General features: G+C 39.4%; 1 pseudogene; it reads right to left on the bottom strand.

The window, feature by feature from the left end:
• Window positions 1–17901: 17901 nt before the first annotated feature.
• LOC127047386 (DNA (cytosine-5)-methyltransferase 3B-like) lies at window positions 17902–49983 on the bottom strand (annotated as a pseudogene).
• Between the last annotated feature and the right edge of the window lie 22106 nt (window positions 49984–72089).

Below are 72089 nucleotides of genomic sequence, written 5' to 3'. Positions count from 1 at the left end.
TATTTAGCCAAAAATCCCAATTTACTCAAGTAGATGATTCTATTAAATACTTAGGCCTGAACCTGTCCTATAAATCTCTGATTCATTTTTTTTTTTACAATTCTCAAACCATGCTTTATTTCATCCCCTATTGCTGCACAGAAGACCCAAATAACAGGAAACAGCAAAACTGACAGTACAGAGTGCTGTCAAATGCAAAAAATAAATAAACTGGAAAAAAAACCTCTCAATTAATTGTTAGCTTTATTTGGATCTTTAAATTGATGACGTTCCTTTAAGTAATAATATTATATAGTATAACTAAGTACATGGATCTACATGGCCACACAAGAGGAGGAATCAGGTACAGAGATGGAAAACTAAACTATAATTACAAGAGTTTTCTTTTTCTACTGTACTTCTCTTTATCATGCTTCTATTTTGCTTTCTGAACGTCAGCTAAGAAAGAAGATATTAACTGTTTCAATAGGCTGTTTATTATGTCTGTCTGTGGAAGCAAAGACTTTTGCATCTGTTACTCCCAACCTGACTTAAATTGTTTTCTTCTAGCTATTTCATCTGTACTGCTATTTCTTTCCTTCAGCTTTTTACTCTGTTTTAGTGTAATTTGATTAGCTTTCAGTTTCAGCACCCATTTATCTACAACATTTTGGACTCCTTTTTGTTTAAAATAACAAAAACCTAAAATGGCTTAGACAGTACATTTTGCATTTCATTTTAATGTTGTCATGGTATAATTCCCCACTCTGAACCTTAGCGTCCAAAAGATGGGGTACCAGCATGAATTCCTCTAAGCTCAATTACCAGCTTAGTGCTTGTAGCGCTGCCACCAACCAGGAATTCCAGTGCCTCGTACACTCTGATCCCCCCAACACCTTGTCCGGGGACCCCCAAGACCCAGTCCCTCTGGATCTTAACACAAGGAAAGTAAACCCTTTCCCTCACCGTTGCCTCTCCCAGGCTTCCCCTCCCTGGGTTACCCTGGAAGATCGCTGTGATTCAAACTCCTTGAATCTTGAAACAGAGAGGAAAATCCACCTTCCCCCCTCCTTCTCTCTCCCCCTCCCAGACTCTCCCTGAGAGAGAAAGTAATCCTAACACAGAGAGAAAATAACCTTTTTCTCCCCCTTCCCTCCTTTCTCCCCACCAATTCCCTGGTGGATCCAGACCCAGTCCCTTGGGGTCTCACCAGAATAAAAAAACAATCAGGTTCTTAAACAAGAAAAGCTTTTAATTAAAGAAAGAAAAAACAGTAAAAGTTATCTTTGTAAATTTAAGATGGAATAGGTACAGGTCTTTTAGCTATAGACACTGGGAATACCTTCCCAGCCTAAGTATATAAGTACAAATTAAAATCCTTTCAGCAAAATACAAATTTGAACTCCTTCCAGCCAAATACACATTTGCAAATAAAGAAAACAAGCATAAGCCTAACTCGCTTTGTCTACCTAGTACTCACTATTCTGAACTTATAAGAGCCTGTATCGGAGAGATTGGAGAGAAACCTGGTTGCACGTCTGGTCCCTCTGAGAACCCAGAGAGAACAACCAAATTCTAACAGCACACACAAAAACTTCCCTCCCTCAAGATTTGAAAGTATCCTGTCCCCTGATTGGTCCTCTGGTCAGGTGACAGCGGGCTCACTGATCTTGCTAACCCTTTACAGGCAAAAGAGATATAAAGTACATCTGTTCTATTAACTCTTACTTATCTCTTTATGACAAATGTTCTTCAACAGCCTATCAAACTTTTGAATTTGCTTTGAAAGTATACTTAAATTACCATTTGTATTTACCACTTCACTGTGTTGGTATTAATCAGGATAATGAAATGGTAAATATATCTTTTATAGTTGGATAATCCTATCAACAAGGAACAAAAATACCCTGTTTTCTTTTTTAAAAAATAGGCTTCAAAATGCATCTGTCTTACAATAGACATCATACATCACCAACCATGTAAAAAATTAATTCTGTTGTCATTATTTAGTTTGTTGAAATATAGTTTTTAGGAGTCCATAAATTACTTATTCTTGCTGTAGGAAACTATCTGTTCTATACCCAATAGATTGCACTGGAAAGCAATTTAAATGGCAGGAATACAAAGAAAATGTTTGGTCATTACTCTTGTTGAAGCTGCTAAATATTGTCACCATAAAACTAGTTGGAAAAAATATCAGTGTAAGGAAAACTACATTGTGCAAATGGATTAAAATTCTTTAAGGATTTCTGAAATTAGAGCTGTCAAAAAACAACGTCTAGGGCCAACTTCTGTTCTGGAAGCACAGACATATTACAATAGGGCCATGAGGCCCCAACGGAGATCAATGCTAGGCAATTGTTCAAACAGATAGCCAGAGGCAAACTCTGCCATGAAGAGGCCTCAAGCTTTCAAAGACTTTGGCCGTGGCTCCACTGAAAACTTACATCTACATGAATCAAGGGTGTGAAGAACACATAGTTGTCAGCGTAGATAAAGCTATGTCAATGGAAGAGGGCTTCTGTTGACATAGCTAACTTTGTTGACTGAGATGGTGAATGTACACCAACATAAACTGCCCTTCTGTCAGTCTAAACTGAGTCTACACAATAGGGGTCATGACAACATTATGCCAGTATAGTCTCCATAGTGTAGACATACCCATCCATAGTCTTAACTTTATATGTTAATTTCGGTGGGTCTACTCCCAGAGCATAAAGTTATGCATGTTTGTAAATCTTTGCAAGAGTGGGGCCTCAGGACTAAGCCCTGATCTTGCAAATGGCTTCTTGCCACAGGAGGCTCAGTGAAGTCACTGGGGTTTCTCATCGATGTAATCATCCGCTCATATGTGGTCAATGGAAGGATCAGAGCCTACAGACAAAGGATGAGGGAAAAGGCAGGATTATTCTCCATTTCACAGATGGGGAACTGGGGCAGAGAGAGATTAAATTATTTAGCCCCATCACAGAACAATCTGTGGTAGATGTGGAGTAGGAATGGAAAAGAATTTAGATTATCTAGCCCATTTCTCTGACAATGCAGGATTGTTTCTCTACTTTTAAAACAGCCCAGGTGATGAGACTTTCCTTCTTTTCTCAGGAGATTATTTCACTGACTCAAATCTTCTAGTCAGGAGGCTTTTCTTGATATTCAGCAAAAAGTTTCTCTTTTTAATATCATTGAGTTATATATCTTTATACTAGCCTATACAATTCCTTTACCTCTTTGGTGTTTAAACCTTTGAAGTATTTGTAAGATCCTATCAATTCTTTCTTCAACCATTCTCTTACTGAATATCTTTGTTTAGAATTACTTCCCCATACTAAATTATGGTTTATCTTGCATTTTCCAGTACACAGCTCATTGTTATTTTCCACTCACATTTCTAATTTCTCAAGACCCCTCCTACAATTCTTCCTCATTTAGCATTACCTTCCCCCCACCTATATTTTAAGTAGAGATATTCAATTTGTTCAGAACAAAGTTGGAGCTCTGAGCTACCCCTCCAGATGTACACTCAAAGTTGAAACTTTGCATAGAGAAGAACGACATTTCTTGCCAATCCCCTTGTTAGTGTTCTTATTTAGGGATTCAAAAAGGTAGAATTTCTGCAAAGGGCAGATAAGAGCTTATTAATCTTAAAATTTTGAGTATGTTTCCATTTAATTTTACATCGCTAATTGTGCACCATATGAAGGCATTCACATCAGTGCAAAATGAATGTAAAGTGCAATCAAATCTGAATGGGAATATCAACACCCACTTTGCACTGGCATAAATTACTACACAGGAGCAGGGCAATGGACACTGGTGTCTACAGTCTGTTAGGCTCTGAGTATTCTTTCTGGTGTGTATGTGTGAGATTCACATAAGGGATCAATGATAGTTAGCTCTCCTCCATTTTCTCTAAATCACTACAATATTTTGTTTTTCCAATCTTTCCTCAGAGCGGCAATGCAACCTTCTAGTTTCTCAGTTTTAAGGGACCCAGTGGAGGTGGCTTAGCTGAAGCTGGGAAAAGAGATTGATGCTACTGCAGAAATGCAAGCATCTTAACCTCCCAGTCTCAACCCATAGCTCTAGAGGCTACATTTGCTGATGAATTGCAAGTGGCTTCCTCTTTCTACATTGCTGTTGAAAATTCAGCCACTGAGAACTGTTGACATGAGATAGCAGTCAGTCCAGCTGCGGTTAATTCAAGAGTCAGGTGCAGTAGACCAGTGTTTCTCAAGGACTGGTCTATGGATTAGCAGTGGCCCCTGAGATTTCCCTCACACAGTTTAGGAAGGCAGCAAGCCAGTACCTGGTATCAAAAAGGTTGAGAAACATTACAGTAGACACCATCCTACAAGGTAGTATGTAAGAGTCTGCTGTATAAGAGACCTGAAACATAGCCTGCTTCTGCTGGGAGTTCCAAAGGAGGTAGGACAGGCTTAGCAGCTAAACCCTGGATTTTGGGGATCTCAAACACTATTTGTTACTTTTTTACTTTTGTCAATAAATCTTTAGTGTTTTTCAACTTTAAACTCAGTTTGTTCTAATCATCTGTTTGCAAGCCTATTCCAGTCACTTGACTGATGACAAAGTGTTGACTGTGCAACAATTTATTTTCTAAAGATAGCATGTTCCAAAGTGTTCTTTTGGGAACTAATGATTTTTAGCCCACCAGATGAAGAAAAAAGATAAAAGAACATCTCTCTGCAAAGGAGTTTATTACACACATCTTCAATATTTGTTTTGAAATATTAGATTTGCTACAAAGTCCTCTATGAGGCTTTGTTGCTGCTGATCAAGAGAAATCCTTCTCTATTAAAGTATAGGAAAAAATAAATGAAAGCTTAGGGCTGTCTATTGTATACCAAGAAACAAAAATAGACTGCAGTTAAAATGAAGAATTCCAATTTGAATTGAGGGGGAAAACAAGTTCTTCCAACTATCTTCATCTTATGGAGGATCCAGGGAAATCAGATATGAAAATGCCACTAGCTGAAGTCTCTAACTAAGGTAACCATATCGACTCTCAACTAGAGAAAGTCTAAAACTCTCTGAATGGTACTGTCTTCTTTCCAAGTTATTGCTGAGCACAGTCAATGATACAAAAAGAGGGGCAGACTTGAAAGAAGTCAGTCATATAGGACTTTGTGGATCCTTTGCCAATTCACAAGCCTACAGTGACCACATGTCCCAATTTTATAGGGACAGTCCCAATTTTGGGGTCTTTTTCTTAAATAGGCTCCCATTACCCACCACCCCTGTCTTGATTTTTCACATTTGCTGTCTGGTCACCCTACAGAAGCCTGAGAGGAAGCAATGAATGAACCAATGAAAATTTAGTCCAGCAGGCCAGCCAAGGACTGGATCTCAGTGTGCAACTAAGGCAATTTAAGGCAAGAGATGCCACATAAGCAAAACATGTCTGTTGCTCTATCAGATGTTATGAATAATTTGAGTCTATGGTTTGGAATGGATAGTTTTTGTTTGTTTGCATTTGTTTTTTAAATATAAGAGGAAGCTATATTAACTGTGCATGCATTGTGGGGAGCTGATTCCCAACTGGTTTATGGCCTAGTTAACCTCCACTGAGATACATACATGTTAAGCTAAGTGCTCAAAATAACTAATGATTTTGGCCACCCAACGTGAGCACCACAAAGGGGCCTGATTTTCAACAGGGGGTTGATCAGCACTTTCTTAAAATTGGGCTCCTTTGAAGTGTTTGAATTTAGGCACCTAAAGATCACTAGTTACTTTTAAAAAATATTAACCATATGCCATGTTCTCAGGCTAAAGTGTCTGTGATGTTGCATTCTATATGATTTTATGAAAGTATGCTGATGAGTGTGAATATAATGTAACTAAAATATGCTTCATGCAAAAGGTCTATTGTAAAGTATCATTACAAAGCTTATAATCTACTGAGTTTGGTCATCCTAGTTGTATAAATGTATCACTCTTATATCTGAAACTAGAAATATGAAATATAACTTTATATGGGGTAAAACAGATTTATCTGGGGTTTAGACCCCACTGGGAGTTGGGAATCTGAGTGTTAAAGGCTGGAACACTTCTTAACTGAAAGCAACTTAAGTCTGCAGCTTTGGGGCATGTGGCTCAGACTTGGGTCTAGGTTTGCAGCAGGCTAGCAGATCTGGCTCAAACCAGTCAGGGCACTGAAGTTCCAAACTCCCAGGGCAGGAAAGCAGGGGCAGAAGTAGTCTTGACACATCAGTTGGCAGTTCCCAAGGGGTTTCTGTGATCCAATTCATCACAGTGTCACCTTTACAAGCCCTCCACCTCTATGCTTTTCACAAATTCAGAGATGAGAAACTGGTTAGCTACCTATATATATATATAGCTGATGATAGATGATGTTAGGAAGGACTAGATCTTATGTTCCAAGTAATAAAGAGCCCTGAAATGTGCACAGTTGCTTCCCGGGGGCATGACGAAAACAGAAGAAAACTTTTTGTGTTCTCTGCACCCTCTCTCAGGCACCCATGGAGAAGTTGAGCACAATCTAGTGTTTTTTTAAATCCTCATTTGATCACTCATTTCACACCCAGAGCAAAGGTTAAAAACACCCATGCATAAATGTGGTGTTAATGAGGCTGCTGATATATCATGGCTATAGTAGCACTAATCTGTGCCACTGATCAAGTCTATTGGGAAATGTGACTATTCATTAGCTAATCTGGTGGTAATTGTTTTTTACCCACAAGAAAACAGCAGTTAGTTTTAGTGCCATACTGACAAAATACAAAAGAAAACCATGTGGTGGAGAAGGAGGTGGGGGGTTTTGGGCACTGTCAGTAAGATTAAATGTGGGCACATGGACCAATAGTAGGATTTCACAAACACTAGGCCAGTGCTTTGGAGGATAGGATTAAATTCAAAATAATCTGGATAAACTGAAGAAATGGTCTGAAGTCAATAGGATCAAATTTAATAAGGACAAATGCAAAGTCTGCAAATAGGAAGGAACAATCAACTGCACGCATCTAAAATGGGAAATGACTGACTAGGAAGGAGTACTGCAGAAATGGATCCTGTGGTTTAGTCACCACAGACTAAACATGAGTCAACAGTATAACACTGTTGCAAAAAAAAGCAAACATAATTCTGGGCTGTATTAGCAGGAGTGTTGTAAGAAAGACACAAGAAGTAATTCTTCCACACTACTCTGCTGACTAGGCCTTAACTGGAGTATTGTATACAGTTCTGAGTGCCACGTTTTAGGAAAAATTGGACTTTCTCCAATTTGTCTACGAGGAAGGCAACAAAAATTAGTGAAAGTCTAGAAAACATGACCTATGTGGTAAGGTTGGAAAACACTGGGTTTGTTTAGTCTGGGGAAGAGAAGACTAAAGGGGGTCACAGTTTTAAAGCACATAAAAGGTTGTTACAAGGAGGAGGGGCAAAATGTTCTTCTTAACCCTTGAGGCTAGAACAAGAAGCAATAGACTTAAATTGCAACAGGAGGAGTTTAAGCTGGACATTATGAAATATTTCAGTTCTTAACCATCCTGACAGGAAGTAAATTGCCTAGGGAGGTTGTGGAATCTCCATTATTGGAGATTTTTAAAAGCAGGTTAGACAAACACCTGTCAGGGATGGTCTAGATAATACTCAGTCCTGCCATGAGTACAAGGGACTGGCCTAGATGGCCTCTCAAGGTTCCAGTCTTGTGGAAATGATTCAATTTGGATGAACTTCTGACAGAACCCTTTGGAACCCTGCTTGCCAGCTCCTCCTTGCCTGGTTTCATAGAATCATAGGACTGGAAGGGACCAAGACCACTTAGAGAAATTGAATCTGCTCTACAGCCTTAGCTAATGGCCAGTTGGCTTTTATCTCATGTGATAGAGACTCATGCACTAAGCTGCATAGGCCCCAGGTTCTATCTCACCCACTGATGACAGCGGTCTCTCAGTTTTACATGAAGAAATGCTTTTCTTCCCTCTTTTGTTGAAGTAATACCCCTTTTTGCTACTCTTCCTGACTTACTTTACTTGGAACGAATTGCCTCTTACCCCACAACAGAAGGGAAAAGATCTCAGATATTTCCCAGGTGCTTACATTCCCTTTATAATATGATTTTATATTAGTAATACATGAAAGGCTTATTTAAAATAAGCTACTGGAAAAGGAAAGAGAAGAAGCACCAAACAGTTCCACTGCTGAAAGTCAGAGGGAATTAAATTAAGGCAATAAACTCCATGAAAACAATTCTCTCAGGTCAAAGGGGATATTCACAAGGCAGAGGCTAATCAGGCCTCAACTTCAGAACAGACACACTAATTACCTGGTTTTCAAGGTAGCTAGGACTCTGCAGCTCCTACTGAAGACTATATTACTGGCATAGACACAGCATAACAAGCATACACGTTAGTTGCCCTGTGTATAGTGTATACTGGAATGCAAAGAACAAATACAAAACATTGTCAGATAATAATATGAAGCATAACTCATTCCTAATCTGTTTTGATTACATTTTGTTGTAATTGAACATTTCATTTAACAAATATTTTTTATCAAATAGAGAAAGTCAAAATTGTGTGTGGGCTCAGCCAATCAATGATCCAAAATCAACGCCGTGTGACTTACAAATAAACAGGCAAATGCCAATCAGCTCAACTCAGATTTCTGAAAATGCCCCATGACAAGCAGTAACAAAGTTTCCAAGGGAATACAGACAACTGTCCTTTCACAGTTCAGAAGTGATTCATACACTGAAATATACTGGCATGAGACACTGGTTGAATAATTTAGAACAATGAACAAATTAATGGAAGATGTACTCTATGTTATTCATGTACAATTTGCAAAGAGAAAACAGAAGTGAGCTAAATTCCACAAATAAATTATTTGCTGTAAACAATTTGCCCACCCTTTGCTCTATATATTCAGTTCATTTTTTTCTATTCGTTACCATGAGACAGTAAATTCAACAAGACATTTTTCATATTCATGGCATTTTGCAAAGAAAATAATGAAATGGAAATATTTAATATGGATTCATTTTGATTAAAGCATATGTATACCATTGTATTACTTATACAGAGAAGCCTGGCTTAGCTTATTGGGTACTTTTAAGTGGAAACTTGGTTAAAAGCAAATGAAAGGCAATATTCAGATCAATTACATTGTTTAAACAGTTTTGTTACAATTATTATAAGCAGCTAAGAATCTATTAAGCCAAAATTCTGAGTTTCATTGGTTTAATCTACAGAGATACGAATGCTTCCAAACTTAAGATGCTGAAGAACACAGAAGTGCTTCAGGATAAAAAATCCCATCTCGGCTCATATAGGAAAAATGACATCTCAGACAAACCCACCTACATTCCCCCAAGTTTATAGCCATTTACTTGTATTTTATCTGCACATGCTAGATAAATTTACATAAGCTTGGAAAATAATAATTCTAGTTAAAGCAGAAAAACATAAAGCAAATAATATTTAACATTATCAATCAACTGTATGGCGCTGTAGCATCCTGAGGTTTTAACCTAGATTAGAATCTCATTGTGCTAGTTGTACTGTACACAAATTGGAAGACATAGCCCTGTCCCACCGAGCTGACAATCTATTTTAAGACAAGGCACACCAAGAAGAACAAGAAGAAAAGGAGAGGGAATATAGAAGAAATAAGTAAGCGCAAAGTTCACGTGTTACAGAGCCGGGCTATTGAAGGCAATGGGAGCCTTCCAATTACACATGACACAGCACTGTGAAACCTCTGTAGCAAAATATAGCTGAGGCAGAATATTTGCTTGTGATACTCCTCCAATTGAACAAAGGTGCCAATTGTTTAAGAGGGCAATTTGTTTTCACATGTTTACTTACATGTACATAATATAACTACCATATTATCCTAACTAATATCTAATATATAGCAACTGATACTGAAGGAAGCAGTTTATAAATTGAGCCAAATGAAATACAACCTCTACAAAGGGAGCACAAAAAAGGTGGAAAGGATGGAAGGTGCCATTTACTCCCTTTTATCAGTGGGCCATACCACTGTTTCCCATGCATTGACTCCACAGGGCTGCTACTTTCTCTCTTCATGCTGGTAGCCAGAGAGGGGCAGAGAGTGGGCAAACCCTTAAAAGTCCCCTCAATGCACTGGGTGGTACAGTTATGTCAGAGAGCCTACATTGTGTTATGTATAGACTGGTTACAGTTTACTCTCTCCTGTAGCAGCAGGGAGACTCTCTCCTGTTCCAAAGGCAGCATAGCAAAACACTACTCTGTGGCATGGGCTAGTTTACAAACTGACTCTAGTCATTTATCAACCACTGAAATGTAGCTGACTTTCTGAACAGGGCCCATAGATCTGGTTAAAAAGCATTTGAGTAATTGTCACCATTACATGGTGAACTGAGATCACTTTTAGTCTCTCTTGAATGAACGCTTTAGGTGACAAGCCTCTTGTCCTGTACCTCACTCTGGGTATAACCACATAGTCCAACCACTCTGGGATGGGATCTCTGCAGTGCAGCCCTCTGGCTCCCAACTATGTTAAGGACACAGACCCAACTTGATTTTTGCATCTGTGACAGCATACTTTGCAATAACACAGAAACAGTGTCTTCAAAACCAGATATTATTAATTCCTCAAAAGGAAAAAAGTATTGCCAAGCACTTGGTAAAAAACAATAAAAGGGTCATGTATGTGGGTGTTTCTTACAGCTCACACTTTGCTTGCAAGACTTTTTAAGTACCACCTAGCCCAATCAACCTCCAATTCTAGTTGGGAGAAGATTGACTGAATCACAACATCTATGTTTCACAGTCGATCTGAGTGTCAGTCTCATTCTGCTGACAACCCTTTCGCCTCCTTCCTTTCTTCAGGCTAGCATCTGATCCTAGATTCAGCCTGGAAAAGCTACCATTTGCCAGCCTAGCTGGGATCAGGCCGGGAATACCTCTCAATTGATAGCTCCTAACACTGTCTTAACTTTGCCATTGTTTCATTTCCTGTTGACTTCCCCCTTTACAGCCTCATGTGAATTAATTCTTGGCAGTCAGACACAATAATGTCACCCAGATGAACTGAAGTATCAGAGGGGTAGCCGTGTTAGTCTGGATCTGTAAAAGCAGCAAATAATCCTGTGACACCTTATAGACTAACAGACGTTTTGGAGCATGAGCTTTCGTGGGTGAATACCCACTTCTTCAGATGCATCTGAAGAAGTGGGTATTCACCCACGAAAGCTCATGCTCCAAAACGTCTGTTAGTCTATAAGGTGCCACAGGATTCTTTGCTGCTTTTACAGATGAACTGAGGTGCATGTGATATTTACAAGAAATAATACCAATTTCCCAGTTCTCTACCATTCTGCAATAATATTGCTAAACAGGGTCAATCACATCAAAAAGCCTTCTGCGAGGAAAGTGACAAGTGACATTACCTCTGAAAGTAACATTACTTATGATCAGAGTCTTTAATCAGTAAAATCTAAAAGCAACAAGACTGCAGATTGTTTTCTATAGCTTATGAATCAGGGATACTAATACAGAAGAGTTCAGATTTTCATGTTGTGAAGTATCCTTACAGACACCTCCAATTCAAATACTATCTTTGTCATAGGGTCCACCCCCACTCTAAACTTTAGGGTACAGATGTGGGGACCTGCATGAGACCTCCTAAGCTTAATTACCAGCTTAGATCAGTATGCTGCCACCACCCAAATATTTGAATCATTTGGGAAACTCTGTCTTCCCCTCAAAAAACCTTTCCCTCTCTGGGTAGCCTTGAGAGACTCCTCTACCAATTCCCTGGTGAACACAGATCCAAACCCCTTGGATCTTAAAACAAGGAAGAGTTACTCATTCCCTCCCTTCTTCCCCCACCAATCCCTGGTGAGTCCAGATCCAATCCCCTTGGATCTAAAAACAAGGAAAAATCAATCAGGTTCTTTAAAAAAGGCTTTTAATTAAAGAAAAGAAAGGTAAAAGAAAAAAACCTCTGGGAGAGATTAGCATATCAGCTACTCTCATAGACAACAGATTCAAAACACAGAGGATGTTCCCCTGGGCAAAAACTTAGTACAAAAAAAATCCCCTGTTTGATTATTCCTCTAATTGCACAAAGACAAAGTCACAAAAGAAATAAACATAAACCTGTTTATTCTTTTCTAAAACTCACTACTCTGATAAGAGGCTGGTTCCTTGATCTTTTCCACTCTGGCCAAAACTGAAACTGACCAAGACAAAGGGAACTTCCCTCCTTCCTTTTGAAAAGTCCTGTCCCCCCATTGGTTCCTCTGGTCAGGTGTCAGCTAGGTTAGGTGAACTTCTTAACCCTTTACAGTTAAAAGAGGCATTAACCCTTAACTATCTGTTTATGACAAACTTACTTTAAGATATTCCATTGCTGCTAAAAATTCTTTGGAGGGTAACAAATAGCATTAATATCTGACAAGCATTTTTCTCAAGGAGAGATGCTGTCAAAATACATTAAGAAGCCAGAGGGAAAAAAAATCTTGTAGTATCCACATAAGAAAAAATACACAAAAAGAGGTACTTACCAAAAAAAGAAAAGAAAAAAAGAAAAAAAAACCACACAAAGCACCTGAAAATTTAACCGGTTTTAAAGCAGGAAAAACGTTATTTGGGGAACAAAAAACATTACCAGTTTCTTCCCTACTAAAAGCCTTCAGATTGATCTGACAAACTCTTACTCAAGCAAGTACTCCTAGTGAATCATCAAGTTACTTGCAATTCAAAAGGCTACTTGCCTGAATGGTGGTTTGCAGGATCAAGCCCCTTCTTTCATTTTTTTCCTATACAGCAATGTAATTCATAGAGTTTCATGTATAATGGATCTATTAGTGTGTCTAGGACAAACCCAGATTTTCAGGGCTTTGTCTGGGCTTGTCTGCTTGGGGTGAAGCAGGGGGAGGGGAGGGGTAGATTGCACTAATCCAAGTCAATGAATATTGAAAATGCGTGCATACACCTGATACAAACTTTCAACAAGCGCTAATTCCCTATTTGCTGAAAATTCTGTACTCTGCTTTTAAAGTGGAGTAAGTTCACTGATAACTGAGTTAGTGCAGACTACTGTATGTGTGGACTGTCGTGGGGTAAGTACACCCCATCACGAGGTGTCGGGTCACATAGGGTTAGATGAAAGGGCACAGGCAATTCTGCAGCAGATCAGGTCATACACCAATAACCGTTAGTGTAACATGGGATTAGTCAGTGAGCGGCCCTTCCCAACAGGTAGTGTGGTCCAATGGCTGGAATCGGTGAGTGGCCCTTCCCATCAGGGCAATGTGGCTCAATGGCTGGAGTCAGTGAGCATCCCTTCCCGTCAGGGCAGTGTGGCCCAATGGCCGGAATCGGTGAGTGGCCCTTCCCGTCAGAGCAGTGTGGCCCAATGGACGGAGTCAATGAAGTAGTCCACTTCTGAGAGATTGTATGGTTGGTTGGCCCATTGAGGGGGTGGGGCACCACTCAGGGGTGTGTAGTGTCCCGGGTAAGGGGACTCAGGCTCTCCCTGCTCCTCCAAACCCCAGCTCAGAGCCCTGTGATGGTGGGGGTGGTCACTACTGAGTCAACAGGGATCCTCCCAAAACATGCGTCGCTGACCAGTCCCCCGGTTCACTCACTGGCGAAAAGTTTGAGTCCCTTGGGCTGCTTCATACCCTTTCCCCCTCATCAAAACTCCCTAGGTCTCCTGGATCTCTGGGATCCTCAAACGGCTGGGTTCCCACTGGTGCTGTCTTTCCTTGGGGCTCGTTGGGCAGCCTAGAGCCTCCAGTCAGAAATTCTATGAGCCATAGTCTCATAGTTGGGGTGTGTAGCAATTCCCTGTGGTCACCTGCATCCTTCCCCATCAGCAGCCTCTCGAGACTGAGCTGGGATGCTACCTTTTATATCAGGGATCAGCACCTTTGGCATGCGGCCCACTGGGGTAAGCAGGCTGGGCCAGTTTGTTTGCCTTCCATGTCTGCAGGTTCGGCCGATCACGGCTCCCACTGGCCGTGGCGCACTGTTCCAGACCAATGGGGGCTGCGTGAAGCAGTGGCCAGCACATCCTTTGCGCCGCGCCTCTTCACACAGACCCTATTGGCCTGGAGCAACAAACCGCAGCCAGTGGGAGCCACGATCAGCCAAACCTGTGGATGCGACAGGTAAACAAACTGGCCTGACCCACCAGGGGCCTTACCCTGGCATGCCGCGTGCCAAAGGTTGCTAATACCTGTTTTATATGCTGCCTCCAGGCTGAGCATGCCTAGCAGGATCGGAGAGGCAGGGCTTCCTCAGCCTGCAAAGCAGAGTTAACCCTTTCAGGGCTGGCATGGGGTGGGTACACCCCATCACATAAACTCCATACTTCTATATACTAGTTTGGCCAGTATAGGCCAGTATAGTTACAGTAATTCAAAAAATAGGAATAATCTACTCACAAACAGAAACCATGGGACAGAGGGAGTGGAATCACTGGACTTCTGGAATTTGATCCCAAGTCTCAGAATCCATTGGCTTTCAATATATATCCCACAATATTATGTAGAGATTAAAGTCCCACAATGCACACAGCAAAGCAAAGGACCACAGAATACCAGCCCAGAATACCACATGCTTAGTGTGCACCAAGCCCTGACCATGTGTACACAATGATGCACATGTATCTCGTGAGCATTACTGAGACATATTTACTAGGCACCAGCCAGTGCATGTCAACTCAATGTGTATTAACCTCCCTCTTTCCTCATGTAGACAAGCCCTTACTCTGTCTTAAAAAATGTGATTTAAAAAGAGACGAGGAACACGGGGCCTATGCCTGGCAGATTTTAATTTACAACCTTTTAAAGAGACTGACATTGGTTTGAGTGAGGCTTTTTTTTTTTTATTTAGCAGAAAGGATTCATATCTCTTTATCTAGGTTGACTGATTTTTGATAGTATTTCTGTTCCAACTTAATTTTTAATTTAATTCTTCTGCAGGTGATTAATCCATCATGAGGATTAATTACTTCAGGTATTTTGAAGATAACAAATTAGAAGAAAGAGTTGGCTGAAGCCATCAAGGACTTGCTTTGTGAGTTAATTTTAGAGAGATCATATGAAGGGTTTCTGAGGGACTGTTTGACTTCTGCATGCTCATGTCCATGTCTGGAGTTCTCACTATCCTGTATAGTGAGAAAATGAAGCCCTGGGCATTCCAACTTGGATCATTCCCCACACTTCCTTGTCTTTGAAATGGAGAGGATCCACTGGCAGAGATAAGAGGGCTCAACACCTCTACTGTATTGCCTTCCCTCTCCCACCATCTTCCTCAGTATCAGTATTCAGTTTATTCAAGGTCCAAAGTGCAAGGGGAGGGAGTAGTCTGGGTAGGCAGCAGTCAGGGATGTACAACCCCACCCCTCTGGACCATGTAACATAAGCAGAAGAAATAGAGCCTGGGGCTGATTTACTTTTCCTGCAAATCTCCATTAAGTGTCCTGTGTCAGCCACAGGCAGGAGGAATATATGGTAGCATGGTTCCAACAAAGGTGAAGGAGCACTCAGGACTCAAACTGGGGCAGAGACACAGAATCTCTTCTCTGATGGCTTTGGCCTCTTGTGGATTCACAAATGGACTTCCCCATCCTTAACTGAAGTGGAACCAAACCCCCTTCCTCTGATAAGACACCATATTACCCCTTGAGAGGATCTTCACTCCGATTCTCTGAGTCTCTTTCCATGTGTTTTACACCACAGGATGAATTATTTGTTTTCAAGTAATTGTAATTGAAGAACCAGAATCTTCTGCCCCAGAACCCTCTGGAGAGGTGATTCCAAATAGATACTGGCATGCACAAGAGCAGGCAGGTGGCACTCCCCTTCCCTGCCTACCAGGAGGAATCTACTTGTTTCTGATCTTCTCCACTCACAGAGGCAGTCAGGCAACAGGACCCTTAAAAGCCTGGATGCAGATCTGTAGATTCCACAACAGAACTCCACCACCACTTACCTTTCCTCCATTAAAAAAAACACAACAACCAACTTTTAGTCTTCTCTGTATTATTTATTTTAATTAAAACATAGCCTGCACCAAAGCTACTGGCAATAGCAAAACTAATCTGATGCATTTTTGCAGAAAATAAGAACACATATTGCAAAATAATCATTATAAAATACCTCAGCAACCAAAACATCCTCTGTATAATTAAGATGTGTTAAAGAAACTCAGAGCAACATAAGGTAAATGTACTGTAACTGAAGCAGAAAGAGCTACATGACCTCTCATTATTGCCATTAAGTTAGTAATAAAATTGCTTTGGATTGCCAGCTTGCCTTACTAAGCAGCCTAATATAATCTGAAAAGTGTGCTCCTGACCCAGTCTAAGCTTTTCATTGCAATCATTCACATTCTTATTCATCGTACTGACTTATTGTGCATATACAGCATCCACACTGACCATAAGGATTGTCATGGTGGATTTCTATTCCGTGAGTAGGCCGCAAGAAACCAATGCTTTAAATAGGCCTCTCTAAAAGAGATTTTGAAGGCTGTTAAATAAATACACTTTTTAAAAGCCCACTATTGCAAAATTTGCATCACAGTGATTTTCTGACAGACAATGCTGTTTTCTCATCCAAATAAATAAATAAAATCAGAATAAACTTTTTTCACTAAAAAGTTTCAATTTTGATGAAAATTTGAATTTTCCAATGAGAAAATAAAATATATTTTGGATCAGTTTGACCTATGTTGGAATATTTTGTTTTATTGAATTGATCTGAAATGCTTCACATCAGTTCAAACACACTTTCAAGTGCATTCTCTTTAACACTTTGCCTTATGGGGGTCCACTCAGTAAACCTGAACCCCTCATTATCTCCTGTGGACCAGGTTCCCTGCTTGTACTACTTCTCCCATGATGAACCCAGTCATATGATTCCCACAATTACCCAAGCTGCTCAGACAGTTGGGTACACATTGCATTGTGGGAGATGTAGTCTTCTAGGAAGCCCAACCCACAAGAGACATGGGAGTGTGAATTACAACTCACATAAAGGCAAGAGAAATGCAAAAGTGTAATGTGGCTCTTACTCCAAAAACAAAACAAAACAAAAACAACACAAAACTCTGACACTGGCTGACCAGGTCAGAGACTCAAAGTGCATTTCATACTCAAAGGAAAAGTCTGTGTGGGTAGAGACACTCTCTGCATGCTTTTTGTGTGAAGATACTATAAATATGGATTCAAAGACTCTGTGTCTTCAAACTGTTTGGATTCTAACAGGACAGAATAACTGAATGCGAAGACAGAGTTCCACAGAGTTTTCTAGGTAGCCTTGATAAACTTTTGGAAACCAGACAAATTACCTCTCTGCTACTATTTGGAATTACAAACTGTGACTCACCTAATCATATATTTTACCTGCTCTAACCTCTCAATAGCTCTCACTCTTTTTTTGTAGGCTATGTCTACACTACAAAATTAGGTCAATTTTATAGAAGTCAATTTTTAGAAATCGATTTTATACAGTCGATTGCATATGTCCCCACTATGCGCATTAAGTCGGCGGAGTGCGTCCTCACTACCATGGCTAGCATTGACTTACGAAGCAGTGCATTGTGGGTAGCTGTCCCACAGTTTCCGCAGTCTCTGGGGCCATTGGAATTCTGGGTTAAGCTCCCAATGCCTGATGGGGCAAAAACATTGTAGCAGGTGGTTTGGGGTACATGTCATCAGTCACTCCTCCCTCCGTGAAAGCAATGACAGACAATCGTTTTGTGCCTTTTTTCTTGGGTTACCCATGCAGACGCAAGCATGGAGCTCGCTCAGCTCACCGTCACCGCTGCTGTTGTGGGCCGGTCTACTGTGGGGGCTGCTGTGATCCAAGTAGCCAATGCAATCATTGACGTTCTGTTATCAAGGGCAGTGACTCTGGGAAATGTGCAGGCCTTTTTAGATTTTTGGTGCATCATATTCCTGTCCTTTCTTGCTGGAGAAGTCTTGCAGCCATACATTCCAGTCCGGTCAACACTGTAACACCCCATTGCACTTCTGTGATTGACACTGTAACAGCTCCAGGGCTCTTGTTCTTTTGCCTTGGCTGAGGTATCTTTCCCTACCAGGACCTCCAAGCATTCGACACAGAAGCACTTGCAGCAGCTGGTATTGCTACACAGCAGCAGATCCTTGCCTTCACAACAGACGGTGCAGTGTGACTGGTACCCATCCTCATTGTACATGTAGAAGAGCTCCAGGAATCGATCCCTGCAAGTCTGACAAAGGCCCCCAACAAACAGCTGGTGGAATGTGGCTGGGTTTTTTCTCCCACACAATAAACAACTGTCTTCAAGGCTCCTGTTGTTGTTTGTGACTTCGAAAACCATTTGCTTTCTCCTCTGGTCCTCCTCCACCAGCTCCTTGCTGTTGTTGCAGAAGTTAATCTTTAGCTGTTTGGCCAGGGGTTCTGGGAACATCTTCCCTGCCCGGCTCCTAGCAACCTCCAGGGCATGGTGTATGGCTCGTCAATAGGAGACCAGCTTATTAGACGTGAAGTGGTTGAAATGTTGCCTAAAAGCCATCAGACCCGCCAGCTCGTCTGCTGAAACCTCGGAGAACTTCCCATCCCCAAACCATTGCACCCAGTGCATTCCAGAGATTGCCTGATGTTTGGACGTGACTCTGTAGGAGACAATGATTGCAGACCACTAGGAGAAGCCCTTGATCTTCCCCCACACTAGCTCCCCAATTCCAAAATCTTTCCCATTCTGGTATTCCACCACTTCCCCTGCAACTCTGATCTTCTGCTCCCCAGCGATGAGCTCACGGAATCTGTTTTGGTCCTCCTGGGTGCTGCTGGCAGATGTGGTACTGCTACTCTGGGAGGACTCACTGGAATCCTCCTCAGTGAGGTCAATCAGGGGCACCTGGACAGACATGACCATCCTCCTCTTAGAGCACCGAATGGGAACCAGAGATTCCAGGTCATTCTCATCTTTAAGTTTCGTTTCATGGAGATTCAGTCCTGCCTGGAATATCACCTACCCCTGCCTATCCCTTGCTCTCATGGCTCATGAAGCCTGGATAGTAGTAAGGAGCAGTTCAATTATAGGCTGAGAAAGTGCAGAATGGTAGTAGAATGCTCCGTTGGAAGTCTAAAAGCTCACCGGCACTGTTTGCTGACTAGGTCAGACCTCTACACAATCAACATTCCCATTGTTATTACTGCTTGCTGTGTGATCCATAATATCTGTGAAAGTAAGGAGGAGACATTTATGGTAGGGTGGGAGGTTCAGACAAATCGCCTGGCATCCGATTTTGAGCAGCCAGACACCAGGGTGATTAGAAGAGCACAGCAAGGCGCACTGCACATCAGAGAGGCTTTGAAAACCAGTTTCATGACTGGCCAGGCTTTGGTGTGACAGTTATGTGTGTTTCTCCCTGATGCAAACCTGCCCTCTTTGTTGATTTTAATTCCCTGTAAGCCAACCACCCTCTCCCCTTTGAAATAAAGTAACTATTGTTTTGAAACCATGCATTCTTTCTTTATTCATTTTTTAAAAAATGAGAACGGACAAGGTAGCCCAGGTGGGGTGGGGGAGGAGGGAAGGACAAGGCCACATTGCTTATTGTAGCCACATTAAAATTCAAACTGTTTGAATGACAGTCTTCTGTTGCTTGGGCCATCCTTAGGAGTGGAGTGGCTGTGTGCCTGGAGCCCCCCCACCCCGCATTCTTGAGTGTCTGGGTGAGGAGGCTATGGAACATGGGGAGGAGGGTAGGCGATTATACAGTGGATGCAGCAGGGGTCTGTGCTCTTCTTGGCTTTCCTGCAGCTCCAACAGATGCTTCATCATGTCCGTTTGCTCCCCCATTAGCCTCAGCATCACGTTCTGCCTCTGTTCTTCATGCTCACTTAATTCTTTCCTTGCCTCTGCCACTGAGTGCCTCCATGCATTAAGCTGTGCCCTATCAGTGCAGGAGGACTGCATGAGCTCAGAAAACATGGCATCACTAGAGTGTTTTATCCACCTTCTAATCTGTGATAACCTCAGGGATTGAGATGATAAGGGGAGCGTAGAAACATTGTACGATTCTGGAGGGACTGCACGGTCACCTGTGCTGCTGAGTTCACCACACTGACCAAAACAGGAAATGAAATTCAAAAGTTCCCAGGGCTTTTCCTGTGTACCTTTCTGGGGGAAGGGAGTTCAAAGTGCTGTCCACAGCGGTCACAATGGAGCATTCTGGGATAGGTCCTGGAGACCAATACCATCGATTTGTGTATGCAGTACCCCAAATTCGACCCAGCAAGGTCAATTTTAGTGCTACATCCCTCGTCGGGGAGGAATACATAAGTCGATTTTAAGACCCCTTTAGATCAACAGAACAGGGTTCGTTGTGTGGATGCAGTCATTTTTAATTGACCTAATGCATCTAAATTTGACATAACCCCGTAGTGTAGACTAGGGCTTAGCTTATAAACCTATAGTTAGTTTACTGTAGAATTGGCTGCCAGCATTTGTCTTTGGTATAAGATGTGGGATATCAATTGATCTGGGGTAAGTGACTGGTCTCTTGGGACTGGTAGAAACCTGATGTGGTGAGATTTTATATTTAAGAAACCTTTTATCACAAAATTTGGTTTGTCTGGATGGCAAGATAGGCTGGAAAGTTTAAGGGGACTGTCTGTGACTCCATGGTAAGACTGTTACAGTGATCCAGGAGTTCACATTTATCACTGGCTTGGTGAAATCTAATTATAAAACACACCACCAGCTTGGAGTATCTGACAGTCTGCCCTGGGGAAGGCACTCACAGTTGTGTCACTCCAGACAGTGTGACAAAAACAAAAAAGCTGTTTCTGGTCAGCTCAAAACATTTTAGTTTTAGTAATGTCAAAATGTTATGTTTTGATCAAAGTAGGTGAATTGAAATATTTTTGAACTGATAATTTTTCCAGATTATCTGTTCCATGAACATTTTTGAATTTTCAGCTTTTTGGAACAAAACAAAGTTTCAAACTGTTGGAATTCCTACAGGATGGAAATTTTCAAATTTCTCTCAGCTCCATTACTCACCCAGCCCCATCTGTTCCTATTTTATTTTGTAAACAACTTAAAGGTTTTAACATGGAGAGGACACCCTGCCTTTCCTTGTTCCCTTTCCATTCCCTCCTTCATGCCCTCTGTTCCCTCCTCACTTCCTTCCTCTGCATGTCCCAGTGGTCTCCTTACCCCTGCATGAACTTGCCTGTCCCAGAACTACTCCCTTTCCAAGACGAGTGAGCATGGCTCTAAACCATCTCTTCATATGTCCCCAATCCCTGCCAACAAGGCTGTCCCTGTCAATCACTGCATACTTACTTGCAGACACCCACCTACATTTTCTTCTAGTCTCCCACCCTCTGCATCCGTCATCTACCCTCTCTGGCTCAGCTAAGTAGTTAAAATAGCATAGCCCATAATAAGCCACATGACAATTTATATTTATAAGTATTTTCAGCTGTTACTTCTGCATACAACTGAAAGCATTTGTGTATGACTGTGGCCTGGGACAGAGTCACAGGTAAAAGGAATATAAGTGGGTGGAGCAGGCAAAAGGAAATATGACAAAAAGCCTCATCTCAAGCCACATACATTTCCATACACATATTCTTTCTCTACTTTGACTTGCCCGATCAGGTCAGGAACTTGCTCAAAACAAAGCAAAAAACAAATGGCGAACAAAAGCTGACTTGCTTCAGCTGAGGGAAATCAAACAGTTTATAACTTACAAAGTCTCTTGTAAACAAAACAGGCCATTTGTTTTTGCTTCCTTGGTCTGACAGCAATGTCACCTGGTTGAGGCTGTGTATGTGTTTCTTCTCTTTATATATCTACTCTAATTATTCCCCATTTAACCAATTCCATGTCAACCTCAGTGTGAGGTACGTAAACACCCTTACAAGCAATGTTGTATAATTAAAATAAATAACATTAAGGTTGCAAAATCAAGCACTCAAAGTTATGGAGTGCCAGAATTAAGGTTGCCTGTGCAATCTTAATTCAAACCCTTGTAATTAAAGCTGTACATACACACAATTATGTACTATTTTCCCACAAGACCCCTATCAATGCACAGAATGGACAATGCTCGCTTATTGAGTAGGTATTCAATATTTTGTTTCGTTCTCAAAGTTCAGTGGGGGCCTACCCCCCCACACACCCCAGCCTTATCTACTGTATACTTTTCAAACCCTTCTCTAGTATAGAACTATTAGTTTCTATCATAGGCTGTTATATTGTGCTCATTATTATAGTATCTGAGTGGTTCACACATTAATACATTTATTTTACAGCACCCTGTGCAGAGGGGTGGCATTATCACCCCCATTTTACACATGGAGAACTGAAGTACAATCAAAAGTCTCCACTAATTTTGGGTGCCTAGTTTGAGATGCCTACGAGACTGATTTTTCATAGTGCTCAGCATTCTATGGCTCTTTATATACTTAAAGCACAGCTCCATTGACTTCAATTTCCGATGTCTCTGTCCAGCACTTCTGCAAATCAGACCCCTGAAACTCAAGTTGGGCACCCAGAGAATGAGTAACACAGCAAGTGACCACCTCTGAAAAGGTTGATGTAATGGTTTGTCGAGCATCATACAGGAACTCTGTGGCAGAGGCAGGGATAGAATCCAATTCCCCGGGAACCATTTACCTGTGATCATGTAATTAAAGATTATACTATAATGCATATGCACAAGAGGGATGATTACATAATTTTTTCAAAGAAGTCAGTGGAGAGGAAATTTTTTAACACTTCAGGTGAAAACCTGGTCATACTAAGGTCAGTGAAAATTTTGCCATGAATTGTAACAGAGCCAGAATATTACTCTGTTACTTTAAAATGCCCTTTCTGATTTTCCCAGAAAATTTCTACCCTAAAATGAATAATAGCATGTGACTTTTCATAGAAGTGGAGAGGAGCTGCTGAGTTCCGGGGATATTAGTAGTGAGTAAGGGGGAAAAAAACTTCAGTTTTATAACAAAAAACTAGCTTCAGCTTTACACATTGAGGCTACCACTATTCCAGAAAATACACATGTCCAAAAATCAGACTTGGTGTGAGTTGGTATAACTTTATTAGCTTTCCCTAGTTAGGAATCTGGCCCACAAATCTCTCTCCATTCCCACTATAAAAAAGAATTCAGCCTGCAGTGTGGATTTTTCTTGTGCACTTTAAAGTCAGGACAACCAATAAACCTGACTGTCAAAGTCACCCAGATCCTATAATTGACTTTATACACATCTACATATCACTTTTCTTTCCACCATGGAATATAATACTAATAGTTCTAATCTCCAGGCAAATAAGTATATATCAGAAACAGCCTGTTTCCTAAGGAAATCTGCCTTAATCTATGTAAAGTGATAAGAGTGTACCCTCAAACTAACCTCTTCTTCTCAGCTTTCTTTTGTCAGAACAGATTATTGACATTGTAGGAGATTGGCAATATTCAGAGAATATACAGTAATGTTTACTTTAAAAAATGAAACTGTTCAATCAAAGAGAGCAGACAGCTAGGACTTGCATCTAAGCCAAAGTCATCTCAATGGGAACTTTCCTGCAGTGCAATGCTCCATATTCTAAATTGTTACCATGCTGTGTCTGTCTGCTTATTTTTAGCTAACAGATGCAGCTCATTGCTTGGAATACAATTTACAGATTTTTATAATAAGTGTATGAATTATTAATATGCTTTTCACTTGTAACTTTGTGTGTTGTAATTCAGTAAATAATGATCAGCAAGAAATCAACAAGCAAGCTATGGTATGTTTTTGAAAAATCAAACAGCTATGACAGTAACATTAGAGGAAAATGTGCCCATATGGTGTCGACCTAAAGAAAAATGCATAGTCACTTTCTCTTTCAGGAGCAAGTTGTTTTACTCAATGGAAATATGCCTGGTCCAAAAACTGTAAAACTCTGGTGTCTCTAAATCTTTCACATGCTGTCAGAATAATGTTGAAACAATTTGTATGTAATGTTTTTTGTTGGTGTTTTTTTTGGGGTGTGTTTTTTTAATTTTGTTCTGTTTTGTTTTAGAAACAGCAAACAGTAATTTCATGTGATCTTTAGAAGAGATTTAGGTGGAAAAGGCAGTTTAGAAAAAATATTTTTAGTTCTTTGTATTCACTAGTAGGTAACAACAATCAAACTATCAAAAACAACTCATGTAGAGTATATATAAGTTCTGCAAGCAGCTTTCAGATAACATTATTTTTGATGGACTATTATTGTTAGACATCATCATCAAAGTTTGCTTTTGAGATGCTATAAAGAATCACTCTGGTTAAGCCCCTGTTCCAATGCCCAATGCAGGCAATGGAAGGACTCCCTTTGACTTCAGTAGGCTCTGAATCAGGTTCTTAGTAGATAGTAGATCTAGTGGTTAAAGCAGATATCAGATATTCTGGGCTCTATTCCCATTTTTCCCACTGACTTGATTGTATACATTTTTGGATTATTTTAGTTTACCTCTTTGTCCCTCAGTTTACAAATAATACCTGATACCTACCTAACAGCAGTGTTGGGAGAAGGGAAAGGCAAACGTTCCTTTAAAAAATATTTGGGCAAGCATTAAATCATGTTGTGGGACTTTGGAAGAGGGAGAAGCCCCTAATAAATACAAATAACTTAAAGAATACATTTTTTTCAGAATATCCAAGGGGAGCGATATTCTTAAAATGTAAAAACCCTGGATTATGAGAGACAAAGAGATGATAATAGCCAGATCTGAAAAACTACTTCTCAAAAAAGAATAAAAGAGTAACAAAGGAGACCAGGGAAATATTTATTAAAAATGTTTTTTTCTGTAAACCATTTACAGTCTTTACTGTAAAATATTGTCTGTTATAGTTTTGAATTAGAACATTAGATGGTTAACCTTCTGCTTCTGTGTCCGTTCGTACTCTCAGAATAATCATGGTGCTGTATTGTAATCTGAAAGAAAACAATTTGTCCTTGTATTTGCTCAAACTTTATCAAAAATATATAACATTAAAAAAATCTTCCAGCAAGTTTATTGTCCATGGAAACGAAGTGCTAGTAGCACTAGTTTTACCTATTAAAACACTAGAGCATTCCTCAATAATCTTCTAAAACACATTAGGGACACAACTTGTGGTATGTTTATAACTGTTGAGCTATATGAAGCATAAGCAGATAACTGGCAAATCCATCACACAACTCTGCCAGTACACCTGAGTCCTGACCCATAGCACCTGAACTATTGTAGACCAGAGCCTATTGTGCTGAATTGTGATAGAGACTAAGATGTGACCACTGAACTTGTGACCTATAAATAACCCCCCATTAAAATCAAGCTTTTTGTAGGGGAAAGTATAGTAAAGAGAAAATTGTTATATTTGACTATGGTCTTATTGCAGTCAGTCTCTGAATAGCTATTCTATAAAGGAATGAAAGGTTGTAAACTTATGATTTCTTTATCAGTAGGACAGCAATAGTCTTGGTGACAAAATGGTATGACAGTATTATAGTAGAAGCTTTTGTAAATTAAGTTTTATAAGATATTACATCTCAAGCACTAAGCTGAAGTGGCCCTATAGCCTTTACAAAGCATCTCACCCTTTATTAGTCTTTGTGTTTCTGATGTTAATCACATTTACTGGTCAGATATGATTTTGAGTGACCCTGAAAATATTTCAATATTTAGAGAACTAAAGCTTATACTTACCCAGGGGGAAATGTATACCTGTTCTTGAGATTCTGTGTTCAGGCAAGGACTTTCAAAGCTAGGCATCCTATTTTGCATTTTATTCATTTCACACCAACTGCATCTGATAATCTCATCCATTATTTGGGGTTAGGAGTGCTTGAACACTCCCAGGAGATTAAACTTCAGATGTGCATGCATGAGTTTGGGCAGAAAGTTTGCATACAGTATTATCTTGGAACTTGTCTGAATTTCAGTCTGCTAGGTAGATTCAGAACAAGATGAAGATTTTCTCCATGACATTTTCCTGCTTTCTCTAGCACACCTTCACATAATTTTGACATTGTCATTAAGTATTATCAGTGATACACTGTAAGTATTGTATTAATTAAATATAATACTCATGAAAGATGACATATTGAAAGTCTTGGGAATTAAAGGGTCCCATAACCTTGTCTTATCTGTGCTTAGCACAGTCCCCAAAAGCAAGTTAGAGCAGCCCTCAGGCTGCTCTAAATGCAGGGAGGCTGAAACATCTTCCAAGGGTATGTCTACACAGCAGTTGGAAGCATGCTTCTCAGTCAGGGTAGACACACTTGCACTAGCTTTGCTCCAGTTATCATGCTAACAACAATTCTAAGCCCATCCCACCACTCGAGCTCATGTGGCTAGCTTGAACTGCCACCCATACCATAACATGCACACTGCTATTTTCAGTGTGCTTGTGTGAGCAGAGCTAGCATGAATGTGTCTATATAGCCTGGGAGGTACACTCCAAACTGAAGTGTAACCATACCACAAGAACCTCAAGAAGCCTTTCTGATAACCAGACATCACTGGAGCACATTGGTGCTGTGACCTCATCCTCTCCCTTTACTGGTCCATGCCACACCCCTTGCCATAGATTGCAGGGGGAGCAAGGTAATGATGTAGCCCTGACTACACCAGTTCTATGCACTGGATGATTCTCTCTTTGCAATAGGAATCCTCAACTGGGCAGTTAGGTTAGTTTATAGTTTGTTCTGTGGCACTGCAGTGGCAAAACACAGATTTACCAGAGGTCAATGTCTCACCCCAATTCTCTATTTATTCACTAGACATGCATAACATGCCTCACAAAGGTTCCTCAACCTGATCCCTAGAGACCAACTTTAGGGGTGAAATTACACACTGGGCCAAAAGGTGCTACATTTTCTTTTATGTCAGAGGGTTAGTGCTGAACTAAATGAGTTGTGCTATTTAGGGAGGATAGAATCCACTCAACAGGCCCCATCACTTGTTCTCTTATGTTTTGGCTGTAGCTTTAAGCTGTTCCCCATGGCAGAAATCCCAGAGGATGGCAGCAGCAATATTGCCTTCCCTACATCAGCATGAATCCTTCATGGGCACAGAACCACAGACTGACACCTCCATGTGCCAGCTTCAGTGATCAGTAGATTTTAATGAATTATATTACTCATCATGAGATGTGGGAAATAATGATGGAGAGAGTAAATTCTGCTAGGAGAAATCAGAATAAAATATTTAGAAATCAAAATCCAAGGAGAATTAGTTTTAGCTGCTTTTCAAACAAACTAAAATATTGTAGGTTTCATTTATTAATATATAAACACCATATATGTGCAATAATGATCCAGTCTAATTTTATTCCCATCATAAACTCTTGCAGTAGAAGTATTGCATGTTGCCACAGCCATTCCCAGCATCAAGATTTATGGCAAACTCTCATGAGATTTTGCATAAAATCTTGGGATTGACATGACATTAACTATATAGAGATTTTGTTTAAAATATACTTAGTCAAAAGGCAAAAGAGTATTTAAAACGAAGGCACAGAAAATGGTATAACTGTATTACTGCAGCTTCTAGTTATTCAAGCATTCAAGAGACTTCAGATAGAACAAGCAGTTGTGGTTCATGATGCATAGCTACTCTGTTCCTTGCCTTTCCTCTGAGAAAAACTTAGCTCACAGAATAAAAACACAGAGCAACCAAACACCTACCAAATATTGCTTTGTAGACCAGCATTTTTCTTGATTGTCTGTAATATTTCACCTATCAATATCTTGCATTTCTTTAGAGGATAAAAAGAAACAATCCTGTTTTTTCTCCCAAAGTAAAAACAGAAACCGCACTATGCCATTATAGCAACCAGAGTTCTATTTATTCATTTCTCACTTGGTTTCGGGAGGAGACTGGTTGTTTGTTTTTGTCCCTGGAGTAAGTTCCTGGTATGAGGTTTGAAACATCAGGGATAATTAAGACAAACTGTACTTTTTACTCCAGCCAAAAGAAATCTTTATTTTAAAATAATTCCCAACTGAAGACTCTGAACAAAAATAGAGCCCAGTACTATTGAGGCAGCTTACAATATTAAATCTATCATGAACATTAGCATGGCTCTGAACTGGAGCATCTTACAATTTCATTCCAATCCAGCAGTTACAGTACTATGAGTGGGCACAACTACAGATAAAATGCTGAACAGTCAAATATGAAAGAGCCAGTGTAGGGATCAAATAAAAGACACACAGTGAGTATGTTTGTGTCTCAGAAACAATCCTGGTTAGAAGCTACAAATGTATTATTGTTGGACAAAGTTTAGAGCTCAGCAGATTGCATGCTGATAAGCATTCAGTATCATTTTTCATTTACTCACAGTATTTAAGAAGCGTAAGAATTCATGTCCTCTTAAAATTTGTGTTAATCGTTGTGGATTCAGCACATTCAGCTCCCCATTGCCCAGTAATATGTGAACCCTTCCAAAAAACATTGAGCAAAATTATCTGCTAGTTTAAAGTGGGACAGCTCCATTGAAGTCAGAGAATTTAGTCCCTTCCCTCGCTACACACTAGAAACCAGGAGGATGCCAGCTTTCACTTCCATACCCTGTTCATCAATCCATCTCTGAATCGTCAACCAGCTTTCATTGTTTTTAAAACAATCTGCCACAAATATATTTCATTTGTTCCACTCCAATGTGGAATTTCCTCCCAAAACTACACAGCTTGAAGTCTAATCTGGCAGTGCTGAGTCCTGCACCATTAATAGATCTAAGGCCCTATATCTTGCAACCCTTCAGGAACAGAAGAGTGATTTTCATATTGCTGGAAATGGGCTTTCTAGAGGCACAAATAATAATTAGGCTTTTCATTTGTAAATGTTGATTTTACCATATACACACAAAGTCATGAAAAAATATTTCCAACAGTAATAATCTAAATGTACAGATAGGCAAAGAAAGAAAACTACTGCTTGACACTGATTTAAGGATATTTACTTTATGTTTTGACATGTGATGTTGACAATTTGTATTTTAATAGCTATACAGTTATGTTTTAATCTCAGTGTCTACAAAAAGATATTTTATCCCAGTTTCAGATTTTTCTACCATTGTATTTGTGATAATGTTTATCTTGCCCTGAGGCCTGTATTGTTGGACTAATAGTAACCTGGTTGTAGAGGCAGAGGGACACAAATGTTAGTAATAACAATGCTTAAGATCTCTAAACAATTTCTAAAGCAGTTTTTTGGTGTAATAGCAGACAATTTTTCTATAACCTTGAGAGATTCATTGTATATGAGACAACTACCCTTGCTCATTCTTTGTTCATCTTCCATAAAAATGACTTTCATGGACTCTGGCATACACAGAATGGGATGCTATAAATATATATCTATGAGGGTCAAAATGTGTATGACTGAATTTTATTATTTGGGCAGGAGCATGCATTCATGTAATAATCACTAGTCTGATTCTCTGATGCTCTGAGCTTTATTTAGTCATTTATGCCAGTACAAAGTGACTGAAAGAGCTGTGTAAAATTCTACTATGTATTACAGTGGCATTTTACATACATCTTGCATTGGTGTAAATGATTTCTTAAGGTGCAGGGAGATGTATCTGGTCCTCTTTCATAGGAGAGACACTCAAGCAAGCAGAATTAAAATTACATGAGAATTTTATGACTTTTGAATGCTTAACCATGCAATCAAAACATTTTTTTTTATGTAAGGGTTTTTTATGGAATAAGTCAATGAAATAAATGACTACAGTTTACTATGACATTTCAGGGTAGGATCACAATATCACACTGCAGTTGATGCTGAGCATTTATTTCAAGAAATATGGGCATCTATTTGGAGTTGTGGTTTTTTTTCAAGTATACAAGTATGCCTGGTGTGTTTGGTGATCACTTAGAGACAGAGTCTGTCACCATTGCTTGGGCAAAGTCACTTAGTGTCTCTGTGCCTCAGTTCTTTCTGTAAAATGGGGATACTAGCACAAGGATTTTGTGAGGATAAATAATTTAAAGACTGGGAGTTGCTCAGTTATTACAGTAATGGGGGACATCTAAATACCTAACAGAGAGAGAGAGCGAGAGATAGAGACAGAAAATATGGTACTAGAATCTGACCTTAAATGCTCTTAAATTTCTTGAGGTTTTGCAATATTTATCCTCTAGTTTTCATACTAAGGAACACTTTGAATTCATGTCACATTTAAGAAATTGAACAAAATAGCTCTACTAATAAATATTAACATAGTTTCTTGACACATGCACAGTGACGTTAGTGGGGAAAGTCGTAAACCCACACATATCACTGTCACTGCCATAGAATGGGCCAGATTGTGACAAACTTTTGCATAGTTAGAAAATAACTAGGAGTAAAAAATCCAGTATATGAACTACATAGGAGCAGTTGCAGAAGCAGGGCCTACTGAATTGGTGGAAGGGAATAAGATGGAACTCAGTTGGGGCTCCAGTACCTTCCCCCTCAAACACACACTCCTCCCACATACCTAGGCTGTGCAGGGGAGACTCCCCCCTCTATGGGGAAACTAGGATCCAAGTGGTGCCTCCCTGACCAATTCCCACCATGTTGCCTTGGGGAAAAAACTGCAGAGAGTAATCAGACAGAGACTGGTAGAGGCACAAACAGCCAAAGCAGGGACTTCTGGACATTCACAGAACTTCTTACAATGCTTGGACCGGACTTTCTCAGCCCTATCCTAATTGGCTGTTTGCTCCAACTCTCCCCCACCCTCCCTTTCCCCCATGTCTCTTCACCACAGCTTCACCCTCCATGCCTGTCCCTCTTACCCTCTTCTCCCCTTCTGACTGCTACAACCCCCCTACCCTTCCCTTTCGATTTAGTTTATTCCCTCCTAACTAAACTTACAAAAATAAATTGTGGCACAGTCATGACATTTGTTGCCATGAAATGGCTTACTCTGCTTGTGTGCTATCCCTTTTTCTCTCTACTGTGTTGGTTTTGTCTATTTAGATTACAAGCACTTTGAGGATGGTGGGAGGGAGGGTGACTGTACAGTATACTGTGTTTATATCCTAGCTAGCACATTTTGGCCCCATTCATGGTTGATTCTTAGAAACTACTATAGTAAACATGATTTTTAATAAATAATGTGATTATTTCTTTCATGCCTGACCATGTTCATTTTTGCATGTATAAGGATCTACAAATGGTGCGGCAAAGAGAGATAATCTGGAACCAGGTTCTGCATGAAGAATCAGGACACCTATTCTCATCTGAGATATAAAGTCTGGCTGTACTGCTCATGTCAGCTTTAGTAATAAATAACCTTTCCAGAAATATGAAAAAAAACCAAAACTTTAATACAGTGCTGGAAATTACAAGCAGTGGAACTATGACAAGGTCTTTCCCCCTTGTTTGTTGCATACTGCACACAATTGCCAGTGTTGAGTACAATGAAAAAAATATTGCACATACAAAATAGCAAAAAAACAAAGTTAGATATTCACAAGCATTTTTATAGTAGAAAAGCTGTTTTCATGCAAAAAACTGTACATTTCATCCTGAAATACTCTAGAAATACTGCACTCACAAACATATTTGGCACAGTTATGTGCAAGCAATAGTTATGGACATTTTCAGAATTAGACAAGAGAAAAAAAGTCTTAAATCTGAGCAGTGTGCAACCATTCAGAATCTGTCTGTGCTGCCCTTCCATACTCCAGAAGATATCAGCCAACTTGTATCTGGCACTGACAAAGGGAATACTAATAAGGACTCTCTGTGACATCCGGAGGTCATTTGATAATTCCACAAGGTGTATGTTGATTTAGCCTGGCAATTCCATTGATCTGCCTGATGAAAAAAACAAGGAAACTGACAAGAAAGGTCTTAGACTCACATAAAAGTGGTTTGATGCACTGAAGAGTAATGGCCACATCAGAGAAAAAACAGTATTACATTCTGGCTATGCAGGCGAAACACAGATTCAAAATGAGAACAGGTTCTTTCCTGATAGAGAGACACGTAAACCAGTAGATAGAAAGACTAATTAACAGGGTGTTTGAATGCATTTGGAATGACCATGATCCAAATAACATTGCTTTTCACAGAGCACAACAGCAGTAGAAAGAAAATAGCCATTCAGAGGGAGAGAGATCTCTGTGGGGCAACCTGCACCACTTTGAACTAGTTAGCATCACTCCCATGTTTCAGGTGGTTTCAGATGAAGCTAGGACCGCACAGATATTTCCAGGATACTATTGTTGTTTGCCAGTTCAGACCCTTTAATGTCTTGGCTGTTTGAGATGGATCTATAGCCAGTCCTGTTTCAGATAACTCAGCCTCGCAAAATTCTCATGAAAATTTATGGGCCAAGATACAAAAACCAACTCAGTCACTTTTTGTCATGGCTTAATTACAAATGTACAAATGAGGCTGGAGCTGCACCAATTTTTACCAGGAGAAAACATGGCTCCAAATACAAGCTTGGACAAGAACTATGTTCACATGGAGTTAAGGTTGAAAGTATGTATCAGTAGTTTAGGTTAAAATACATTACAGGGATGTTACAATTTTCCCCAAACCCAGCATTATAAACTCAGGAAATTCAGAATCCAGGTTAAATTTAAAAGAAATCCAAACACTCTAAGGTAAGAACTGCAGTTAAGACCCCAAAACTATCTTAACTTTTTCCTGTAGTGACACAAAGCAATAACCATTTGATTATTAATGAGGCATTTTAGTGTTTGTAGTTGTATTTTGTGGGATTTCCAAATATAATTCCCATTAGTCCATACTGATGTATCTTCTAAGAGATTAATTTAGCAATGTAAAATACTACTGTAGAGAAATGTTAGGTTCCGAATGGCCTACAATATCTTTTGAGAAACAAAGTTAACAAAGTTTGAGATTACTTAAACGCCTCCTTTTAACATAATATTTTAAAGTGGTTTTGCCTTTACAGTCATTTGTGTCTTGTGAACTAATAAAGAGATGTTATACACCATCATGACGCCAATGAGAAATATCACTGTGAGAAAAAAGGACAAAAATATGTTTTGAAAACTTCACCTATATGAAACAAACAGGTATTGACTTCCTCTTTGGAGGAACAGTAAGACCTATTGAATCTCCAAGCAAATTTGTCACAACATTAGTTACAGCTCTCATCATTGGTAAGCAAATCCTGACAGCAATTCATTATTTGCTTGATATGTTCTATGTGCATATGTCTGCACTTTTTTTTTCATTAGGAAAGATGAAGCATGTCAGCTTTGAATTGGCCTCCAGTTATCTTCATAGGGGACATAATTTTGCAATTGGAAAGAAGTATCCAAATGTTTCATTCCAGAAAACAAGGTAGCTAAAAGCACAATAGAAGGTTAAAGAGGATTTGCATACTGAAGAGATCAGCAGTATGACATACTGACCTTGCACATTAGTTATTAGACTATTTACGGTATTACAGTCAATGAAAAGAGGACATGGGAAAAAGGCATCTATTAAACTAAACATTCCTGTGGCTTGCACATTTAAATTAGTTCTTAATGAAACACCAGCTCTTTCAAGGAAATTTATTTTAGAAACACCAAGACTGGAATTATCCTGAGCAGTTGAAATCAGACCTCAGCACAGCATTTTGAATTTATTTTGGATTGAAATGGTCTTTAGTATGTGCAAATCATTGAAGTGCCAGTGTGTGCCTGAGGAACCTAAGGCTTTCTTCAATATTTTATGGGAAAGATTTTGATCTATGATTTATCAGACAGCACTAAGGGCAGAGGGTTTTGGGTTTGTTTTTTTTTCATTCAAAATTAATCATTCTCCTGGTAAATAGATTTTTATACCATTCCCATTTCTTTCCTATTGAAAAAGTCTACTTTGGGATATGCCTGTCAAGTTGAGTGACCAGCCATAGAAGTGCTATAAAATGCAGGTTCTCTTCAAGCTATACAAAATATTACAGTGTGGCACAAGCAGTTGGACATTTTCTGATTTGTAGGTGCTGTTGAACAGAGAGACTAGTAAGTCCCTTATCTTACTTTTCCCCGTTCTTATCTCCAACTTGCCACTATATGTTGTTTCTTTATCCTTCTTTTCTGCCAGGGTGTAGATTATTTAGGCAACAATTTGGTGGGCCCAAGAGCATCTGCAGCAAGCTCTTTAGATCATGTTATCTCTAGAACAGCTTTTCTAGTCTTTGGTGTTTTCACATCTGGAGATTTAAAACAAGTCATCCCAGTATTTTTCCTTCTACAGCCATGTCTGACTGGAAAGCATTAGCAGAAGCAAAATGTGCTTCTATTGCTAATTGATTGAAAAGCAAATAGGAAAAAAAAGCAATATCTGAGTTTCAGGTTTTATAACAAGCCTCATGAGTTGGTGCTACTGTTTATTTCTGCAAACAAGTCTGAATGAAAACATGCTAGCAGGCATATAAAGCTGCTGCTACCTACTTAGCTGAATACGAAATATTTTGAAAAAGTATTACATGACTTTTTTAGATTTGATAAGAAATCATGCCGGTTGTTGAGACTTTTTACTTTCCCAAACTAGTGTCAATTAAACTAACACCCTGAACTGTGCTGGTGCTGTTACTTGGCTGAAATGGAATAAGAGACTTATCTCCTCCAACTGAAGTTTCTAGAATAGCCTCTAAACTATTGTGGCATTTCTAAGATACCTTGCTATTGAGCAGGGAATGCGTAAATTTGCTTTGATTAGCCAACACTAATATGAGTCAACAGTATACCCTTATTGCTAAGAAAGCTAATGGCATTTTGGACTGCATGCGTAGCAGCACTGCCAGCAGATCGAAGGACATGATCATTCCCCTCTATTTGGCATTGGTGAGGCCTCATCTGGAGTACTGTGTCCAGTTTTGGGCCCCACACCACAAGAAGGATGCGGAAAAATTGGAAAGAGTCCAGCAGAGGGCAACAAAAATGGTTAGAGGGCTGGAGCACATGACTTATGAGAAGAGACTGAGGGAATTGGAATTATTTAGTCTGTTGAAGAGAAGAATGCGGGGGGATTTGATAGCTGCTTTCAACTATCTAAAAGAGGGTTCCAAAGAGGGTGGATCTAGACTGTTCTCAGTAGTATCAAATGATAGAACAAGGAGTAATGGTCTCAAGTTGCAGCGGGGAGATTTAGGTTGGATATTAGGAAACACTTTTTCACTAGAAGGGTGGTGAAGCATTGGAATGGGTTACCTAGGCAGGTGGTAGAATCTCCTTCCTTAGAGGTTTTTAAGGTCAGGCTTGACAAAGACCTGGCTGGGATCATTTAGTTGGGGATTAGGTCCTGCTTTGAGCAGTGTGTTGGACTAGATGACCACCTGAGGTCACTCTGTTGACTCATATCCAGCTTCTTCTCCACTGTAACCCCTAGGTCCTTTTCTGCAGAACTGCTGCCTAGCCATTCAGTGCATGGGATTCTTCTGTCCTAAGTGCAGGACTCTGCACTTGTCCTTGTTGAACCTCATCAGATTTCTTTTGGCCAAATCCTCTAATTTGTCTAGGTCCCTCTGTATCCTATCTCTACCTCCAGCATAACTACCACTCCTCAAAGTTTAGTGTCATCTGCAAACTTGCTGAGGGTGCAGTCCATGCCATCTTCCAGGTCATTAATAAAGATGTTGAACAAAACTGGCCCCAGGACTGACCCCGGGATATTCCACTTGATACTGGCTGCCATCTAGACATCAAGCAGTTGATCTCTACCTGTTGAGCTGGACAATCTAGCCAGCTTTCTATCCACCTTATAGTCTTTTCATCCAATCCATACTTTTTTAACTTGCTGGCAAGAACACTGTGGGAGACCATTTCAAAAGCTTTGCTAAAGTCAAGATATGTCACACCCACCACTTTCCTCATTTCCACAGAGCCAGTTATCGCATCATAGAAGGCAATTGAGTTGGTCGGGCATGACTTGTCCTTGGTGAATCCATGTTGACTGTTCCTGATCACCTTCCTCTCCTCCAAATACTTCAAAATGGATTCCTTGAGGACCTGCTCCAGGATTTTGCCAGGGACTGAAGTAGGCTAACTGGTCTGTAGTCCCCCGGATCCTCCTTCTTCCCTTTTTAAAGACAGGCACTACATTAGCCTTTTCCCAGTCATTCGGAACCTCCCCCAATAGCCATGAGTTTTCAAAGATAATGGCCAATGGCTCTGCAATCACATCTGCCAACTCCTTTAGCACCCTCAGATGCAGCGCATCCAGCCCCATGGACTTGTGCTTGTCCAGCTTTTCAAAATAGTCCTGCACCACTACTTTCTCCACAGAGGGCTGGTCACCTCCTCCCCATGCTGTGCTGCCCAGTGCAGTAGCCTGGGAGCTGACTTTGTTCATGAAGACAGAAGCAAAAAAAGCAATGAGTACATTAGCTTTTTCAACATTCTCTGTCACTAGGTTGTCTCCCTCAGTCAGTAAGAGGCTGACACTTTCCTTGACTTTCTTCTTGTTGCTTACATACTGAAGAAACCCTTCTTGTTACTCTTAACATCTCTTGCTAGCCGCAACTCCAAATGTGATTTGGCCTTCCTGATTTCACTCCTGCATATCTGAGCAATATTTTTATACTCCTCCCTGGTCATTTGTCCAATCTTCCACTTCTTGTAAGCTTCTTTTTTGTGTTTAAGATCAAAAAGGGTTTCATTGTTAAGCCACAAATGTAGAATGATGTAAAAAAGAGTAACTGCATTTAACAATAAAACAACGTAAAACTTTAGAGCCTACAAGTCCACTCAGTCCTATTTCTTGTTCAGCCAATTGCGCAGACAAACAAGCATTCAGTATTGGGGAAGGATAGGGGAAGGAGGGAAGTAAATAATAACTTGTGGAGGGGGAAGGTGTCTTGCTGCTGCTTTTGGAAGATTGGTTTCTGGTACTGGGCTCGTGAGGCTCACTTCCTTTTACTGGGGTAGGTAGGTTCCCTTAAGCTGAGTGAGCTCTTGTTTGCAAGGGAGTGTGGATTTTACCTCAGAGACTTGTTATACTGCAGGGGAGGAGAGGCTAGTTCAGGGAGGAAGAGCTCACTACGTCATGTTCTCTATGGGTTACCCCTGGAGCAAGCAGCTGGCTAGAGGCAATGCGGAATGATGCAAGGGGGTTAATTCTGGGAGTGAGGGGCTGGCCGGGAACAATAGGGCCTACCGCGGGCAGTTCAGAGCTTGTGGGGGGGCAGCACAGGGCTCAGACCCAGATGCAGGCAGCATGGGGCAGGGGGGTTAGCTCCAGCCCCAGGATTCGTGGGGAGGGTGGCTCAGGTGAGCCCTGCAAGGCGGGGAGGGGAGCAGCTCCAGTGTGCCCCTGGCCATCCTGTTTTTACTTTAAAAACACGGGGATAAGAACAACTTTACTTTCTGTAGCCTCATCTCTTCCTGCCCTCTGGTGGAGGCTTGTGTTACTGCTCATGACCAGACAGATTCTTTGGAGCATCTCATACTGCCCTCCCGCCCAGAGTGTCTGCGATTAATGTGGGTTAAAAAAATTGTGCTGTGAGTTAAATTGCACCCGTTAACAGCAGTTAATTGATAGGCCTACTATATATCTATATTACAAATGTGTTTATACCTGGGGAACGCCCACTAGGCAAAACCCTCTCAGTCTAGATGACTGTCTGGGAAGGGCCCATTCAGGTTAATGAGCCATTAGGAGAAAACAATAGGCCTTAGAAAAAGTTTATCTCCAACCGGGAAACCTTCCTGACGATGCTACAGACAGCCTCTGAGTTATGACCACTGGAATGCTTTTAGGACATGTGACCAGGCCACTAGTGCGGGACTCCATCTTGAGATACCAGTGTTTTTCCACTACTGGCATGGGAACCAAGCTTTGAAACAAAGGGTTCCCGCCATATGCAAAAGATATATAAGGCAGAGGAGTGATATTATCGTGTTTCTTCACTGATTCCCCGCCCAAAGACACTCTTGGAAACACCTAAGGAACAGAGGGACTGATCTGGGGGAAGTGCTGGACCCAGGTTAAAAAGATTTTTAACCTGTGAATGAAACACCTGGAGATTTTAAGCTGCAAGTTAGTGGCAGCTTGACCCTTAAGAATCTGCAGCCTGCTGGTATCATCACTTAGAGTGAGGATCTGCTATTCATATCCAATCTCTTTAGTATGTTGAACTTAATTTGTGTGTTTTATTTGCTAGGTTATCTACTTTGATTTCTCTACTATCCCTTACAATCACTTAAAATCTATCTTTTGTATTTAATAAACTTGTTTTTACTTTGTCTTAAAGCAGTGTATGTGGAAATCATAACTCAGAGCAGAAAGTTGTTGTATATTTCCTCTCCACATTGAGGGAGGGGGCGAATTTCATGAGCTTATGCTGTACAGTTCCCTGTGCAGTGCAAGACTGTATAATTTTGGGTTTACACTCGAGAGGTGGGTATGTGCCTGAGTAGCTGGGAAGTTCCTTAGCTGAAGCCTCCCCAAGCAGAGCTGATTATGGTGTCTATAAATAACTGTTGCTGGGTGTGTCTCTACCTGTATGCGTGCTGGTAAAAGTGCAAGCTGGACCCTGGCAGAGGGCTTGGCAGGCTGATCACAGCATTACAGTGTAAAGGGAGCCCAGTCTGGTGGATTGGGGGACAAAGTGATACCCTAGTTCCAGGTGGTGCCCCGGGGGGAACCTATCACACTTTCCTCTTGCTACTGCTCTGTTGTATAGATTTCTACTCTTCAGAGTTGTTGACTTGCTGCCAAAATCACTAGGCACCTACATGCTACCCAGTAGCAATACAGTGTCCCAACTGTTCCCACCAGCCGCACTGTTATAAGCTCATTTGCCAGCATAACAAATCCAGACCTCCTTCTAATCCAAATCTTTGAACTATGTGATTCATAACTGCTTTGTTCCTATTATAACAAGCTAAAGTTAACTTAGACTCCTGCTTAAACATTGGATGGCATTAAGTAATTCAGGCATTAAACTACCTGCAGACTAAGTGTAATACACATCTTTTTGTAGTTGTAGAAATGACACCAAAATATAGCAAATACACTTATCTTTGAAAACAGTTAAACATGATCAAATTTGTGGTCAGCCTACTTAACCATACATGCCCATGCCATCCCATCAACACTGGCATATTAGTCCTAGTCCTTCAAATACTAATTGGAAAATATACACCATAATGCTGGGTGTTGTAATAAACTTCTGCTTGTCATTTACATTTTTTCTGTTGTTTTATTAGAGGCTAAATACAAGTATGGTAAATCAAAGTTTTCTTATATACTTGACATATTGGTATTACTTTTTGTGCCAGGTGTTATATGTATGTATGTTCTTTATTTTGCACCAAAGGATAACATGGTGCTTTACACACCAGTTATGGAGACCAGTTCTTGGTTTGTAGAAATTTAATATCTATCTTATAGTAAGAGAATACAAAGAGTAGTTAGAGGCTTAAAGGACAAAAGTTAATGACCAGGACATGACTGAGCATACTCTGATATGTATTTCTGTAATGATATGTATTTCTTTAATGTTGATGCTGACTTTGTGCAAGGTCAGAATGTAATGTTATGTCATTATTATTGATTTGCATATGTTCTGATTAGCATTTTTATGTAGCATTTACAATGACTTTGGCCATACTCCTTTGTGTATTTTTATAATATTGCTGCTGTCACTGTACTCTAAAATGTATTTTACATAATGGTTTTATACATGCTCTAATATATATTTTTTAAAGAATTAAAGCTGTTTTTTGGGATATGTATTTTTATAATGCTCCTGCTAGCTTTTGCACTTTTTAAGTTATGTTCCTTTGGTTCACATAGAACTGTCTTCCACTTAGTCCCCAAACCCTTTTTGCTCTTTTCAATTATTTTTCAATAAAACACTTGGATGTAAATGAAAGGAAAACATTTTATAAAATGCAAAAGACATTTTGCACCAGCAAACTACAGAAGATATTTCACAAAATCCCAAAATGTACTAGTATTTCTCTACTGTGGAGGGGGTCACACATCAATTCTGGGAGATATGTTTCAGCTTTATCCTATTGTTATATATTTCTACTGTCTATAAGAATTTGTGAAAATTTGTTTGGATTAGATTGAAATGCTGACACTTCACAAGAGTTTGATGAACAAATCCAGAATAAAATATATTAACAATATCCAGAATTGCACTAAAAAGGAATGCTTCATTTATCTCTAATTAGAAGCAAGATGAATAAATTCTGAAAATTCTCCAACATTACCTCAGTCTGACTCTCACTCATTCAACTCCATTCCTTGACACAGGTAGCATAAAAACATTTGTTTACACATACGTATAAGAGCACTAAAAATGGAACTATAGGAGAAAGTTAACATCTATTTCCTACCTGCAACATAAATTTGTAATGGCTCCTCATAGGTTATACGTACACTGCTGCTGCAAAAATTCTAACAGGCCTCATAGGAACCTTAGAGCCTGAAGGGGCTTCTAAAGCTGCACCTGCCCATACCTTTGATTATGTGTCACCAAGAATCCCAGTGCCTTTAGGCTGAGTCTTTCCAATTGCCTGAGTTGCACCCGGAAGCTCTTTGGTTAGAGTGAAATCTATGATGTAGAGCTTGGTTGGTATTAGTTTTCTTCTCCGCTTACTTGAGTTATCCTTTAACAGATTCATCCTTATGACAGTTCCCTCTCCCTTCTTAATCTCTTTTCCCCTCCTGCACATCTATTATAATATTAGCTTCATTGTTATGATTCTGCTGATTATTATTTAATCACCAATTATATACTAAGACCAATAGCACAGAAAAATACAGGGTAAAACTTTTAAGAGTGTTTATAGCTCCACAAAAGGCACTCAGGCACCTAACTCCAGATTTAGGCACATAAATCCCAGTTTTAAGTCTCATTGCAATTCACAGAATCCCTGCTCAGCTGCTGCTTAACCCCATCGGCACCTAAACCCACTCAGTGAGTATGTTTTTGCAGCAAAAGTTCCCTAGGTACCTATGTTTCTGCATCCAAGCATGTGCAGTGTTGCCTCACTTTCCAGACATCCAGAAAACCATCCCTTGCCCCAAACTAACTGCAATCCATTAACCCAGGGAAGATAAGCACCCAGATAACTGTCTTGCCTATGGGGTCTAATCTATCAGGTGCACTCAGAGTCTGCCTAGTTCAGCAGAAAACAACCAAAGAGGGACTGGAGTGTAGAGAAAGATCGCCTTACAACCTTTAGCCTAGTGTTTAGGGTATTCTGTGAACTATAGTCATTCTAACGCTTGCTCTGGCCCAATTAAACTTAATTATTCAATTAGGTAGTTAAAGTGGAACAACTTCTCCAGGAGAGGTTGAGGAAGACCCACAGCGTAATATCCTATAGCTGAGTGGTTAGAGCACTCATCTGAGAGGTGGCTGATCCCTGTTCAAATCCCTTCTCCTCAGGCAGAGGTGGGACTTAAATAAGAGGTCTGCTACATCCCAGGTGAGTATCCTAATCACTAGGATAAAGGTTGTAAGGGAGTGCCTCTTCTACCCCATGGCTGTTTTGCGTAAAGCTAGGTGGCCTCTTAGCATGCCTACTACATTGGGCCCCACAGGCAAGATAAGCAGGCAAACACCTATCCTACCCATAGTTTGTGGATGAGGGCTAAGGACACACCCTTATCACTGACATCTCCCACCGGCTAGTTTAAGCTGAAAGCCATCTAGCCTCCTGCCTTTTGTAAATGGCAGTCTAAGCACCTATCTCTCCACAATCATCATATTGACAGCCTATGCACCCAACTCAGGCTTTCTGGATAACAGTATTGCAACTGTGATTTTCTAGACATCTGAAAGTTAGGCATTATGATTCTCTGTGTTGCAGTACCTAAGTCCCTTTGAAGACCCAGGCCTAAATGCTGTAGGCAAAGTCAATGTGACTAAACCTTTGGACTTAGGTTCTCAAGTCACTTTGTTGCTTTTAAAGATTTTATCCACAGTTCCTTCCCAGAGCAATTTGTATTTGGATGCCTATGCTTCCCTCCATGTATTCCTGAGAAGGGGAGCCTGCACCTGCAGGAGTAAATTTTGTGAGTCACACAAGAGAAACTGATTGTCAGATACATTCAGCTGGCCACTAGATTTCAATGAAGGTTCTCATCTGAATATTCATTTTGCCAGAGAATGTATCTGACCTTCACTCCCCCATATCCTGTGATGCACTGATTTCCTTTCCACTAACAATTTTGTTGACAACAGCTGCTTTTTGCAGATGTAAAAATTACTTGATTAGAGCTAGATGAATAATTTTGAACAAGTCAATTATTAGATTAATTTTATGTCCTTTTCAGAAATCATATATGAACAGATGAGATTTTCTGGCATTTGTTATGCCAAATTATTCATAGAATAATTTCTGCAAATGTTTTTTGTCTGTAGCTTGTTCATGAGCAGTTTTTTTGTGAGTATTTAGAATTCTAAATTTGAAATTACAGTTACATGAGAAGACACAAAGGTCGTATTGTATGTATTAGTTCCATGATTTGATGAGCATAACTCTTAGAATCAAGTTTCAGAGTGGTAGCCGTGTTAGTCTGTATCAGCAAAAACAACAAGGACTCCTTGTGGCACCTTAGAGACTAACAAATTTATTTGGGCATAGGCTTTTGTGGGCTAACCCACTTCATCAGTGGGTTCTAGCCCACAAAAGCCTATGCTCAAATAAATTTGTTAGTCTCTAAGGTGCCACAAGGACTCCTCTTAGAATCAAGTTTCCAGTGTGCATACTTATGATTGAGTTTGTGATCAGAATGAATTTGTGGTCAAATTCACCAGTAGGCTCTGACCGCTTTGCACTATACTAGTGATGCAAAGCTGTTGTAAGCCCAGTTTAATTTACCAGTTAAGCCACATCTATGACTACTTAATGGCACTGGACTGTTGAAAGGCAAACAAGGGATTCTGGTGAGTGAAATTCATTTACCATAAATATTCTGCAGTCTTTGTTGTTTCTGGGAGTGATTGTGCTACTAGACTTGTTCACTATAATATACAAAAAACACACAACCAAAAAGGACACCAACATAAAATGAATTTGTTTAAAAATTACTATGAATATTCACAGATTCTTTTTGCAATTTTGCTCAGCTCCAGTTCTGTTGATGCTACTTGAACAGACAAATCAGTAGTTTTGATGTGCCTTATGCGTTCTTTGAAAATGAGGTTTAGACTTTCATAGAGACTATTGTGATGTGAAAAATTCAGATAAATCTATATCAGTGATGGCTCCAAAAATAGTTGAATAGCCTATATTTACACACATTGACTCTTTCATATAACTCTAATTTCATTTGAAACTCGTCTCTGACCCACGTGAGTCCTACAGCCCACCTAAGGATCCATCTTACAAACATTTATTAGCAAGCAATGTATTTAGTACCATCAGTAGTTCTGCTAGCATGATGCTTGACAGTAAGTGCTTGTGAAATAGGCCTCCAGGCCCCAAACCTGCAAATGCTTATTGCTAACTTACTGATATATATATATAGTAGGTGCACTGATTTCAGTTAAACACATGCACAAATGTGTGCATCATCAGGACCTTGAATTGTAATCTCTTCAGGGCAGAGCTGTTGTGTGGCATTGTCTATAAATTGTCACATATTTTTAAGCACTCTTTAAATAATAAATAAATGATAATAGATTAAAATAAATGTACACTGTGGCCTTGGAGTACACAGTGCATTTAAAATATTCATATTTTCCAGAAGTCTTTTCTTAACTCATCACTTTGCAAACTTTACTGAATGGAACCCACAACAACATTAAAGTTCAACCTTTTTCGATGAATCATTGCTGATTTTTTAAAATTATTGTTTTATTTGTCCAAGACCAATACAGGTTTGAGTAAGTTTTTGATTGAGTGAGGAAAATCAAAACATGACAGATTGAAAGTTCAAAACCACGTGGCCGTTTATTGATGGGGAAGGAGGATCCAAGTCTTCCAGCTAACATGTGGATCTTGGTGCGAGACATGGTTTTATTCGAAAGCTCTCTTACTCGTGTCAGCATCTGATTGGTTCCTAGCTCCTTTGCCTTCCAGGTTCTGAGTTGGAGCCCTCCACGTAAACAGGATCTGCACACAGCACACTGTCCTTATGCACAAGGCACGCTGGTATTTTTGCACAAGGCACTAGCCTGACCCCTAGGTGACCAGGCAGAAAGAGCGGGAAAATGCACATGGCACTATAAGGTTGCACACTTAGCACTATGGTGTTGCACACGGTACCAATGTGACCTTTTGACCGACAATTGGCCATACAGACGCCATGTTTGAGCATAATCTTAGGGCTGCGACATGCCCCCGTGGCCGATTGGCAGTCCATCACGAGAGGGTCAGCTCACACCTAGGAAGGGGGACTAGCCTAGGGAAGGGACAAAAAGAAATTTAGACAAGGGGTTCGGTGTCCAACTGATCGTCAGCTGACTGGAAGGCAGAGTACGTAACTTGAATAGGAAGTGCAGATACAGCTTTAACCATCAAGGCTTTAGTACACACAAAACTTAAACAGAAAATAACAACAACAACAACTGCTGCAGCAATTAACCAGTACTTAAAGGATTGTGCCCATTGTCCAAGTCCCCAGCTTGATAATGTAGTTTGATGATAACTGCTGGGTGATGGCAGAGATGTTGTTCCATTCAGGGCGTAGGCGAAGGCAACATTGTCCTTTAAAGCGAGAATCAAGATTCTCTAAAGGCTTAACAAAAGTCCTGATGTAACAAATAAACAGTCCTGGTCAGTCTTTTAAAGTCATCCCCCACCCACATCATGCTAGCAACAAGACAAACACCACAGACAAACATAGAACACAAAACATAATTCCTATAATTAAATGCAGTGCCAGTAAATGCATGATACGTTGAGTGCTTTTCAGCTGGCATCAGCCTTCTCTGATCGTCTGAAAGACAAAAACAGAGGTCTACTCTTCTTCAGCTTGACAGTAACAGTGGAGAGGGCGGCTTCAGAATCTAGAATTTTCTACCTCTATTAAACTGACTGCTACAGGAGACGGGACAGAAAAATCCCAATTCAACCTTAGAGCTTCATCGCACGCTATGGATTCCACCCTGAGGAATTATGAACGAGAGGTTCAGTTCTGCCCACACACCTAACGCCCAAATAAACAGAGCAGAAAAGCCTATCAGGGTTCACCCCATCGAAGCACAAACCTCAGGGGCCGCAGCGAAGTAAGGAAGAGGGGTTAAGCACCCCAGTGGCGCCACTCCTAGTTCGCCGCAGCCATCTGGAGTCCAATGTCTGAGCTAGGAGAGTCCCTTTATGGTTGCCAAAATCTGTTACCAAAATGTTGGGTCTGCTGGTGCCAGCTTACTTGTAGAGTGTCTGAAAAACAAAAGAGACAATCTTCACCCCCCTGACAGGGAGGTGGAGGCATATAGAAATGAGAGCAGTTGGGATATTGCCCCCAGGACGGAGAAAGTCAGGACCCAGTTCACCAGAGGGTTTGCATATGGATGATGCAGTTGTGAGCAAAACTGAAATGACAAAACAGAAAATAGGACATGCCCTAGGGCAAGTCCTGTTATACGTGCCCCCTTTTGTATGATCAGGGCACTTTGAGGGATTATACAAACTTCATTGTTACCAAAAACAAAAAGATAAAACTAGACCTTTACAATCTTCAAAGAGACATGACCATTCTGTGGAACGGTCTGACTTAATAAGCTCATTTACTAAGACCTGGAAGGTTATTGATGATTTTACCCAGAACACTTTAGGTATGGAATGTCTGACTTTCTACCTCCAACAGTATCTTTCCAAAGGAGTTTTTTACCCGGGTAATGGCGGAGACTTTGCCCCTGAGAGAGGCTCCTAAAGCCCCTAGTCTAAATGCACTATCCAGGAGTAGGAGCCCCCTTCTGGTAACAGTTGTGTGTCCAGATATAAGGCAGCGTAGTAGAAGTTGGTATCTGAGAAATGATATACCTAAACCGTCTCTCTTTGTGCCATGGTGGGATAAATTTAGCAATAAAAGAAATGCTGCAAAAGTCAAAAATCAGGGCAGTGACTATGCTAGTCCTTTACATCTCAGCAAGTTAAAATATGAAGATAAAAGAATCCCGGGGACATATGTCCCACTGATCCAATTATGACCTCCAGGTAAGCCAGTTATGATGTACCAGCCAGGTGTCTGATCGGCTGGTATACGACATGATAGCTATTGGGAAAGTGGCCAGGTTTGGGTACAACAGCTGGGACGGATTGTAAAGCTCCATGGGTTATAACGGGTTGGGACGTATAACAGGTCGCTTGGCACTGCTGGCAAGGGCATATAACTTTTATTGCAGTGCTAACGGGTCAAATCCGATTTACGGTGCCCGTGTACCATGAGAATTTGATAGAGGGCTTGTCCAGGCAAATGCCCCCATTCCTCATACATGTATGTCAAAAAGGACCCTGAGGGCCAGGGAAAGTAACAGAAGGCACCTCGGGGCTACAAGAGGTATTGGCCTTAAAGGTCTGAAGGAGTTGGTTGAGGGTGGTATGGAGTGAGTTGCTGTCTGATCGGTGAGAGGGATAGTGGGTAGAGGGGACCATGCCCCCGTCAGATACAATTCAAGGGTTAAACGCACTAAGCTTAGCTAGAGTGGAATCTTTCTCAACTATGGAACTTGAACATAATACCCACTGACCAAAAGCCTCCGGGTTATTGAAGGTGACTAAGGGAAAATATGGCCTGGATCCGGGGAGGAGGTGGCTCCGAGTCGATATGTTCAATAATAGTGCAGAGTTGTGTCAATTGCGCCAGTATAGCCTCAACGAGACTGAGAGTTGCCTCTAACTCCTGAATGAGCTGAATTACTAGCTCATGCGCTGGGCTCCCGCTCGGGAATCTTGGGGGGTTAATGGTGGGTGGACAGGTGCCCCTGGCCGCTTTTAAAATCCCTTGAGCACCCCTCCACAAATGCACCGGATCAGTCCCAGCACCAGCTTCCCCTGACTTGATACAAGTCAACCGATAACTGGCCTCTGTAAGGGCTAGCCGAAAGCCCATATGACAAGTCGGAACACAGCCTGCAGCACCGATAGACAGACTAGCAGTATAAGTCTGGCTCCCAATAATGCAATTCCAACCAATTGCCTCAGAGTGCCCCCGATCGAGTAAGACATGGTACTGAAAATGATTAAACTCCTTATCGGGGGTTTTGTCAGTGACCTTGGTTTGCCACGGACAATTAAAGTATACTGGTGACAAGGAACAATTTTCCTCACTTTATCCTGTTCGTGATGCCATGTCCGAGACCAATACAAGTTCGAGTAAGTTTTTGATCAAGTGAGGAAAATCAAAACGTGGCAGATTGAAAGTTCAAAACCACGTGGCTGTTTATTGATGGGGAAGGAGTTGCAACTTGGGCTGGGGAGGAGCGCTTTTACTAACTAACAATACTATTAGAATGAGATTATTTACACAACTTGAAACAATCTATTTACAACCAAAACAGGAAACCAAATGATCTGTGATTAACTGCTCATCAGAAATTAGAGCAGATGCACCAAACTGAGTAAACTATATACATTAACCAAATATTGTGAAGTACAACAATTAACCATATAGCAATCAATACAACAATTTAACTTTCATACACTATATGCATAACTTGGTACCAGTAACAACAATATGTACAGTTCTGTACCAAAGAAGGGAGGGAAAAAAAGAAGAGGCTAAGCAAACAGAATATTACAGAAATTAGAATACAAATACCACACTCCAGGCGCAGCTGACCAGCAGTACAGACACCGAGAGCATGACGAATTGATGAGAATTAATCCCACTCGACCCGAGCCGGCTAAATCCGCAGGAGACCCTTCTATCTGGAAGGAGGATCCAAGTCTTCCAGCTAACATGCAGATACTCCTGCAGATCTTGGCGCGAGACATGGTTTTATTCGAAAGCTCTCTTACTCGTGTCAGCATCTGATTGGTCCCTAGCTCCTTCTCCTTCCAGGTTCCGAGTTGGAGCCCTCCACATAAACAGGATCTGCACATGGCACACTGTCCTTATACACACGGCACGCTGGTATTTTTGCACAAGGCATTAGCCTGATCCTTAGGTGACCAGGCAGAAAGAGCGGGAAAATGCACACGGCACCATAATGTTGTACACTCCAGTACGGTGTTGCTCACGGTACCAATGTGACCTTTTGACCGACAATTGGCCATACATATGCCATGTTTGAGAATAGACTTAGGGCTGCGACATTATTAAAGTACCATTTTGTATATTACAAAGCAAAAAAGCTGCAGTGATCTAGGAGGAAAACAATCTTTCATGTATGAGAACAATTGTTCATAACTTTGGATAGCTGACTGATACTCAAATTATGTTAAATATGCTTATCCAGGTGCTTCAGTCACAGATAGAACACTGTAGCCTTCAAATAAATAAGTGATGCTCCTAATGAATACTTGGTGACAGCTAGAGTTACTGACTGCTAAAAATTTTTTATGCTTTCAGGAAACACTGTAAGTATATAATAGCAGTAATTCATGTTCAAACAGACATGAATGTGTTATCCTAATACCAGTTACAGTACAGTATATATTTATATGCCACTGTCTACTGCTAAAACTACAATTAATGGGGTACTTTAAATGACAAAGGAAGGAAAGCTAAGGAAATATGTAATCCAGGCACTAGAGCAGAAACAAAAGAAAAATTATCAAACTACAATTCAGTGTTTAGGGTGTGACTATGTAAAAGTTTGCAGACAATATTGTTTTTTAAAGGAAAAGTAGGACAGTACCTTTGCTTAGAACTACAGAACAAAAGCAAGAAATAAGCAGGAAAGTTCAGATTCATTCAATACTTGCCCAGTAATTCAGCGGGTAATGTAATATTCTGCTGCGCAAGATACATAGGTTTGAGATTAACACTGTGAATTTGCAGGGCTTAGAAGCATTAAAGAGGATGTGGATATTGAACACCATCATTGCTTTGGAGGAGAGTAGCCTTTTTTGGAGTGAGATGGATTATTGTGCTACAAATGTGGGGTGTGCAGAGATAAGGGAAGGGAAGTTAACAGGGAGAAATGACAGCCCAAGACCACCAATGGAGAAGTGCATATTTTTATTTACACACTATGATAAGAGTCAACAAAATTAATGAGAAACCCATATTTAAATGATGGAGGGTCTATAACCATGTGAAATTAGTCACTTTTGCTTCACAGGTTTTCATGTAGACATTTTTCTTTGTCTTAGTCCATTATGTTTTGCGTGCCAAATCCCATATTTCATTTCAATTTCAAGTGAAACCCAAATGAATGCAAAATATCCGATGAAACATTGTTGAAAATTTCAAGTCTCTTCTGGTTTTATTGTGAGAAAGACAAAGAAGATTTCCCTTTATTTTATATGCCCCCTGCTTTGACATGAAATCATAAACCATGCTGTATTCACTCAGAACTGAGCTTAGGTTCCCTCAAAGGGTTGTGACCCTTGGAAATCTTTAAACAGATGTAGTCAGAGATTTGAGGTTGTAAAGAAACCCAAAAGGACGCATGTGTGAAGCTTGATTCTGCTCCATCTGAAGTCAATGGCAACATTTCCAGTGAGAGTTTCAGAAAGCAGGGGAGGAAGAGGTGTTGTGGTGGTAAGGATACATTCAACGAAGAAAGCATAAGTTTTCGTATCTTATTTGTACATTAAAACAAAAAAACTCTTTATAAAATTATATTATCACAGGTTACAACAAAGTGTCAATGCACTTTGATCTTCTGTTTGCATTTCTTGTCGATGCAACTGTTCCACTTTGTGACTGGTAACTGATACTCTTCTGCCTCTAATCCTTTCCACTATGAGTGACATCTTTATGATATATTGTAACCTAAACTGTATCCTTATATTTGCATACCATCTGTCTTCCAGAGTTTAGTCCTTGGCCCTCTTCCTCATTTATCTCATCTCCTTTCAACACTTCATTTCTGCATTCCACCTTAAATATCACTTTCATGCAGATGGTACCAAGATTAATATTCTCTTCACGGTTTGATTCTTCACTCATTTTCTAGTTGTCTCAATCACATCAGTTCACTTTTCCTCCACACTTTCTTCAGCTCAGTGTGCTTGTCAGGCAATAGGTGGACAGATTAAGTAATAGGACTACACATTTACTAATTATTCATACGGCAAGAAGGCATCATTGGGATGGTTTTAAGAGATGAGATTAAAATTCAAAATAAAGAATTTATCTTTTTTTCTGCTCATGGAATAGCCATAGACAGATAATGAATTCCTTGCATTACTCAATCATTTGATTAATTCTCTCTCAATTTTTAACTCTGTGAATAGATTGCAAAGAGTTCTCTGCAATTTTAGATATATGTAATCATTTCTCTTTGAGAGGTGTTGGTCAGTTGGGATTGGTCAAATAATTCATATGGTGTCATTTCACTTTCCCAATTGGATGATTGTACAAGCAAATACTAATTTTCCTCCCAGCACTTAAGCATTTGACTCTGCCAACATTCATGCCAGTAAATCTTGATGCCTGAGATGTTCCTGTCACATGACTCCAAATGCAGTATGGCATGGTTCAAATGAATTTATGGTATTGGAGAAAGTATCAATGGAAGAAGAAATCAGTATTAGGTCAGTTCTTGTTTTGGAATATATAATGATGAGTATTGCATAGAAACCAGGGTAGGAGGGCCTCAGTAAAGTTCCTTCTGACTCTCCCAACTCTATATCCTTTTTTAGAAAAAAAACATTTTTGGCTTTACTATTAATTTTTTTCCCTATCTACTTCTTCTTGTGTCTCAGCCTTTCATCTGGGTTTGTTTCTGCAACACTCTCTTTTATTTCTGTTGCAGCACCCAGTCAAGCACCCCCTCTCAGCCACTCACTAGACTGCTCTAGCTACTGGATCCCTGAAGTTTTATATCTCCACACCCTGCCCCAGTATTGGGGTCCCTAGGTCTATGGCCTAAGACTATGCCACTGGAAGCTGCGGGAGGCCATGCCTGCGGAAGGTCAACATAAACAAACTATCTTGCAGCCCGTCAGATTACCCCAACAGGCTGTGTGCCCACGCACCACAGGTTTCTCACCACTGCTTTAGAGTAATTCTCACTCTCTTTCCTTAGCCCAATGACTATTCATTATCATTATGGATTATGAATTGCCACTATGAATGACAAGTGCCCCAATTTCAATTCCCTAATACAGTGACTAGGTAATTATTACAAAAAGTGTAACATCTTCAACAGGAGAGATTGAGGTTTGCCCACACCACAGTATCTTTTCGCTTAGCAGCTAGGGTACTGTCTTGTAATACAAGAAATGCATGTTCAAATCCCTTCTCCACATTAGGCAGAAGAGAGAAATTGTCTCCCACATCCTATGTAAGAGCTCTAATAACTGAGCTAAAGTTATAAGGAGTGCACCTCCTTTTCTGGCCATATTGTGATTCCAGGCTGAAAAATCAAAATGGTTCAGAAACATCAAAATGACTCATTTGAATCCAATATAAATGAAACATTTGATTTTTTTTCAGTTCAGTGAAAATGATTCAGTGAACTTGACATGAATTTGGGCACAGCTTTGGGTCAACTGAAAGTGCATTGTTTTGGTAACAACATTTTGTTCAGCTCTACTCCAAACTAAAATCTGTTTTTCCTCCCAACTGCTTCTCTCCCCTTCTTTGGATTAAAAAAAAAAAGTCATGTGGTGCACTCTGTTGCATCCAGATTATAAACACAATCTGAGAGGCTGTCTCTGCCCTGAAGAATTTATAGTCTAAAGCTTTCTTCCCAATCAATGGGATCATCCACAAGCTTGGCACTAGCCTGATTGGGATTTAAATTGATTAAATTAAATTCTTTAAATGACAAAGGATAGGAGAAAGTATTATTATTAGTGCTAGCTAGAAAATGGAAATCCCTTTCTAGCAAATAAGTGAATAAATAAAATAAATGGCATTATTGTGTCTTAATCAAAGTCAAATAGTGATTTTTTTTTCCTGGGAAGGGATTTGAAAAAAAATAGCCAATCCATTTGGGGAGAACCAGACCAGAGATTTTTTGGCTTGCTGGCAGCCTGTGGGGAGACATTGGGTCAATTTTACTTTACAACGCTACTGGAAAGGCTGAAGGCTGGGATCACTGGCTCCTCACATGGGGGGTATGTAAAGAGAAGAAGAGCTCCTGCTCTCTGCTTCTCTGACATTCAGAAGAGGAGGGAAGCTAAAGTGAAACTGACAGGAGACTTTCAGGCTGGCAGCAGGGGAGAGATGATTTTGGCTTTCCAAAAGGAAAATTTTATTTTTCAAAAGTTGAAATTTTCCTGTGACAAACTTTGTTTTTACCAAAAGGGCATTTTATGTTAGAAAAATCATTTTGGTGGAGAATTCCCAACCAGCTGTAATTATTATCCCACTTTTACAGGTGGAGAATGGAGGCAGAGAATGACTAACTGATCAACCCATCTGCCTTAATTCTCTTTCTTTCCTGCCTTCTTTCAACTTCCTTCATCTCTTTCAAATCCTTCCGTAAGGCCCACTTGTACTATGATGCCTACAAGAAATCATCAACAAATATAACAGATAGGTAGGTGGCCAGCATGGACTTCTGATATTTATCTTATATATTTGGCTAGATGAATGCAAGTTCCATTACTGTTTCCCTCTTCCCTCCTCCTCCTTCTCCCCAGTTCCTTATATTGTTTATCACATCTATTTGTTTAAATTAGATTAAGTTCTTTGGAGAAGGCACCATCTTTTATTTTCCATTTATATAGTACCTAGTACAATGGAGCCCTGACTCTGTGGGAGGCCTCTAGGTGTATCAAAATAAATAGATAAAGCCATAAAGGAATTCATGTGGTCCCTTGCCATTCCTTCCATTTTCTAACCTCTTCCTCATATACAATTCTCCTTTCTTCAGTTTCTTCCTCCTTTTTGTATTTATCAACCTCTTGACTACTTCCTTCTTTATTTTATATTCATGTTCACCTTAATTATTAACTTTCTTTTGCTCTTCTCCTTTGGTTCACAGTTTCCCTGTATAACACAGTTCCCTTATCTATTGCTTCATGTTTCTATGGTGCATTCTGGGTCTCTACAACATTTCTTTATTCTCTAATGCCAATGGGGCATCCTAGCAAGAAAAACACATCAGACCTAAGTCAAATTGATGTCCTAAGAACCCTTCCTGGGTGTATTTATTTTTGCTTACTTTTCTTTAATGTCCTGAACAAATTTAAGTAAACAGATCTGTGTGGGTATAGCTGAGGGACCTGATATAATTACCTGACTCAATATTGGGGTTCAAGCTTGATGGCATTGGAGTTCTTGCAAAGAAGAAGTACTCAGTCTTAAAGACAGTTTTCTAAAATTGCATGTCAGTCTGATGCCCTAAGCATATTGCACCAAGGGCACCTTGTTGGCTGAACCTTAAGGAACTAAAGTGATGTTCTCAGACATGATTAGAGTTGCATGGCCTTGGGGCTTCCTAAGGCTAAAATGGCTGCAGAAAAGATAAATAAAAGCCATTTTTCTGTTGGACAAACTAATGCTCTGATACCACAGACTTATACATGGACCTTGAATGATAGCAAGAGAAATTATTTAATACTGTATGCTCTTGGAACCATATATCTTGTATAATGATGCCCCAAAGACATTCACGTATATCATGTGATAGACATTTATGACATAAAGTAAGAAAAAGATCTTTTGTATGTTTAGATGGGATATAGATATAACTTCTAAAATTGAAGTGTTTATTTTACATTTTTAAAAGATAACGGTTATTGCTCACTGTTCCCTTTAGCTCTAGATTATTTTTTAAAATAATAACCATTCCTTTTATTCTTATCCATCATAGCTTTGAAGATAGAAGACATCATCTAAAGTCTGACCTTTGGGAGTTTAGGAGATGTAAGGTATGGTGAGTTGTATTGCTGTACCCTGGTTCATCAAGAGTAGGAAACATGTGATGGAAACTTTAGGAAGGAATACATAATGCTCATTGAATCTGACAGTCTCTTGGCAAACAGAAGTTGTTTCCTCAGTATTCTAGTGTGTTGTAATCTGAGTTAAAGATTTGTGCTTCTTTTTCCCAGATCAGTAAATATTAGAAATACTGCATTGGTAGCATGCTTAGCATTTTGCTTTGCTCTACAAACTGATTCAAAATTTCAGTTCATTTATGAAAACATCAGCCCATTATCTATTACAATTTTCTTTGTGCCTGAGGCATTCATTGCAAATATAGGGTGACTCCAGTACACAGCAAACATGGACTCTGACCAGTCCATCCAAATAGAATGGTGAAATTGCTTTACCTGAAATATGACCTTTAAAAAGCAGAACTTTCAAAAGGACACAGGATTGCTGAAACATCTTACTTGTAATTATTGTGTGGTACAAAATCCTTTCATGCCTGATTCTGGCCTCAGGTTGGTTTTACACTGGCATAACCTCATTGATTTCAGTGGAGTAATTCCTTATTTGCATGGGTGTAAATAAAAGAAGAGTAAAGCCTTTCTGTATATAAGCAGCAAGGTAGATGTTACTACTTGTTCCAACACAATGGACAGGGCTTACATGTACTTCTATATTTGTTTAATAGTCATAACAACTCCAATTCAATTATAAAATGACTTCAGTGAGCTTATTGCATTCTGTTGGATAGCAGCTGATCTTGAGGTCCCACAGAATTAATTGCCATTTTTGTTAAGTATATGTAAGCAGTACTGGTGGGTTTCTAATCTTCTGTAATCTTTTATGTACCAGCTATGAAGATTCATCTAGCTCCCTGGAAAATGAATTATGAAAATGTCTCTAAAACCAATAAAGAGAGATGATAGAAAAAAAATTATGCAAAAGCAGACTTTTGTCTTAGGATGCATATATCATACTTAAATTATTGTCTGAATACTGTTAAAAATATTCACACGTTATATAACATGTATAAAATTAAACACACTATTTAAATGGTAAGCTCCTTAGGGCAAGAAAATGTTTTGTACATTGATTAGCCTGTTTGGGCGATTCAGTAGAATCACAAGGGTATATAATCAGTTCCCTGTCAAATAATTATAACATACTATCTAATATTTTGAACTACCTATGCTATAAAGTGCAATTCATAAATCATATAGTAAATCATGTAATTCCATGTTATGTATTAGAACATTTTCTGAAATACTTAAATATCAGATATGTGCTTTGTACAACAAAGCTCACATGAAAAGTACATTCTGTAGACTACACCGCAGTCTGTCATCAATCACATAAAATATATGTTTTGAGCCTCTGAATTTAAGGTTTATAAATGTAACAAATAGAGAGACTATTCTGCTCATTATAGCCCCCTTTATTAGATGTTTGTTTCATTATCTGACAACAAAAGAAAGAAGATTGGCAGAGCTGTTCGGGAAAGCCAGTGTCATGTCTGCATGTACCATGCCAGGATCAAGCCAGTGCTATTAGTTCCACAGTTTAATGAGCACAAAATTCACCCAAAATTGTATAAAGCAGAAGTCTATGAGTTTAGACTTTTTGCTATAAATTGATATGACACATGACAAAAAGTCAGTATTCCCACAGCAGCAAGTTAAGTGTATTAGAATTGAAGACATCTGTGCTCTACACTTTGTTCCTATACATTGGAGCCATGTGAACTAGAAAATCTACTTGAGGAGAAACCCTCTGAATCTAGCAGAGCAGGGGTTTAATTAAAGACAATGGTTTCGCATAGTTATTCACCTCCTTTCTTTGTTCCCATCTCTCCACTGAACTCTTCTCCCCTCCCATCAGCTTCCTTTTCCTTCTCAAGCCATTGCTTTTACTTTTTATTTCTGACCCCATCTTTATTTTTACATATTTAACTATGTTTATTTATTTAAAAAAAAAGGTGTCAGGCTCTACTCACAAAGGTGCCTTTAACACATTTTATAAGCATCAGTCATAGATCAAAGAAAAAATCAGCAGCCAGTCTACTATATATCAAAATAAACCAGTCAAATAAATCCAAACAGAAAAGGTGACAGCACATCCCCCCCCCCACCTTACCCAGAAACCAAACCTGTGACATCCCCTACTCTCTGCCTTAAAGCCCTGCACAAAAAAGCATTGCAGCATAGCCTGAAACAAAGGACAATAGGTCTAGACTACTATCGAAAGAGCAAATTCCAAAGTCAAAGGCCTTCACAAGTGCTGTCAAATGGAGAGGAGCTCATCAATGTATGGTGTTTCATCAAAGTCGAAACATTTTATGGAGACTTAATTTGTTTAGACAAAGTTTTCAGTGGAGAGGTTTATGAGGTCCAGGGCTCAGAGAGAGAGAGAGTGAGAGTGAGAGTGAGAGAACCAAATCAAAGTTAGAGCTCTTTGTTCCAGAAACAGCCATTTTGAAACAGTTCAATTTTGGGAAGACTTTCCAAAGGTATTGCTTTTATTCCAATGTGGATCAAAAACTACTTTTGAAAATTTGAAAGTTGTCACAAAATAGAATGGTCATCCAAAGATGCCACGCTTAACAAGTTGGCTGCTGTTACATTAGCTTCAGTTTTCAAGAAGATTCCACCTTCCCCTTCATCTATCTTCTTCTTTCTATGTCACGCTTTCTTGTCTGTGTCTCCCTATTCCATCCTTTTTCAATTGTTTGTGCTCCACTCTCTACTTTCCCACCATCTTCCTCTTAATGTTTCCACCAATTCTTTCTCTTACTCTCTTCTTCTGCATTAATGTCTCTTTACCTCTTTCTAGCTACTAGTTCCCTATGGGCTTGTTTTTGTTTTTTCAATCCCCAAATCTCTATTTTACTGATCTTTCAATTTCTTATATCTTCCTGCAGAATAAGAGAGGTTCATGTGAACAGACCCAGAGATTACATGCAAATTGTTAGTACAGAAATTACTGCTGCTTGTAGCTGCAGAACTTACAATACCTTCAGCTTAAAAGAAAAATTACTTATTTCTCTAGAACTATATTATATAAGGGTCTGAGCTAATGCTAAGGCCACGTCCAGACTAGGAATTAAAATCGATTTTAGATACGCAACTTCAGCTACGGGAATAACGTAGCTGAAGTCGAATTTCTAAAATCGAGGTACTCACCCGTCTGGACGGCGCGGCATCGATGTCCGCGGCTCTCCGTGTCGATTCCGGAACTCCGTTCGGGTTGATGGAGTTCCGGAATCGATGTAAGCGCGCTCAGGGATCGATACATCGCGTCCAGACTAGACGCGATATATCGATCCCCGAGCAATCGATTTTAACCCGCCGATGCCGCGGGTTAGTCTGGACGAGGGCTAAGAAACTAATGAACAAATCCATCAAATAATGTGGGCAGTTCTTTTGGGGGAGTTCCATGGACTGTGCTATACAGGTTAGATTAGATGATCACAATGGTCTTTTCTGGCCTTGGACTCTATTAATGGTGTATGTGACCATTTTAATTCATTTCCCTCCAAATATTTAGACAAGTGAAATTTTGCTGTCATGAAAAGTTAGTAAGAATGCTCATGAAGACTACCACAAACGTGCACTAGAAGCATTCACACTGATGTTATGAAATCTCTTTGTGGATTGCAGGTTGGAAGGAAAGGAAGCTGTCTCTGGAAGATAAGCAGGAAAAATGAGGATATTTTTACAGCAAGCAGCAGCAATAAAAAGTCTATACTAATTTGTGTTCAGATATTGAACCACCACTGCCGCCATGAGGAGAGGATAGTTACATGGCCCTGGAAAAATGGTTGAGTGCATGGAGTTTTGCTAGTTAATAAGGCAGGAAGTTCAGTGCCTTATGGCCCAAGCCCTCTTTCACCACCTGGAATGATACTGTCCAGAGGTTAATGCCAGCTTGCATCCTGAGGCATCTCTAAAAACATCTCGGGTCAGCTGCGTTTCCATATAGTAGCAATAAATTAAGAGAAGGGGGCAGGAGAGAAAAGTAAGCAGATGTGATAACAGAGTAGTTCCCAGCTACCAGTAACTACCAGGTAAGGGCAGTTACTCAGCACTGTGGCTGTTCTTTTAACCACAGAGAGGTACATCAGCTGCATACAGGAACCTTGAAGAGCATTTGCAGCTGCTTGATAATGCTACTGCACCACTATTTCAGATTGCAGTGATCGAATTGCTCATGCTGATATGCTCAACAGCATGTGAAGAAATGCTAGGAATGTGGTTGTGGAAATCATAATGATGAATATAACTTTTTGTTTAACTTTTTAATCCCATCCACACTAGAATGATGGGTTTTTGTTTCGTTTTGATTTAATATATTTTGAGCTTTTAAATTGAAAGAAAAAGATTACACAAATAATCAAATACTCCTAAGCAATACTACTACTATATTTGTGTGTGTGTGTGTGTGTGTGTGTGTGTGTGTGTGTGTGTGTGTGTGTGTGTGTGTGTGTGTGTGTGTGTGTCATTGGACAGTCACACATGCAGGCATCCAGTTACATTCATGATAGCATGTGTATTCACCTAGAGCTTTATCCTTGTGTTTATTGACATTTATTTCAATATACTCTGGTAGCTTCAAATGTCTTTTTGTGTACAGATATACAAAACATACAGCTTGAATGTATTTCAATGTTCATCAGAGCTTTTCAGACTGAGTGGGAGATCTCCAGAAATGTGTGTAAAAACTATGCATGATGTGTAAGAGTGTGATTATTTTAAAGATCTATAACTGTATTTCTAAACCAAATTTCTTCAAAACGAACACATACATATTTATTCCATTGAGGACTAAGGAGGATCTGTTCCTCTATACGTATACATATCAGTAACTTTAGGCACATAGTCATCCCATTGAAAACAATTTTTTGCAGGATTGTGACCGAAGGCCTTGTGTATATTCAAAATTCAACAAAAATGCACTTATTCAATATCAGTGGAATTGTACTCCTGGGGGCCAAGTTTTTAAAGTTATTTAGGCATCTAAAGATGCAGGTAAGTGCATGGTGGGTGTCACGGAGTGTGGAGGAGTCAGGGCCCTGCACCCCCTACTTTCTGAGATTCACTGTGACTCTTCACCAGCCAGTAAAACAGAAGGTTTATTAGACAACAGGAATACAGTCCAAAACAGAGCTTGTAGGTACAGAAAACAGGACACCTCAGTCAGGTCCATCTTGGGGAGTAGGGAGCCCAGATCCGGTGCTGCGCCTCTCTCCATTTCTCCAGCCAGCTCCAAACTGAAACCACCTCCAGAAGTTCCCCCCAGCCACACCCCAGGCTCCTCCTCCAGCCTTTGTCTAGTTTTCCAGGAAGAAGGTGTCACCTGGCCCCAACCCCTTCCTTGGCTCAGGTTAAGTGCTCAATTATCACCCCTCAAGTGAAGTCACACCTTGATATCCCACCACCATCAGCATTAATGCAGGCAGTAAACCAGTGAGACTCCCCTACAACATTACCAGATTAATACTCCCTACTCCGTCACAGTGGGATTTTCAAAAGCATCTCAATCCCACTGAAATCTTTAAAAATCTGGCCCTGACTGCCTAAATCACATTTGAAAATAACATTTAATCTCCTAAATCACTTAGTCATTTCTGAAAATTTTATCCAAATGAAGTGTCCCTACAAGTTTTGCACTGATTTAACTAAATCAGTTTTTAAACTTTCAATATAGACAAGGCCTATGTCTACTAAAACATTAATGTTTAAAATTAGGGGTTTGGTGTGGTTGGTTGGTTTTATTTGATTGTTTGAGGTATGTAAAGACATTTTACAAACTGAAACATACATTTTTGTGCTATTCAAATTACTAAAAAAAGAACCATATTACCAAACTTTCCAGCAACATTCAGCTTTGGACTATGAAAAAGCCGATGAAACTTCACTCCAAAGAGTTATAACTTTCTGAAAAATATAAGCACCTTAAAACAGACATCCAATGAAAGTGGCTTCTAAAGCATAACTATAACTTGCCCACAGAAAAGCTATAAAAAAGCCAAATAAATGTATGTTGGTATTAGTTTATTCATTTGTGCTGAAATATTTACAGATGTGTTTATTAGTATAGCTATATTAATAGATATGCTTATTCCTATAATTGAGCTTTATAAAAAAATATAGTGCCACATGAGATATAAAATGGCTAGTTTCATTAAACACTTCCCTAGTACATTTTCTTTCAAAAAAAATCTAAATACATAAAAATGACAGTGCAGGAAGAAATAATGAATATATGCAGCATCTTCATCTCTATGCAGATGAAGTGCAAGCTCTTGTCCTTGATTTAATATTCACAGAAAACCAACCAACTTAAAGAGTAATATGAAAAAATATTTGTCAGCATTTTTAGTCTAATCATGTATTTCAATATTGCAGTGTGCTGTTTAATGAGAATCCCTTCAAAAATAAATCAAAGTACTGGTGTACTTTTAGAAGGAGTAACTCGTCAATGGAATGTTCAAAACAATTCCTGACAAACAACATATAGACCTTCAAAGAATCATGAGATGTGAACATAAGAAGCTTTATCTAGTATTTCTATTTAATAATACATTTACAATTAGTGACATGTACACAGCTGATATTAGGTTGAAGTACGAGCTCAGATTCTGAAATCTGTAACAAAAAGCAGGTTTTCATATACTACTCAGTAGAAACAGCTTGTGGTAAACAAAGTGTCCAAGGTTATTTATCTTATTTTCTTCATTTATTTGTAATTTTGTTTTTATATTTATGAAGCAGCCCAGTTCTCAGTAAATAAAAATGAATTGAAAACAAATACTTCAAGATTCAACTGGGAATTGTGTGTTATCTTCACCTCCCAACTTCATTCTCATCTTTATTTGTCTTTGGGGGGTTGCTGCTTACTTATTTTCTTTAATATATGCATTGACTAGCGCAATTTTTCTCCTTCTCATATGCAGTAGCAAATTTCCTATTTTGATAATAAGTGGACACCCAACCTCATATCCCCACAAGCTTATTTCTGACATTTTTTACTGTGACAATGATTTATCAATGACTTCCACAGTTCCCCTGTGGCTCCCTTTGGGGTATTTTAAATGGTTTCACAATAAATATGTTTAGTGACTGTCTACTTTGACATATATTTTGACAAAGTCAATCATTATGTGTGTTCAATACACCTTATCATAAGAAAGGAAGCCTACTAACTGGCAAAACTGCTAATTTTGTGAAAACTACAGTGTCAACCCTTTCTGGGAGAAGCTCAGATAGTAAATAAAGGTTAAACAGATCAGCAGATATTTAATTATATCTTTTAAATATTAAAATTATTCTCCGTGTTATAAAAGAACAATTCCTTATATTTCTTAAGGCACCTCTCTTTTATAAACTAAAGTTCCTGATATTATCCACAATGTGCATTTTTAATTTAGTTGGAAGAAAAAAATCAAACTTAAAATGTAGTACTGATAATATGCTGCTGTAAATGTAAATATAGCATGAAAAATGAATGAAGAATGTATTGGATACTTAGTATATAAAAAATATTAGGTACAAATAAAATATTTATAGAGTGTAGCTGTGTTTTCAATATATCTGGCAAGGTGTTACCTACTAACTTCATGCTCCACTGATCTGAATTTTAACTGGGAATTTTTAGTGTCGGGCTTAAATATTATCATTTAATGAGACTTTAAGAACTAATTTACATAATCCTCAAGCAAAATATTGTTCTATATTCAAAAGAGCCATCAGTATTCCTTTTCAAAGCGCATATTAATTCAATTTCAAAAAGAGGATGTTTATGACACCAAGATAAGAAAATACAAATACAGTTATTAATCACTTTGTAATTACAAAAAGTCTTTTCTTAAAGTCATAGCACAAATACCTTGCACGTGTTTGTTTCACATTCATCTACTGACTTTAACTTCTCTTGTTTAACCTCTAAAGGAAAATTATATATTAAAAAAAGTCTACAACAAATATACTTTAGATAATGGAAGAGAACTTTTTAACAACTAAGACTGTGTACTGTTAAAAGACATTATTTGACTACAAGTAGTATTTGTTTCTTCCTAAATGTGTCCTATATTGGGACACATGATGATTTCCTGCTTCAGGTATCTGTAGTATACATGGCAACATATATGGCCTTCATTCAGCAATGAGTTCTGTATAGAAAGGCCACTGTGCCCACATATAGTCCCATTGAGTATGTGCATGGGTGCATGCAGTCGTGGTATTTATGCACATAAATTAGGCACACACAATTGCTTAATGTTAACTTTGTAAATCTGACATACATTGTATAATTGTGCACCTAAATGTCATTTGAACATGTAGGATTTGTGTGTGTGTTTCACTGAACCTTCCAATATGGGTTCTGATTCTATCTCTGCGAGCCTCATTTTGCCATCCTACTCATGTTGAGTGCCACTTTACTCCACATATAGACACACTAAGCTAGACTGAGTCTTTAGCTGTAGCCTTATTAAGGGGCAGTACAAAACTCTTCTGCACTAGCAGCCACTCTGTATGAGAACTGTGACTCTCAGTCAATTTCCTTCTCTGTTCACCCGCTTGCTCTAGGGGACAGCAAGTTGCAGCAGCCCTTAGAAGCTTACTTCTTCCTTCACACCTGGACAGCTTCTCAAGTCAGTGAGTAGGCATGGGTGAAGCCAAAGTTCTAAGCACTCTCTACCTCCTCCCATCCCACCAGGAGGAAACTTTCAGAAAGCAGAGACTATACTCTGCAACAGACCCTAAGCCAAGATTTGCATAGAACAAGTAAAAGAATGGATGGGAACCTTATCCTCCTCTTTGTCCCCTGCTCAGCTGACTAAGTCAAGGACACAGTCTAGCTAACTGAAATCAATGGAATTCATTATGGAGTAGAGTACTATTCAACTTGAGTAAAGGTGTCAGATATTAAGCTATAATGTGTTACAAAATGAAACTGGAAGACTAGTCTCATCCTGATTTGAAAAAGAGTGGCTAGACCTGAATTATATTTTTGCTCAAGTATGATTACTTTGAAACTGAGTGGAAAATAATTGAATTGTATATTTATTGAAAGAGCTGCTAGTTATAGCTCTCATCTCTTATCATTTTCCCACATTAAAATTGTTTTTATCGCACAAATAGTACCTCTTAATCTGAAATTGACATGTTCAAGTAGCACACTTAACTCCATGCATTGTTATCCTTTCATGAAAAAAAGTAAAGTTTTAATATATGATGAATTATCATCCTTTAAAAATCAGTCAGCTTTAATAATACTTGTAATTATTTAAGTATATTAGTCATGTTTGAAATATTAAATGTTATCTACAATGGACAAGGAGGAATATATGCTTTTTTTAAAAAAAATCTCAGTTCTTTGTCAGTATAGCTAAAAACAGCTGGAGGTCATTGAGTCAGATTGTCACATATTCAATTAATACTTGTTCAACATGTTAAAGGACAAGAATTCTCAAAGCCTGGTGTGGTGGATCAGTCAGTGATGGGAAACACAGCCTACTGATGAAGTTTAAAATCATATAGATATTTGTTAAACTTACAATATATGTGGGACATGTTACATAGCTTGAGTTCTATTTACTAAAAAGGTATGCACCAATTGCATGACTTTTCTAATAGGAGGTATTCACTGAAAGCCCTAAAGACACCAGAGGTGACTAAATTCTTTAGGTTTAATATTCAGAGAAGCCAGTATCCCAAAGCACAACTAAATGTGTTATGCCTTAGAGGGGCATATACCCTAGAGGGGAACAGTCAGCAAAAATTAGCTCCAGATTTCCTCCCCTGTCCCACATCAAAAAATGTCTTCACATAATTGACAATGGGAAAAAAAGAATAGAAATTCCAGAGATAGTCCAAATTAAACTCCAGCCATTTGCTATAAATTGATTCACAAAATTATATTTAGCATGTTTCACAAAACAAATACATGTAAAGATTAATGTTGTATATTGTCATAAAGATACACTTCCATATTCCATTGGCTCCATTAACATGGCTATTTTTGTCCATCTTGTATGAATCCAACTGATCTCTTTTAGGATGTGTTCACACTGTGTTCTGATGGATAATTTGGTCCAGAATAAATTTCAAGTAGATGGTGGAGGGAGAAAAAACAACACAGTTTTTTAGGCTAGGAAGATAAAAAGGAAAATGGCATAATGGTTGTCCTTGCTCAGATCTTTTTTTTTTTAATCACCTGCTAGCAATAGCAAGACAGTAGCCTATTGTAGGTGCTAATTAACAAGAGAAGTACTTTGACAATAACAGAAATGTTGATAGCTATCTGTGGAAATGTGAGCATGAACTGAGAGGACAGAACCGAGTGGGCATGGACCACCTGTTTCATGTGTTTCAGTGTGTCATGGGAGAGTATGTATTAACTTGATTTAAAACAAAAAGTTTTTCTATGTTGAAGTCATCTTTCTTTAAGTTGCTTGTTAATGCTGTCCTACACACAAAGAATACAATATTGTGACTCAACCTGTGATCCTGTTCAATGTTTGTTATATATTTGAATTTGAGATAGGTAATATACTTGTTTTCGACAAGGTAGTGAATTATTCTTTGTGTGTGTGTGTGTGTGTGTGTGTGTGTGTGTGTGTGTGTGTGTGCGTGCGCACGCGCACATGCGAGCGCATGGAAACAATCATAGACATGCAGGACTGGAAGGGACCTAGAGAGGTCAGGTAGTCCAGCCCCCGTGCTGAGGCAGGATCAAGTAAACCTAGACCATTGCTGATAGGTGTTTGTCCAAACTGTTCTTAAAAAATTCCAGTCATGGGGATTCATCAACCTACTTTAGAGGCTTATTCCACTACCTTAGTATCCTAATATCGAACTAAAATTCCTTTGCTGAAGATTAGCTTATTACTTCTTGTCCTAACTTCTGAGAACATAGACATGGAAAATAATTGATCACTCTCATTTTTATAACAAACGTTCTTTTTATAAAATATTTGAAAATGGTTACTAGTTCCCCCCTCAGTCTTCATTTCTTAAGATTAAACATACACAAGTTTTTTACTCTTTCCTCATAGGTCAGGTTTTCTAAACCTTTTATCATCTGTGTTGTTCTCCTCTGGACTCTCTCCAACTTGTTCACTTCTTTCTTGTAGAGTGGCAACCAAAACTGGACACAGTACTCCAACTGAGGCCTCACCGGTGCTTAGTAGAGAGGGACAATTATGTACCATAGCACTCCTGTTAATGTACCTGGAATGATTTTAGCCATTTTCACAGCTGCTTCACAATGTTGGCTCATATTCAATTTATGATCCACTGCAACTCCCAGCTCCTTTTCAATGGTACTAGTACGTAGCTAGTTATTTCCCATTTTGTATTTGTGGATTTAATTTTTTTTCTTATTAACTCCAGTACTTTTAATTTGTCTTCATTTAATTGAATTTCATTTTGTTGCTTTCAGACCTATTCGCCAATACGTCAAGATAATTTTGAATTCTAATCTTGTTCTTCCAGAGCGCTTGCAACCCCTACCAGTTTGGTATCATCTTCAAATTTATAAGCATAAGCTCCACGTCATTATTCAAGTCATTGATTAAAATATGAAATAGTATCAGGACAGATGTCCATGTGGAACACACCATTTTTTTTATGGCTTTCCCTCACTGGTTACTTCTAATAATGTTAAATTCTCTCCTCTTCTGAATGGACCAAGAAGAATAATGTCCCTAACTTGACAAGAAGATTAAGAATTGGCTCTTTTCCAGATCTTTTTTAATAGCAAGTTGAGTTCTCTTATGTGACATCATACTTGCATGAGCTAACTGTACGGAAGGAAATATTAATTTTATTGGAACAACAGATAAAGTACAAAGCTCACGTTTAGAACTGTATTCTAGTTCTATGCTGATATATTGGACTTTATGTCCTGAATTAGAGCAATGTTCCATCTAATCTACTATCCATTATTTGAAAGTAGACTATATCAGATGCTTCAGCGGAGATGCAGGAAACCTCATCAATTACTCAATACCGTTACCCTGTCAACTAATAGTTAACTAATGCCCTGAGAGTTTATATTTCACCTATTTTTCCTATGTAATATCAACTGCATGTTCTTATTCTCCATGTAATTCTTATTTTTTTAAAATTAAATTAAGCTCTTGGCCTCAGTGATATCTTGTGACGTTGAGTTCCACTGGTCAATAACATGTTGTGGAATAAAGTATTTATTTTTGGCAATTTAAAGTGGGTCCTGTTTCACATAATAGCTCGAGGGAACAGCCATTGAAAGGGTAAATAGGTCCATTTTCTCTACTTCTCTTCATCATTCTTATTTGTATCCTGTCTAAAGAAAATTTGAATCATTATGATCTCTGTTCACATGGAAGTTTTGCTCTGCCTCTAATAATTTGAGATCAGCCTCTGAACCCCCTCTAGTTCTCCCACATTATTTTACATAGGAAGATCCTAGCTTCATTAGCAATAAGGGATACAAATGGCAGTTAGAGATGTAGGAAAGCTCTTTATTGAGTATACAAAGATGGCATGCTCAGATGCCTTTTACATGGCAGCACCATAGCCACCAGCTTGCAATCCTGAAAGCAGATCTTCTTCCTCCTTGCCCAGTCATCATACTACAGTCAGGACTGATCAGAGTCCCAGGACTTCACTGATATTTTAACTAACATATCATCTAGTCCTGCTCAGAGCAGGTCTTTAACATGGTTAAAACACTGGTAGCTGCTGCCAACTCATTCAGGGCTCCTTCACTGCTACCACCAGTGAATGCAATGACCTCTTGTATATCCAGTGCTGTCACAGTCACTAAACCAGCACTGCATATATAAGAAAAATCATGTCAGTCAAACGTAAATAGCTTCCGCCTGTTTAAAAAACTTGGAAAGTCAACCAGGCTGACATTAGAGTGCATATCAACACAAGCAGCCAGCCAAGTGGCAAAAAACTGTTTTGCTGCATCTATGAGCTTAGCAAAATATTTATACAGTGATTGCCAAATTTCACTCCACTACACACACTTCCTATCAGGTAAATTAATGTAAAGTGTTTTTAGAGTCATATGGCCATTTGTCATAAACAGATAGTTAATGTTTCTTTTACCTGTAAAGGGTTATAAGCAGTGAACCTGGACCACCTGATCAGAGGACCAATCAGAAGACAAGATACTTTCAAATATTGGTGGAGGGAAGTCTTTGTTTTGTGTTGTTTGTTTGTCTGTTGTTCTCTCTGGGTTCTGAGAGTGACCAGATGTACCTACAGGCTCTCTAATTTTCTGTTCAAATAGTAAGTACAAGTAGAAAGGCAGTTTAGTCTTTTTGATTGTTTTCTTTATTGGCAAATGTGTATTTTGCTGGAAGGATTTTAATTTGTATTTATGCTGGGGGGAAGGCTTCTCTCTAGTGTCTATAAGCTGAAAGACCCTGTAACCTTTACCATCTTAATTACAGAGACAACTTTTACTTTTTCCTTTCTTTTATTAAAAGCTTTTCTTTTTTAAGACCTGCTTGATTTTTTCCCCTTGTTGAGGCTCAAGGGAATTGAGTCTGTACTCACCGGGGAATTGGTGGGAGACGGAGAGAGAAGGGAAGGGGGAAGGTGGAATTCCTCTGTTTTAGATTCACGGAGCTTGAATCTGTATTACCTCTTGGGGAGGGGAAAAGGTGCATTCCTCTCTGTTTTAAGATTCAAGGAGTTTGAATCACAGTGATCTTCCAGGGTAACCCAGTGAGGGAAAGCCTGGGAGAGGCAATGGTGAGGGAAGGGATTTACTTTCCTTGTGTAAGATCCAGGGGGTCTGGGTCTTAGGGTCCTCTGAGAACGTTTTGAGGGGACCAGAGTGTACCAGGCACTGCAAGTCCTGGTTGATGGCAGCGCTACAAGATCTAAGCTGGTATTTAAGCTTAGGGGGATTCATGCTGGTACCCTATCTTTTGGACGCTAAGGTTCAGAGTGGGGGTGATACCATGACACCATATGTTTTCAATCCTTTTATATTTACATGAGCATCTCTCCTGGGTAGTGTTTCATCATACTGTGTTCAATTTCTCTGTTGATATAGCTGTTTTTTCTAGTACTTGACTTCTCTCCATTTTGGTCTCTCTCGCTATATTGGTATATAATATGAAAAGATATTCCAGTGATCTTGCAGGATAGAAAAAAGACAGGTCTGCCTGTCCATGAATCACTTCAGTTTCTAGTTTAGTTAATGGCAAATTTATTTACATATATACATACTGTATATTGACCTCCTGGAAGATTTCCCATCAAACTAAATCTAGCTCATTTGATTCTTCTAAAATAACTGACTGCAAATATAGCAGTGCTTTTAGTGGGACTACCAGATTTTCTACTGTAGTAACAACAGTTTGCATTCTGACAATCCGAGTGGTGAGAGTAGGGCTTTGAGAGAGTAGGGAGATCTTGGGCTTTGGGACTCCAGGAAGAAACTCCTTCAGCAACACACAGCACTAAATGTTACTACCATCAATTTTGAAGCAAAAATGCATATTTTTTCCAAATCACCAAAAGCCATAGAGAATATCCTAGTATGTAGGAGAACTTAGAATGGCATATTACTAAAACTGAAGAGGTAAGATTGCACTCAACCCAGGCACTTAGTCTGTCATTCATTTTCCGATTATGTATCATGGCAGACAAAAATGAACACGTGCAGGTATAAGCCTTTTTGACCCACAACACTTATGTGTAACACTATTACAAAAAGTTTTGAGATAGATGAACCTTTAGGAAAGCCTCAAGCAAGCCCAGAACCCATAATTAGGGTCTTGCAGTCCAACTGAGTGATATAATCAGGCCTTTCGGAGTTCTATCATAAGGCAAACAACCAAGCTGAAGTTTCTAGAGCCAGAACTTCAAATTAAGATTCCAAAAGTTTCAGCCTGACTTTCAAGTGTGCTTAATTAAAAGGATGCTTTCTATGTAAACAAAAGTTGAATCTGCGTCTTTTAGTGTAAGATCAGAGAGATCAGGGTTTTTACAACTATCATTGTCCTTTAACCAAAAAAGATGTTGTTAAATAACAGCTAGCTCAGGATTTTTGGAGCATGCTACTTTTTTTTGTTGTGCTGGGTGAATTCAGAATAGCTGTTCTAACCACACTTTCCCTCTCTCCCCACCTCTCCCTCCCAACATTCCTCTACATTAAGGCCACATAGAAGTGGTATTTTGAGTCTAAGTCTCTCCCTGCCAAACACACTCTTCATGAAGTTTATACACTACTTCTCAGGATAAAAGACAAGAAAAATTCATTATAGATCTGTGACTGATATGCTCAATGAGATGCAAGTGAAATTTTCCATTTGTTTTGTCGATTAAAATTGTTTATTGGTATAGATTGAATATATTCTGTTTGTCTTTTCATCAAAACTCTGGTTTATGTATGCATGTTCTGTTACTGTGTTCAAGGAACTTTGTGTGCAGATCAGAAGCCATATCAAACCCCTTAATTCTGCATTTGGAAAAATATGAGCAACACTAATAAGATAATGCAGTGATGCTTTTATTAAAATACCGTACATACAACATATTAATAAACCTGCTATGTAATAATGGTAATTAAGTCAAAACTTGGATTTGAACTAGTCCCCAATTCCAGTTTGGATGTGTATTATGGGAATGACAAAGAAGGTTGCGTATCTTCAATAATTGCAAAATGAAATTAAAAATGCCAAGTAAATAATGAATTTGGAAATATAACCTGAGATTAATTTTCTGTTTTTTCCCCCTTTTAATTAAGATTTGGTATTTGAGAAAGCTACTAATACAAGTAGGAACAGGCAATGGTCATTTTCCTAAGTTCATACTGTAGGAAATAGCATTTCCCTTTAATAGAAAATGTTGAATATTTCTGTTAAAGTTCTATGTAAATAGAAAAGGGCCAGTTTTCTGTTATTCCTGTTCCTGGGACAGCAGTGGAGGGAAGATGACGGTATGAAAGAGGATGAGGTTGGTGTTAAGCCACCTGCACAGTCTCCATATTTCTGGAGCATCCAGGGGCCTGCCTACCTCAGATGAAAGTTAGAACACCCTTAGGATTACTTTAACTTATACTCTGCTTCATGTATTTCTTTGTGCATCTTGGGATGCAGAGATATCCAGTGTGCAGCGTGTTCCAGTCATAGCACCTTCTCATCCTTGGTCTGCCTGCTCCCTAATCCTCCTTGCTTCCAGTGTGACCCCTACACCGCAGAGTAGAAGTAGGTCTGGCTCAGAGCTCTTATGCCTTCTGCGCACCAAGGAAGGAGTTCCTTTGGAGGAAGGAACCATTTGCATACTCTTTAAGGCCTTTTTGCCCCCCCGCCTCACCCCAGAGTGGCATAAAGGAGCTTTAAGGTGAAAGAGAGAATGAGACCTAGACTATATTGTCAATTTGGCCCCAAAACAACTTTGGGATCTTGATCAAGCTCTCTTGTAAAACTGAACTCAGGCTCAACATATTATGGAATATGGGCCTTGTCTAAAAGCTTTTCCACTATTTTGAAACATAAACAAGCTTTTCCAGGGAGCACCCTTTGCATGGCTGCACTGGCTGCTACTGTAACCCAATTGTTTACCTCAAATTAAACATTAAGCACAACTGCATTTAACCCCTATAGTGTTATTACAAGTGTGCACTCACCAAAGGTGCCTTTCCCACCATCACAGTCCCACACCAGTGGATCCTGGGAGGTGATTGGCTCCAGCATTAGGAAAAGGTCCTGGTTGTCAGGGAGAATGGATACTCCTCTTGTCTGCTGCACATTCTCCTTCTCCTCCTCTTCCTCATCAACAATGTCCTCCTCGTTGTTGCCCGTAGCCTCCTGGATCCCCTGGGAGTTATTCACAGAGAGTGTTGGGGTACTGGTGGGGTCTCCACCTCGAATCACATGCAGATGCTCATAGAAGCGGCATGTCTGTGGCTCAGCACCAGAGCGACTATTCACCTCCCTTGTCTTCTGGTACGCTTGCCTGAGCTCCTTTATTTTCACACTGCACTACTGTGCATCCCTGGTTTAGCCTTTTTCTCCCATGTCCTGTGTGATTTTGGCAGATGTCAGCATTTCTTCTTCTGGTTTGGAGCTCTGCCTGCACAGACTTTTCTGCACACACTGAAATCGGATCCTGTGTCTCCTGTATGCTCCACACTGGAGCACATTTGCATACCTGGGCACCCATGGTCAGCTGTGGTGGTCAACTCTCCATGTTGATCAAACAGGAAATGAAATTCAAAAGTTCCCAGGGCTTTTCCTGTTTACCCAGCTGAAGTGCAGTAAAGTTGAAAGTGCTGTCCCGAGCGGACATATTGGAGCACTCTGGGACATCTCCCGGAAGCCAAACAAGTCAAAATACACTGTTCTGTGTCTACGCTACCCCTAATTCAACCTGGGAAGGTTGAATCTAGCGTTACTCCTCTCATTGAGGTGGAGCACAGGCATCTATTTTTAAAGCCCTTTAGGTCAGCGGGAAGGACTCAGTAGTGTAGACAAGCACATTATAAATTCTACCCAATGTGGGGAATGTCGCTCTAACGACAAAGTGTAGACCAGCCCTAGGACTCTTACTGTCATAACTATATATTTAAAACAACACCCCCGAAACCAATGTAATTATACTAGTAAAAATTTTAACTGTAGATTAGCCTCAATTTTATGTTTATAGATAAACATGGCAACAGATAAATTCAAACTGATGCTATGGTCAATAGAAAAATCTTACAAAAATAGGACTATCTTCTTCTTCCTATAGGGAAAGAAAGCCCAAACCCATGATATTTGTTAACATTAATTCCTCATATACATCCCTTTTTGATCATCTAGCTTGCAGTCCTACTTATTTATCTCCACTGAAATCAAATTACAAAAATAACATATCACTCAGATCTTATCAAAATTAAACACAACCACGGCTTTTATTTTGGCAAAACTCTGCTTATTCAGAATTTGTTGGCAAATATAATTGCATCGTTAATGGATGTTAACTGAAAATTAGAATTACTACAGGTGGAAGTTCTGCTTTTAGCAATCCATTCTTCCTCCGATCAGAGAGACTTGATCCACCTTTGATAAGAAAGAAGACAGGTTTTTGCTAGTTCAACATTTGAATTTTAGCCATAAATTCTAAAATAATCATTAGAAAACCTAAATATAACTATCATTTTTAAAGAGTTCATTTAAGTTAATTAATTCTTATATTTTAAAAAGCAACTTTATACACCTGCCCTAAATCAAG

Source organism: Gopherus flavomarginatus, chromosome 3 (genome assembly GCF_025201925.1).
Source record: "Gopherus flavomarginatus isolate rGopFla2 chromosome 3, rGopFla2.mat.asm, whole genome shotgun sequence".
NCBI classification, from domain to species: domain Eukaryota; kingdom Metazoa; phylum Chordata; order Testudines; family Testudinidae; genus Gopherus; species Gopherus flavomarginatus.
The sequence above is the reverse complement of the archived record's forward strand: the minus strand, read 5'-3'. Positions and strand labels throughout refer to the sequence as shown.